This window comes from Syngnathus acus, chromosome 5, assembly GCF_901709675.1.
Source record: "Syngnathus acus chromosome 5, fSynAcu1.2, whole genome shotgun sequence".
Lineage (NCBI taxonomy): Eukaryota > Metazoa > Chordata > Actinopteri > Syngnathiformes > Syngnathidae > Syngnathus > Syngnathus acus.
The window spans coordinates 3508073-3563900 of NC_051091.1; the positions used below are offsets into that span (position 1 = coordinate 3508073).

The 55828-nt window shown below is 41.7% G+C and overlaps 1 protein-coding gene across 1 annotated transcript; it reads left to right on the forward strand.

Annotated features, from left to right (window-relative positions):
* Nucleotides 1–5426: 5426 nt before the first annotated feature.
* Nucleotides 5427–30808, forward strand: cntn3b (contactin 3b). Its single transcript, XM_037252169.1, has 23 exons — nucleotides 5427–5815; nucleotides 10332–10469; nucleotides 11709–11844; nucleotides 14459–14634; nucleotides 16376–16474; nucleotides 17857–18060; nucleotides 18499–18601; nucleotides 18814–18998; nucleotides 19255–19391; nucleotides 19901–20030; nucleotides 20707–20857; nucleotides 21414–21541; nucleotides 21721–21896; nucleotides 23304–23421; nucleotides 24110–24268; nucleotides 24863–25012; nucleotides 25838–25908; nucleotides 26220–26454; nucleotides 26818–26927; nucleotides 28244–28430; nucleotides 28686–28798; nucleotides 28889–29054; nucleotides 29756–30808. The coding sequence occupies exons 2-23, from the start codon at nucleotides 10415–10417 to the stop codon at nucleotides 29845–29847; spliced, it is 3081 nt and encodes a 1026-aa protein (XP_037108064.1). The 5' UTR covers nucleotides 5427–5815; nucleotides 10332–10414; the 3' UTR covers nucleotides 29848–30808.
* The last annotated feature ends 25020 nt before the right edge of the window (nucleotides 30809–55828 follow it).

Here is a 55828-nt window from a genome sequence, read left to right on the forward strand (position 1 = left end):
AAAAATACATTATTAGCAATTCACCATAGCGTACTGTACATATATTGCAAGCCGAATCAAATTGAACATCAGGGGCGCCATTAAAAGAATAATAACCAACGACAATGCCAAATAAATTGGAGAGACTGTATCAGAGAGGAGGAAAATAGATGATGCATTCTCAATTAAAACTTTATTTCAAATAATGATTTAGCAAAATAAATAATGAGGTTTGGGAATTGAAGCTCTCTCTTGCAATTAGTCCTTTCATTTCTAAATATAATTTGGCTTGCTTGAAATGCCATGGCTGTGATTCCACAGTGTCTGTCTCCAAAGGTCATTTGAAAGGTTCTGCTACATCTTTTTCTCTCCTCTTCTTCTCTCTACACTCCTCTCCAACGCAAAGTTAATTGCAAAGCAAAACAAAAAAATTGTTGATCTGACCATGACCTTCCTGAAATGGGTTGCAGGATGCAAAGTATTTAATGGGGATGTTTTGGGTTAATAGAATATCAATACAAAGAGAAAGTTTGAGAGGCTACAGCAAAAGTGGCACCTCAGCTCCGTCTCAACTTTTATGGAACGTGTTTCAGGCTTCTTATCTTCGTTTTGTATTCTGTGGAATATTGCTCAAAACAGACCCGTCAATCACTGTATTCTGTTTACATTTTACAAAACTTTCCGACTTCATTGGAATTGGGGGTTTTCTAACGTCATGCGGTACTTACGCATGTCCAAGTAAAAACTTAATTGCTTTATTTTTTTGCATTTGATTTACATTATACCAGTGTTTATTGGTTCAAACATACTTGCAAGTATGTTTAAACGTATTTAAATAAGTTTGAGGTGTAAGGTATCTACCAGCCCAAAACGTTTGTCTTTGGCAGTTTGACGCCTCCGTACAGAAAGGCATTGCAATTAACGCACCTATAATACCCCCGACACTGAATTGTTCTTCTACATCACTTGATCAGCGTGTGGGCTCTGAAAGGTTTACTGGGAATTTTGTGTGGGTGTGATTTCCTAAAATCCCCCAGCAAAGACTTTTGTAGTACGCCTGTGATTCTTCCTCGGAGGCATTTTAGGTGTCATGTCGAGCGAGGCTATCTCATTCAAAGGATACGATAAATCCTGAATATGTGAACCAGTATTTAACCATCATGAACATGTCACACGTGTCAGTGAAATAGATTTGGCTGGAGGAAAAAGCACTAGCCGTCTTGAATTTTTCACGAGTTGTGCCAGCCCTGCACTATGCATATTGTATGGACTGTGCCTGACAATAAAATTTCTGTCCGAACAACTTTGTCAAATGATTGATAGAGCAGATATTGCTATGCTATGTGTAAAGTGAGGTAGAGCAAATTCAGTACAGGGTCGAATAGTAACACGGGGTCCCACCACTAGTGAGTGAGGGATTTTTTTTTGGATCATAGCCTTCATAGCCTCTTTCCACCTTCTCTTCAATTTTGCTGTCTTGGAATCTGTGTGTGGGTGTGTGTCTACTACGTCTCCTGCAATGCTGCTTAAATTTCACACGCTCCTACAAGTGTGTGTAGCAGATATCTTCTCAACCTGGGTTTGAAATTGTGCACAGTCGTGAAGATTTACCGTATTTTCTAAAGTACAAGGCACCCCAGCCATAAAATGCATAATGAATGCACGGATTGGAGTGGAGCTGGGAGACCAAATGCAGCTTGGACCAGGGTTTATTGAGGGAAAAGGTAGTTGGAAGGGAGGATGAGGGGAACAAACCAACAGAACCGGCAAACTAACATAACTTAACGGAAGCAGAGTGACAGGGGTAACCGACAGACGGGCAGACCAAATTGCAGAGAAACCGAAAGACAAAACGACAGACGAGACTACAGACGAGAGACGAGAGTAATCCGACAGGGGAGTGAGGGGCAGACAGGTTTTAAATACAAGACAGGTAACGAGAGGCAGATGACGGTGATTACATAGAGGAGGGGCGAGTACGCAGCGACGCAAACTGAAACTATGGCAACATATACAGATAATAAAACAACCGGGGACGAGTCCTGACAATATATAAGTCGCACTGGAATATGTCACGTTTTGGGGGGAAGTTTATTTGATAAAATCCAATACCAAGAACAGACATATCATCTTGAAAAAAAATGTTGACAAAATGTTGTATACAATATCAAAGTGAGCACTTGTGGCACCTTCTTACTGTATAGATCAGTGGTTCTTAACCTTGTTGGAGGTACCGAACCCCACCAGTTTCATATGAGCATTCACCGAACCCCTCTTAAGTGAAAAAAATAATAGTTCAAACTCAACACATAGATTTTTTTTACTGGTGCACAAAATGAGCCGTGTATGAACATCACCTTTTTCAAAGAACAAAATCAACACAAATGGCATACCTGCAAATCAGTGTGACTTCTGCTGTTGCCTTTTGCGAGGCCAGTTCAGATATGCGTCGTCACAAATTTACTTGATCAATCAGGTGTGTTCGGATCTCCACAGTGGAGGCTTTGCCGAACCCCTGAGACCAACTCACTGAACCCCTAGGGTTCGATCGAACCCAGGTTAAGAACCACTGGGTTAGATGAACCTGATGTAATCGCATGTGTGCTATTTACCTAAAAAGAAGTTCATACGTGACTGAAAGTACTGGTGTGTGCTGTACTTTTCTTAAGTAAACATTGGCAGGATGTTTTTTTTTTAATTCTCATCATGATCATCTCAGTTTTCCGGTGACTCAACCATCGGATAGGGAATTGGATTGCTGAAATATTTATGAGATGGTTGCATATTCATCGAGGGGTCCTTTGTACGTGCTCATGTGGTCTTTCACAACATGTTCGAAAATTAAATATTAATGCATTTAAATAAAAAGGCCAGTTCTGGGTGAGTGCACGTGTATTTGTGTGTCTGTTCGTGTGTGCACACGAGAGGAGAAGTGAATTGTGTGCTATCAGGGCTGACTGGTGCGGAATCTCAAGGGGGCGGAAGTTTGTTGAGCCTGTCAGAAAGGAGATATGAGAATCACCTTCAGATCTACTCATTCACAGATATTGGAATCTGCCACACCACCTTCCATATATTTTTTGCAATGATGCAAGTGCAGTTTATATTTACGTATCCCTTGACATTCTGAAGTCCTTGTTTTACCACAGATGATTTATTTACAATCTTTTGAGTTTTAGCACGGTATCTACTTCACTGCTTCCGCAACCTGCGTCTTTTAGTAGTATCAGCCAACCGCTTGTTTGATGCACGACAAAGTTCAGATAATCCCATTTGCCTGAATGACCCCCAATAATATATAGTTAAATTGTACCGGGGCTTGTTTTAAACCAACACTTGCAATGTATGAACATACCACAATGGCAAACTTATTGTTTCTCTACTAAATAATAAATAAGTAATGATGGGAAAGTGAAGCTTCAAATTTTCTTCGCAAACCAGTTGTATTTTGGGACTCCTGTAGCTGGGACTCTCTCTGGGACAATGGGCTGATTTGCCATTTCCTAAACACCTTTATATAAACTAACATCGCCATCTAGAGGAGGCAAAAAACAACTGGTTCATGAAGCAAATTTAAAGCTTCATTTTCCCATAACAAAAAAGAAGTGCCTACTCCACGGATAGCGCACAGATCTCAGCTCGAGCTCGGCATTGTATTCGTCCGGCTTCGGGTGAATTTCACAGATTGGGGATTTTTATTCTTCAGTCTGAAAATGAAAAGCAGCATTGTTGTTGACAAGGTGAGCCAAGAAAAATGTAATGCTTTCTGGGAAAGGCGGTTTCAGAACAGCTCTGTCTTGAAATTGCAACGCCAGTTAAAGGTTAATGGAGCATTGATGATAAGTCTCATCCACCCCTTCTCTTCCAGAATAATGGAACTTCACAAGCATTGTGTCATCTCCTAGACAGGAGGGATATTTGGGGTGTACACTCATATTGTTTTTTTTACAAGACATTTCGTTTCTGTGAATTCCTTTTATGCTGTAGTTGTGCTTTTTTTCCCCACTTCTACTTTAACCTGCTGCCAAGCTCTCTCTCTACTGTTAGCTGCTCTCAACAAAATATCTTGTTTTATTTGACTTCGGACCACATAATCAAAACGGACCAATGAAACATAAAATAAATAAAATGCTATTCTTGCCTGTAGATGTTGTTATAGTTCCGAACTTGAGAGAACTGGCAGTAACAACAATGAGAGCAGGACAGTATGCTGCCAAGCCTCAAGCAGAAAAGAAACCCCTCACCATTCTCTCAGTCAAAGCGATATCTCACAGGGGAGCACAGCACAGCTTGAGGTGAATTTCTTCTTTGTGATCACTCCGCACTTGCCTTTGCTTTACCGTACTTTTCTCCTCTGACACTTTCTAACGAATAAGTTCAACTCTGTGTAGAAAGGGTTTGTTACGGCACAGTAGTATTTAGCATGTGTATTGCACAGATGGAATTGTTGTCAATGGGAACAATTGTTTTGGAATCTAATGGTGAGCGTTTGAACTGCCGTTTTGAGACCCAACAAGGAGCAGAAAAACGAACCTTTCACAGGGACATTTCAGTTGCTTGCATCATAAAAACAATGACCTGAAATTAGGTGGCACCAAGGGGTAAATTAAACTCCCGTAAGTGTTGTCCCATTCACACGTTTGAGCAAATTGATCTCATTTACACTTAATGCAGGGGTGTCAAACATTTTTTTTTTTCGCGGTCGGCATTGTAGTCATAGCTTGTTTCGGAGGGCCATTATGACTGTCGACCCAAATAAATGTATGAGCACCTCATATTATATACAGTAAAAGCTACAAAACTAACTGACAAATAACTCGTTTTCAAATCAGACGAGTACAAACTGGTCAAATATTTTAAAAAAAGATATTAAAAGTGAAGACAATTTGCAATTCTAGTAATGACACACGAATTTGATGCACAATTTGTCTTCGCGGGCCACATAAAATGATGTGGCGGGCCGTATCTGGCCCCCTGGCCTTGAGTTTGACACGTGACTTAATGTAAGACCTTTTTATTGTCCTCAACACATTTTAATTTGACTTTGGTCGTTTTTGACCTTCGTTTTGAAATTGTGCTCAGCAGCCTAGCTGACACCAGTAGTGGCACATTTAGCAGTGGGTAGGGGAGCAATTACTATATGAGTGCAAAAAAAAAAAAGTACTTATGCTTACAACGTTGGCATAGGGAATGTTACGTCTTAGAGATTTGTCAATTTTACCCATTAGGTGTCTAAATTTAATATTACACATTTTAGAATCTTTGCATACATTTTCCCCAATGTGATAAAAAAATTAAACTGCCTAAATTGCCTTTTTGTGGCACTTTGGCACATTTTGGTGCAAAGTCCTCAAATTTCAAGTCGAGACTTGCACTCAATTGAGTGAGTGTGAGGAGAGGCAGGTGCTGGTGGCGCATTACGGTGCCGCAGCACACACACAGCAGCGCATTTCCACGCGTCACCAGTGGGCGCATGTTTGTGCGCCGCGCACAAAGAGAGCAGATCCCGTCGTGGGATGCGCACATCGAGAATCGCCGCTCAGTGGCACCGCTGTCCTCCTTGCTTGCTGGCAGCCTATCTCGTGGTGAGACAATTGGGGGAGAGGATCGAGGAACACCCCGCTAAACTGCGCTTTAGCACCCACAGACTGTGGAATCGCGGCGTGGGGGGGATTTGTGGAGGTGGACGCGCACCTACAGGGAACAGGAAAGTGAAGAGCGCACGGGATTACATCTTCGGGTTTACAGACAAGCAAATGTTTTCAGCGCACTAGCGGACATTGGAATTACAATTAAAGCAGTTTCAGAAAAAGAAAAGAAAAGCATCAAAAGAGAAGTAAGTATCGATTTGCCGGCTTTCATTTGATGCATCACACGTTTGGGTGGGAAAAGACAAGTTGGCATTCAATTTGTATTGAAATTAAATGACAGGTAATTCATCTTAATTTATTAACGTAAGCAAATAAATGTTTCCAGCATGACCCGATGAGGATATGTTAATAGAACGTTCTTAAATCAGGGGAAGGGGCATCGATTCATGTTGATGGTGGCGACTCATGCTCGATGCTGATGAATGCGTTTCTAGACAAGTCTCAAATGCTTTGGATAGTCCTACTGGGACTTAAATGGATGGGGCTCATTTCCCTCATCCAGCACACATTCCATATGGTACCACGCTGCTCAATCATGCAGACAGAGAGCAGCAGGACCAAAGGAAAGCTTACAACTTTCTTTGTTTTTAGACACATTGTTTACCAAATATATCTTCTTGATCACAAATTAGATTCTGTGAGGTGTCCATTGCAGAGCATTTATTTTTCTCGTTCGGTTCAGTTGCTCCTGTGATATTAAACACTCAGCACAAGTCAGCTGGACTATGAATTACTCTCAAAATCTAAATATTTACCTACTAACTTTTTGTTTTTAACCCAGACCTGATGAAAAATCGGCATCTTCAAAGTATCACATTATTCAGAAGGGATTATAATCCTTCTCCATGTTTATTTATAGCTCTTTGCACATAATTTGAGAATATCAAGCAGCAGCTAAATGGGCGGTGAAACATGTCTTTGAAGCCATGCAGCAAATTATTCCATAGCCCAGCAAAATCCAGCGTGGCAATGCAGGAATGACTTTTCATAGCATAATTTGCGTTCAAAATTATTTGGCAGAATATCAATGGCAAAGATGCATTGCAGCCAGTCAGAGATGCTGCGAGGGGGCTGAAAAGTGATGATGATTCTACGGGCACGTGACTGTCAGTGGCTCCAGAAATTAGAATTTGCAGCAGTTACAGCAAGTGCTGGGATTCCAAAGTGCCTCCCCCCCACCCTCCCCACAGGGCCTGACAGCACTTTTCCAGCCAGCTCGGTTTAAGTTTGTTTTAAAACTGTAAAATGATTTTGTAAAACTACACCAAAATAGCAGGGGAGGACGGTGTTAAAGGCACCCTGTATGTTTCTTGTTGGTCATCCTTGACTGGCAGTCATGTGTTTGCGCCAGCACTATCTGAGATGAAGGTCTGGGGATGTGCCCGGCTGATGATGGGGTTGCGAAACGGATCACTGCTTCTCTGTCTTTTAAGTGCGCTCACTCCCATTCTGGGTGTCAAGCGGCAGCTGAGGGTTGCAGCCACACTCAGCGCAGGAGGGACACACTCGGGCCAGTGTCTTTGTGTGAATCGGTTAATCCGACATTGAAAATGCGCACTCAGCCATCTACTAACTCAACATGTATATTCTGCCTTTTTACCACACTAATTATACCTCGTTTAATTTTCACGCACCAGACATTCTTTCACATTGGCCGTCCGTCTAATGCTTTCTCGCAGGATGAAAAAAAAATCACTTTACAGCTCTTAGTGGTTATCACGTACTCGATAATGTGTCACGTCGGTTAAACCTTTAACCAGCAAGCCTATTCTGCAAATTAATTCAAGAAAACCTTCGTGCATTTTAAAGGCACGGCACAATCAATACCTCACAATTACTTCTCGGCTTTTCTTTTCATCAAGGTTCTGCTGAAGTTAGCCTAAGTGGTGAAATACAGACATTAAAGCCTGCCTTTATTTGTTAATCGCTTCAGTTATTTTTCCGTCCTCACTGGATTATGTGAAATGGGCTGCTGTGCAGGTCTTCAGTCAGAGTCAATTAGGAGGCATCAGTGCACGACTGCTTGGGAATCTTCATTCGTAGGCAAAGCGGCTGTGCTTGGCAGCTCTCACTGGTGGAAGCTTGTCTTCTAGGCTGCATGCGTTGAGAGACATAAGTCATTGGAAACGGAGTCCTGAAATGATATGCATTGAACCTTTTGAGGTTCAACATTGTGTTGACTCGCATGCAATCTAAATGCAGCTCTGCTAGAAACATCATCCTCTTCTGACGCCATTAATACATTCCTTTGCAACAATGCTACCCTGGAGGGTTCCGAAGATGTTGCTAACCAACAACAACGGGCCTATTAATCCTCGAGTCATCTCGCGGGATGCCTTTCAACCAATCACACCAATGAAGTGGCGCTTCGGCAATGGTGAATACAGAATGACTCATTTCATTCTGTACAGCAATTTGGTGCTCAGCGGTATATATTTGAAAGTGGGGGAAATAAATGAGATCTCATTCAATCCACGGTTAAGAGAAACGTCAGTTGTATTGTGACGTCTATTCTTCTCTTTTGCCAACCCTCTTTTGCAGTTCTTCATGAAGAAGACAAAAGAATACGAAAACAGTTTTTAATTCATACAATGGAAGCTCTTGAATTAAATATTTGTTCATGCTAAAAAGGATTGTTGTTTTTCTTGAATTTAGAATTGTACGTTTTTTTCAGAGAATTAAAAAAACTGTGAAGTCCGTAATGCGTCTTTATATTTCTTTCTTAGCATGTCAAATTATATTTGTTTACTTGCATCCCTCAACTGAAAAAAAAACTGGTTTTGATCATTTTTAGACTTAAGCAGAAAAAAATCTATTCAGTTTGACATTATTCATTCCTGTTCAACAATAGTCAAATGTTGATATTGAAATTGAAAGAGCTTTCATCAAAGCCGGTCGGCCTCTTTCTACCGAGCGATCTAACAACACATTTTCTCCACCAATGTGTCAAATCAGCAGAGACACTGTGCCGCTGAAAACAACAAAACAAGAAACTTGCAGCCAAATTCATTCCGGGAGCTTTTCCCCTACTCAAACTTGAAGCTTTTTGAACGGCTGGGTTAGGATGCGGCGTCGGAGCCCATCGAGAGGCAGTTAATACGGAGCGTTTGTGTGTGGTAGAATCCGGAAGCGTGAAATTCAATGCGATGGCTTTTCAGAGTGGCGAAATCTGGAAATACAGCAAATCCACTCTTGCTGTGACTGCATTCACGTCACACTCGGGACCATTTCCAGCGGCTTAGTTACAATAGCACCGGCCAGTCAATTATGATGGAACTCTTCTTGTTTCCTCCTTGTTCTGCTTTTTATGACAGTGACGGCCTTCTCATGTCAAAAATGCGACTGACGGTATTTTAGGTCTATTTGAGGAGTTCCCAAAATAGCCCAGGGTTAATCACCACAACCGGGTTATGTTGTAGGGACGGCGGCTTGGGTCGGTTTCTTAATCCTGAGAGGCATATCGGTTTCCACTTGCTGTGATGTAGGTCAGAGCTTGAGCAAAGCCCCTTCTGTGCTACCGATACCACAATTACAGTCGTCAAGGTCCCAGGCGCATCCACTGGAGAAAACTTTGGGGCTATTTAGGTCATTGATTGGCGGGTGGGATCTGGTTGATCTGGCAGATTGACTGTATGTTGAAAACGAAAAAGTGGAAATCAAAAAAACCTCTGTAAAGTCATTCAAAGTTGATGTATTGGTTTAAAATATTCATTGAGTCTCCAGTGTGAATATTTTTGATTATTTTCTATTGAATATTTTTGGCAATCGAGTGAGGAGCAATTTGGAATTCACCCAATTGTGGATTTATTTTGGATCCTGCCCAAAGGCCAGAGCAATAACCCGATTTAATGTGTTTAGAATATTTACTGTGGGTGCCTGTATGTCCCCCTCCCACCTCACGTGAATGCTGACTCTTGATCCGGTGCTTCATTTGGCTCTCTCTGGTGCACAAATGTGCGGTGCGGTCCCGCCTCCACCTTTCAACGATAGAAAGCCTTAACAGAACAGAGGCGAAGTACTGGCATCCGCAGTAAACCGTGAGCTGAAACCATTGCAGGCCTTTGAGTCTCTGGACCTCAGCAGGCACAACACCCTCCAGTCCGTCACAGATAGACTCTGAGTAAGCCATTCATTTATACGGTTTGAACCAATGTGAGTCTTCTCAAATTGACCTTTTTAACATGATGGACAAATGTTTATTTTCGAATTATTGCAAATATAAAGACTGAGCACATGAATAGAGTTTGCTTGCTCTGCCTTGAACAGCAAACTCTTTGTTGGAGTGTGAAGTGGCGTTTTGCAGAGTGCTGGTATACACAGGCTGCCAGCTCCTATTAATAGTCAAATAGGGAGAGAGTAAGTCTCTTTTGAGGTCATTCATTCCCTTCCTCACTTCTCTTTTAAGCCGGAGATATGAGCTTGTTAGGCAGGATGAGAAACAAGCATAGTTGAAGAAAACGCACCCATTAAGCAGCTGTTTCTTCTTCAGTGCCACCTGAAAATTGCACTAACGCTTTGCACACCCGATATTTTCTTTAACTTCCCGCAATGTAGCTTCCGGCTTCTTTTTAGACTCTCTCCCCATGTTTTGACTCCCAAATAACTCATTTTTCAGGACTATCATCACTTTTTGTTCTGCTCGTTGTACTGTATTTATATTCAAATGTCATCTTTTAATCGTATATAATTGCTTCCCTTCAGATTAAAACTCTTGAATCCACAAGGAGAGAAGTCCGTTCACAAGTAATTGGATGAGAGTCCCATTAGCCTTCTGCAACTAAAAGATGATGTTCCCATGGAAACAAATTGTTCTGCTATCACTCACAGGATGCCTTGCAGGTAAGAGATTTCAACTCATTGGTGTCCTTGTTGCCATTGTTTATCACACCTCAAAATAACTTGATGATTTTGGGGGCTGCAATCTGTCTCTGAAGTAGATTTTCCAATTAAAAATCTTATAATATAATGCCGACATTGAATATAAAATTCCTAATAAGGTAGAAATCCAATTAGTGCATCTCCAATGCCAGGATAGAAATACAGTCTGATGTCCTTCACACTCCCGGGAGGGCTGTGCTCACACACGTCAGCAGAAAGTTGTCAGCAACAACTGAGAGTCCAATCACCAATGCTGTTGGTCCAGATCATTATCAGGAACCACGCAATGAATATCGCCAGTCATTGAAGCTCGATTCAACGCTGCCCTTGTGGTCATTTGGGACCAGCGCAAAATAACAAGCTCGTTTCAAACGACGTGGAAATTCCATTTGATTTTCATTCTTCTGGGAGATTTTTTTGATGAGTTATTCTCCTCTAGAGGGCTATACATTTATTTATTTACACTCACACAGGCATGGAGCGGGTGACATTCCTATCCCTGATCGAATACAAGTCATGTGTCCAAGGCACATGCTGCAGTGTCTCCAGCACCAATTAGTTCAACTCTGGCCGCCTGTTGGCTCTGCCTTCATTTGATTCCAGATTTTGTTCCACTTGCTTACCTTTGAAGCTCTGAAAGATGAGTTCACCCATACAGCCCTTAGTTATGTGCACGCTGAGTCTGAAATATATTATCTGACTCTGCTTTATCTACTGTATTGCTTACAAGGAATTCTTTTTTTCCGGCGACATTCCTCTTCATCAGTCCTCAACCTTCATCTTTGCTATTGTTTTACTGTGCTTACTCATGTGGTGCCCGCATGCTACACAAACGTATACGACACATTCTGTCTACCTCGTGTAGACTTTTCATGGTGTTGGAAGCAGCGTATGAGTTATTGCCAACATTTGTAATCATTTGCATTTTCGTTTTGAAGCCGGGTGATACTGTGGAGGCAAATATGTCTGCATGTGCAGTTAAAGCCCAAGATAAGCGGGATGCATTTTGCTCGCTGCAAGATAAGCAAATAATATACACACTGCACCATGGGAATAGTCCCGGTGCATTCCCTCTTAGAAAAACCAACCAGGTTCAAAGAAGCAATAGAATAAAAGAAGGAAAAGCAAAAAGAAAAAGGTGCCGTGACTATTGTCGTGTTGTCCTCTCAGTCTTTGTGCAACTTCTGTCTTTGTCTGCAGCCTTTACAGACGATGTCATATTTCAAGGGCCGAGATTGAGGACGGAACCACTTGACCTCATTTTGCCGATCAACTCCCCCAACCGGCAGGCCACCATTACGTGTGAAGCAGAAGGGAGCCCACCACCACAGTACAGGTAAATAAATGACCCCATCAAATTTACCTGCCCCACAAAATCTGCTCTGTGCTCCACACGATTCTTCTTGAGTTCTTTGCAACTTGTGTCCCCACCGACGATATAACGTACTGCACACAATCTCACGATGCATCTTTACTGCTGTGACGACTCCCACGCGGGCTTTGAATTTTCCCCGATACTTCGAAACCGATTGAGGTTAACTTCATGAATAACTGTGTCGCCAACATGAACTAATTATATACGTTCTGGAGAAAAGGGTTCGTTCGTCTACTTTGCAGCACATGTTTTCAGCACTGTCTTTCCTGCAACGGGAGTCCGCCTTAAATGACCTGGCGGCCATGTTGTGGTGGATTCTGTTTCGGTGCTGGGTCAGCACCATGTTAATGCATGGCTAGCGGGAGAGCGGGTGTACTAACCTCGTGAGTGGCATTTCTTTAAACACAAAAATATATGAGCAATGTTGCGCTGAAAGAAAACATAAAACGTGTAGGAGGACTGAAAACACTGAAAAACTGCAGCTCTGCTTACCTCTACTTATGAAATGTGACAATGTCGCTGCAAATACTGCTTGATTGGATGTTGGACGTTAAATTTAGTTGCAAGGTGTTGTGTTAAGGTTTGCAAGAATTTTCACTCCATCACCATCCGAGCTCTTTTCCCTGCCATTGTGGGTCCCTGCGAGTGTACGGAGAGGAGCACTGACAGAGTCTGGTTTGATAAATAGTCCGGTGAAACCACGCAGCACATTCCCGACCTGCAAGCTGGGCTTTATGAATACACCTGTCACTGTGTTTACTATGAATCTGCTGTAACACAAGATCAAGGACACAGCAGTGATTGGGGGAGAAGAAAAAAACACTGGATGGTCTCCTATCATGGAATGTGACTTCAAGCAGATTTATGGCTTTGGCTGTGTTTATGACTCTGCACCAAGCATAATTACAAGTGAGGGTGTGTAAAGATGAAGATGTTTGTTCGGAATTCAGTCACAGCACTTGGGCGGAAAACATAGCCACTAGAAGTATTAAAGCCGTGATCCTTTGAGACTAAAGTCTGCATTTATCCACGCAAAATCATTGGATGTTTTACGAGATGACTATTTGCCATACATTCTCAGTATACGCTCTCCTTTGCAAACACGCACGTCAATAAAAGTAGCTCAAGCGTTGTTTGTTATCAAATTACTGTCACATCATTCAGTCTGCCGAGATGATTAAGCAATGCAGTAATGTCACTGAAGATGCAGTAGCAGGTCTGCACCATTCCACTCAGGATTGCAATAACAATATGGAGCAGAGGTCAGTGAAAGCCAGATATTCCTGAGAAATTTATGTCCATGCTGAGCGGAAATGAATATATTTTTTTTATATACGCCTGACTGTGCATGCAATGGACTGACTGTAGCTCTCAATGACCAACTTTTAGGTGAGTTTTATTTGCAATTAACCTGCTTCACCTGGTTCTAACAATGCAATATTTCAACATTAGTCAACGTGCACATAGCCTCATCTGCAGGCATTATTGTGAATACATTATTCCTTTTCAGGAATTACTATCGCCTTAGATTTAGCGTCAACTATTTTTCATAGAGCAGCAATGATAATCTCTGAGATATAAATGAAGATTCTTGGTGTGTGTGTGTGTGTGTGTGTGTGTGTGTGTGTGTATGGCATGTGCGGTCTCTGTGGATGTCTGGCCGAAAGGAAATGTAGATGAGACAGTGCTACATTAGAGTCCCCGGTCGTTTTGATGATACTTCATGCAAAATGTATGTGAAAGTCAAGGTTACGCTCAGGTCACCCGGGAGGCTCACATCTGCCCGTGCCGACAGTGCATCTCAAAGAAAATAAGACGTAGTTACATCGTATTCTGTTTGATTTCGAGGTTCACTTACTTTTTAAGTGCTGACCGGCTTTTTTGTTGAAGTTTGCCAAATTATGAAAAGGAATGCTTGCACCTTAGCTCTAGTTTTAACTGTCTTCCAGCTCACAAACAAAAAGACTATGGTAGAAATACAGCAGAAAATATGGACTGAAATTCAAGGTATCAAAATGTAAATGTGTTTTGAAGCGTATTTTTTAAACTGTGACTTTCAAAAGTAACATTGTCCCTGGAATAAATTGGTCGGATTTGTGACTGCCGCAGATTTTTAGATGAATCGTAATGAAGATGGAAGACGGTCATGTCTTGTCGGTGGTCAGGTGGGAAACCCGGCGGGCGTTGATTGGTTTTAAGTCAGTGTGAAGCATCATCCCAACTGCCTGTTAGCTTGACTAAAAGAATAAAATAAAAATGTATTTCATTTTTCTTAAACTGCTGTTGAACTGCAATGTTCTCGGCAAATCTGCGTTTTTGCATGAACGGTAGTCGAGAAAGGGTGGGAAGGATCAGGTAGATTAAAAAAAAAAATGGAACCCAAGATGTATTCACAAAATAACATCCCAATAGTTGCAAAACTTGAAACCATAAGTATTCCTCACACCAAAAAGAAGCTACAACCCCCCCCAACATCTTTTAGATGTGGACCGAGCGAGATATCGATCTTTGTGATAAATACTGAGTGCGCATCTCCCGGGGGCTCAGCAACTGATTGTGTTTGCGTTTTTTACAGTTGGTCACTAAACGGAACACTCATTGATCTGGAGAATGACTACCGGCGTCGCATGTCTGGGGGCAGCCTGATCATTAGCAACCTGGACAAGGACCAAGACAGCGGCATGTACCAGTGTCAAGCCTTCAACACTCGAGGCACCGTCCTGAGCCGCAAGGCCAGCATCCAATTTGCATGTGAGTACTTGGAGGTCCGTCATGCCTTTGCAGTGCAGGTATTTCCTAATGTATTATTTAGATGCCTCCAAACAGATTTTAGCTGGCTTGATAGTAATTGAATGAAATGCTAGATGCAACAAACGCTGTGGGAAGAGTAGCTTCGGAACAGCATTGATTTTAATTAGTGCTTCAGTGCTCAATCTAAACCGACACATACTTTGGCAAGTAATCAGGAAGGCGCTGTGATCCACACTCTAAAGGAGAGCAACACCAGTAATGTTTGTTGACTCCGTGAATATCAGTCACATCTTTCCGTAGATTCTAAAGAACGCGTCTTGTAAGTTTGAAGGTGAAGTGGGATCCTCTCTTCCTGCAAAGGAAGCACTCTCCTCTTGATCAAGATCTCTGACTATTGATTATGTCCCAAGGATGAAGACCCTTTAGCTTCCTCTCACGAGCTGTCGCGCCATTATCCATACAGGCCCGTAATGAATCTTACATGCGGGGGCTGGCTGAAGAGCGATGCTGCTTGACATTTATTGTCTGCCAAATGTACGCTGAGGGAGGTCTCAGAGATCAGTCGGGTTGATGCACTTTCTCGGTGTAATGAGGACAAAGTCCCTATATAGATAGAAATGCTGCACCTGCTTTCTCGCCGGTGTCCTTTTGATCTCTTTTTCGAGAGCCAAAGCTCCAATAGTGCAAAGAAATTTGCATTCAGCACCTTTTAGATGTTGATGATAAATTATCCGTTCACTTCCAATCCTCCTTAAAAATGTAATTTAGTTTAAATCAGCAAGTGTTTCTATTCTTTGGGTTGCATTCAGCCTGAAAGTCTTTGTAATGTTCTCCCAATAATTTGTATTCGTGGCACGCATCTGCAATCAGCTGGGTGCGGGAATCTCAGCATTGCTCGCGATTGTGAATGAATAAAAGTGATGAACTCATCACGGCAGCCCCGCTGAGATCACAAGGAAGTCACCTTTGTCTGGATTTCAAGTCAGCCCTCTCCTCCCGTGACCCCCGCCGTCCTGTCGTGACTTGGCACTGTTTGATTCCACTGGGTTCATCAGAGACCTGCTCATTAATCTCAGCGATGCTCCGTCCCACTTCTCGCCATAATCTTCTCCCTCTTAATTTCCCTTATCGGTCACACGGACTTTCTTTTGTTTATGTTTGGAAGGTTTACACCGACCGGTCTGTTAGCCGGAGGGTGCGGGCAGATTAGAGAACGGACAGCAGCAGCTTACCTCCATCGCTCATCAAGTCAGAGGTGCTTTATCATCCCAGGTTTCGGTTTTGTCCGACAGAAAGCGCTCATTAAATTGTGCTGCGAGTATGGACGGGGAAGCGAATGCTTTTAAGTGCAAGATTACACCACATTTAATAATGATGCCACTTATGGCTGCTGGCAGCGCAAACTCATTTGTCATGCATGCTCCCAAGTGTTTGTTCAGTCCGTACGCTGCCTAATCTTTTCCTTGTGCAAAACAGTCAACGTCATCGGGCGCTATCTATCGCTTTCATCAGCACTCCAGATGCTTTCAAAGCATTACAGGCTGTCAGGAGATGTCCCAGGGCAACCAATGATGTCCTATTAAAGTCCCATGGCTCAAAGCGTAACATCAAATACATGCCTCAGTGAATAAGTGAAAGCTGGGGAGGGAAAGCACATGATCCCCAAAAGATAGTCCAATCCCGTCAGTGATTTTGGGTTTCGGAGCTGCCATCCAAATCTAATTTGACCTTATTTCCTCAGATCTCCATAACTTCAAAACGCAAACAGTGAGAAGTACGGTCAATGTTCGAGAAGGTCAAGGAGTGGTCCTCTTATGTGGCCCGCCGGCGCATTCCGGAGGTAATTTGCTGTAACCTTTTCCAAGTTATTTTTAGCCCTGGTAATTTTCTATCTGCATAAATTCATCCCTGTTCATGTTTGTTGTAAAACAGTCCACTTGATTTTGGTTAACGGACATTGTCGCAAGCATTGTCAATCATTTTTGTTCTTAATTGTCACCCACCCATTCTCACAAAGCTGTCGACAATGCAATTCTGTAACCGATTTTCTTGTCCTGGATTTGTCATCCCAGGCTGTTTGGCCTTCTGGTGCAAGCCCGCTATAAGACGTCACAGAAAGGCAAATGGTTTTTAGATGAAAAGGCCAACAAATATTTTATTAAATGACATCCCAAATAAAGATGTTATTTTTGCCTCTGTGTGGGCATCTGAGTGGCACGAACAATGGCCGCTGCTGAGTTTGCCTCTCCCTTCCTACAGTAGCTTGCAGATTGGAACAGAAATTTCCCACACAAGTAAAGCGGTTGTAGAAGGCTGCATTGTACAGCTGGTCTGCGGGATAATGGGCCAGAGTAGCCCGTGTGAAATACAGTTTGACAGCTTTCTTCTCCGACACAGTCGGATGCGCAGTTGCCTGCTGTAACCTAAGCTCTCGTCTGTATTCTCACATTTTCAGAAAATGAATGAAAGGCAAGCTGGGGGAGCTCGCTCCTGCTTTCCTTTGTTGGCCGTGGCTTGCTCCTTTTCTTTCGCATTTTGAAAGAAGCCACATGAGCGTAAACTTTACGTGACACCGGCAAACCGTAGTTAGCACACTGTGGGCTGATGCAGCGGGGAATCGAAGCGATCAAGTCTTAGCAGGCACTAATTGTTGCACAATGAAGAATCGACCCGGTTGATTGTAGAGCGATCAAATTCTAACTACTTCAAGCTCAAAATGGGTGACCATTGCAAATAAATCATCAGATTTATCCATCCAGGCTACTTTCACACTTGGAGTGTAGCGGTCACATCAACGCAGGTTCTGTCAAGTGGAGCGGTCACATCATTTTACTACAGGTTCTGTGAAGTGTGAACAATATGTGACACCTGCTTGCCAGCTTCGAAGGATCTTTGTGTCTGTTTAACTGTAACCAGGTGGGAACGTAGACTTACCTTTAAGTCTGAGCTTGAGATGACAGATGATTGACAGTTATTCCATACCAGTTTTGACTCATAACCTTTTACCTCAGAAGCGGAAGACGACACAGACCTAGTCTTTACCCCTTAAGATCTCTTCACTGTGACTTTCTCTGAAATATATATTTATTTAGCATCACAGAGGCAAGTAAGATTTGGATTCATCCTTTCACTGAGCTGAAACATATGGAGGAAATGTGGCTGTACAAAACGCTGAAAAAGTCAATGGAGCGAACAATTTACTGCTTTTACTTTGTTTTTCAGAGCTGACTTTTGCATGGATCTTCAATCAATATCCCCACTTTGTCCAACAAGACAGCCGTCGCTTCGTCTCACAGGAGACGGGAAGTCTGTACATAGCCAAAGTCGAACCCTCGGATGTGGGCAACTACACCTGTGTGGTGAACAACACCATCACCAAGGAGAATGTGCTAAGCTCTCCGACACCGCTGCTCCTAAGAAATGATGGTAAATGCAACGATTTGGTTTCACTAGCTTATTGGTCACCAGTTGACCAGGCCCACTTATATGCGACATTGTGTTTTTACCAGCCCACAGTATCGTCAGATAACCACAGCCCGTCGAATTAATCTAAAGTAACAGATTAGAAAAATCTAGAGCAAAGTTTCTGTGCAGCTCCCGTGAGAAGAATATCAATATAGTCATAAATCATGTCTTTATAGGGCTTAGATCTTTACTAAGCAGGAATTTTCTTAATACGTTCTTTAAATCTTTCATAAGTCGGCTTTTTTTATTTTCAGTTACCATACCCGCTGTGGTCAGTTATACTCTGCAGGCATAATGATTTTATTTGCTGCCCCCTGGGGTCTCTGCGCTCTTTTTGATTCAGTGTGTATGCCATGGCCGCAGTTCATTATTGATGTCAAAATGTTCTCCCTTTCCTAGGAGTAATGGGAGAATATGAACCCAAAATAGAAGTTCATTTCCCTGACTCAGTGCCAGCTGCCAAGGAATCACTAGTGAAACTGGAATGTTTTGCTCTGGGAAAGTAAGTCAGCAATATTGTGGCTCTGACAGACGTTTGTCCATTTTGCTAAAGCGTCAGATTATTCCTTTTCGTATTCATTGATATGTTTAAGTTCTTTTTAAAGTTTCTGAAAGCTGATATGATCTTGTACTCTTGTCACATTGGCTTGGTGAGAACACAGCACTGTTGATCCCCATAACAAGCCGTTGTCACATTTTTCTCTTCTTCTTCAGCCCTGTCCCAGAAATAAACTGGAGAAGAACAAGTGGTGTTCCCTTCCCAAGTAAAGTAAAAATGAAAAACTCCAACGCTGTTCTGGAAATACCAAATTTTCAGCAGGAAGATGCAGGAACCTATGAGTGCGTTGCGGAAAACCGACGGGGCAAAAATGCCGCACGAGGTCGCATTTCTTTCCACGGTCAGTAAACACGCCACTTCTTGTCTTTAGTCTGTAACACTTCTTCACCTGTTTGCTCACAAACACCAAAAACATTCATGGTTGAGCTTTGTTATTCACGAAATAACTTCATCAACAGAATAGTCGTGCTATTTTTAACCAGACAAAACAGCGACGTGTCCGCTTTTACAGCTTTTTGATTTTTGATGTCACACTAATCCAGTGCCTGATACCGTAAACACATGTTTGACAAGTTAATCCTTTCTTTTCTTTCAAGCTAAACCTCAGTGGTTTCAGACAATGGCCGACACAGTTCTGTCCATCCACCAAAAGCTCTTCTGGGAATGTAAAGCTAATGGGAAGCCAAAACCGTCATACAGCTGGCTCAAGAATGGAGACCACTTGATCACAGAGGTAATAAAACTGAGGCGGATTCTCCTGCCAGTATAAACGCAGTTTGTAATGAATGCGATTGTTTGCTGTCTTATGTGAGTCATTGACATTTAGGCAATTTCATTTGAAAATATGAGCATAATTTATTTGCATGAAGCTGTGCTGTACTAAAAAAAAAAAAAGGATGGTGATACCCCCTAATCACATGTCACTGCTGAGTGGAGGGTAATCATGTCATATTAGTCCATGGCATCAGTCAGTCACATTAACCTCAACCTACAACAACCACAAATGACTTCCCAGCATGTCATAATGTATCATGAGAATGCAGAGGAGCAATTTTTGTGACTGTGTCCTCATGCGCTCCAATGTGAACATACGTGGAGTGCCACAGGGCTCCTTAGGCCTTTATTTTTCCTTTCCTGCTGACTTGCTCTCCTTATGGTGCACAAGTAATTGCTTTTGTGCCTTCGGAGATAAAAGACCGGCATTGCAAGGGATATGCTCAACTGTTTGTTTTTTCTCTGCAGGACCGGGTGCAAATCGAAAATGGGGCCTTGTCCATAGCTGCGTTAAACCTGTCAGATTCGGGAATGTATCAGTGTGTAGCTGAAAACAAACACGGCGTTATTTATTCCTCTGCCCAACTAATGGTGTTAGGTAAGCGTGCCTCCTTCTTGGTACTTTTATGCTTCTTATCTGTCTGTGTATTTCAAAGTCAAAGTCAAAGTCAGCTTTATTGTCAATCCCTTCATATGTCAAGACACACAAAGAAACCGAAATTCCGTTTCCTCCATCCCACGGTGACGAGACATACAAGTAGGCGACACAAAACAAAAACAAGAAGGCACAAACCATAAATAATAAATAATAAATAAAATAAAATGAGCGATGAATAAAAACAGACCAATAACCCATTGAATATGAGGGGCAAAACCGAGCCAGTGAGCATACAGCATTTGATCATCTTCTGAGATTTAAAAGAAAAAAAACAGCAGGCGGCCACGTCTTGCCTCTGCAATCAGTCTGCACACTCATTTTATGGACAGCTCCGGCTAAACATGGATCCATAAGAGTGTCTCGTATTCGTCTCAGTCGTTTCATCTTATTGATTTGCATACTGCAAGGAACGCGTGAATATCGATGACGTAATGATTTATTTACAAGGATGACTTTCATCTGACTGAGTGCTTCTATGCTGGCCTGATGTCTCGATCGCTTCTCTGTCTCTCCATATTCATACTGTATGGCTGATCTGGACAGGTTTGTTGTCCCTTTTTTATTTTTTTGGCAATAACACATTTACTCCCCCCCCCCCCCCTTCTCTCCCACACAGCATCACCTCCCAGTTTCTCCAAAAGCCCATTAAAGGCCCTGCTAAAAGCTCGCTTAGGTAGCGAAGTCACCCTTGAATGCAAGCCCCAAGCCTCGCCCCCGGCAATTAGCCTGTGGAAAAAGGACAACGAGATGCTGCAGAGAAATGAAAGGTAAGGTAACAACGGCTCTCCCTTGCAGATTCCATTCACAATCGTGGTAAGGTTGGCATTTGTGCAGATGCATAAGCAAGGCACTAATGAGGAAAACTAGAAAGTTAATGAGGATTGAGAAATGGAGAAGAGCAAGGCGTCCTGCGAAAATTTCTTGATGAGAGTACGTGATTTAAAAATCGCTCTGTATGTGTGATGAGGATAGAAAGTCCGTCAAAACTGCACTAATAGTCAACAAGATAAGCAAATTGAGTTGGTGCTGAAGATGAATGTCAGCCGCTTGTAGATTAGAGTATCGGAAAGTTAGAGTGAAGCTATTGCACCTGTAATTAGAAACGGAATTGTGTTCTGCTTTATCGAGACATGCAAATAGACTGTGAGGTTTATCATCACAGCTTGCAGAGACAACGGCTTTGTTAAAGTGAGTTTCAGCAGCATCTTGACCGAATATAAAGTCCATGTAGGAACTAAACACTATCAAACAGCGCCTAATTTATTTTGTTGTTCTTCTGTCTGATTATTTATGATAAAAATCTGACTGATCTTTGCTCCACAGAATTACGCTATTTTCCAGTGGAACGTTAAAGATTACTAACGTAACCAGAAGTGATGCCGCCAGCTATACGTGCATTGCTAAGAATCAATTTGGGTCGGCAAGTACGACTGGAAGGCTGCTCGTTACGGGTAAGTCTTCTTGAAAAAACCCGTCATCTACAGACTGACCGTCGGTTGTTTTATATACGTGTATATATCTAATTTTTTCAAACTATACATTATGATTTCTGTCGTAGTCACAGTAGTCTTAAAGGGCAGCCCTCTGCATCAATAACACGTTTTCAATGTCATGTGTCTCCCTTCTTCAGAGCCAACCCGAATCATTGTGAAACCCACAAACATTGAGATTATTGTTGGCGAGAGCATCGTGTTGCCGTGCCAGATCGCCTGTGATCCAGCTCTGGATGTCTCTTTCTCATGGACATTTAATGGCCAGCTCATCGACTTCCAGCAAGACAGCGATCATTTTGAGAGAGTGGGCAGGGTGAGTCAGCCCGAGTATTAAACTTAGATACTTTCAGGCTATTCCGAGATCAATTTGGACATACAGTGGCGTGTGCGAGGGGTCTGCTCAGCAGCCCCCTGGAGGATTACCAAGATGTGAATAATACCCAAGCAACTGCGGTCGTTGAAGGAAGTTTCCATTGTGTAATTCTCTTGCTTCATAAGAACATAAGAACTTTCACTAAGAACGTAACAATTAGAAGAATCTGGCGTTTAACTGCCTCCTTCCTCAATATCAATCATAGTGTACGTTCCATCCTTAACATACGATAGTCTTTCTGTCCCTCGTATGATTAGTATCTTATCTTCTTCCTTTGCAATAATTGAATTTGCATATCTATTTATAGAGCTTGAGCTCCAAAAGGGTTTCAGTAATGAGCTTCCTGGCACACTCACTACGTACAGTACAGTGTGTGTTGGGTTCACGCACAACCAAAATGTTGCTACCCCACACAATTCTGTGGAATTGCCAAGATGATATCGGTGTGAATTTCAGTGACAATTATTATTGACATGGAATTCGGCACGGGCATGTAATGAGATAATCGTAACGGTTTCATGTTGCTCCTGTCCAGAGAAGTTGCCAGACTCTAGCTCAACAGCTTCTGGTGAATTCATTTACATAATTAAAGCAAATCTGTCTCTCTTGCCTCGTGCCAAGGCAGAGATGCCTTGCTTTCAGCCACTCGCTCTCAGGTTGGCCAGGTGGCCACTGACTTTAAAGACTGAACCCGTTTGAAAAGGATGAGATGAAAAAGTGGAGAGGTAGATTCAGCCCACAACTATTGATCTCGTGGTTATCGTGGCATTTCTTCAAGAGTGGATGCATCTCTGATGGATCCCTGCCTGGGCTGATGACGTCTGATATGAATAGTCAGGTCCCATAATGGGCTCACCCCCGGGTGACTCCAATTCAAAGCAACAAGCATGTTTTTTTTAACCCCGGACTGATATGCTTCTGCAAGATGGTGCATCCCAATGGGGACACAATACATATAAAACTGGAATATAAAAGCGAAGCAAAGAGTACCCCATTATATCATGTAGTTCCACTCTCCTCTTATCTTGCTTCTGCTTCTGCAATTACGAGCTAATTAAGACTATCTTAGCAATGCGTGTGTTTGTTTTGTGTTTCCTGTGTGGAGCTTGTAGCTGTTTGTGGATATGAGAAGCTGCGTGGTGGGATAAAGCCCGAAGGCTCGCCAATAGCTTTATGTGTGCTGTCTACAGCTGCCATGTCTGCTGTTGTTGTTTGAGAAGATGAAAACATTGGTGGTCCCCACAGAAGTGTCATAAATGTTACAGCATACCCTCACCAAAAACGGAATGATGAAATCAACCATAATCTCTTTCTCAACTCATGTTCAATATTCATATTCCTTTCTAGACTGTATCGGGGGATTTGATGATTCGTAACATTCAACTGAACCACGGTGGCAAGTACGTCTGCGTTATTGACACCGAGGTTGAGAATCTTTCCACTTCCGCCATTCTGGTTGTTAAAGGTAACCGCCGTTGACTGCATTTTATTTGTTCGATTTTGAATGATACAAGGATGCTTGGTGGGAAACTCCCGAGGCTTGCATGGCAAAACGGATGCACCCTCGTTTCTTTATACATTATGTATGTGTTGCGGGTAGAGGAAAAAAAACAAACACGCACACGCCTGCATGTGTGACTCGAGGCCCGGCTGAGGTTGCCTCATTGATATGTGCTTGTGTGTGCTATCTCGAGCGATTCACATTGCTATTCATGCCCTTAATAAACCTTAATAGCTGTCCCAGGTGCTTTGAGGAGGTAATGTTTATCATAAAAAATGAGCCTAATTGGTTCATTTACACATCGGCGCAATATCAGGCAAAACATTTGAATAATGGAGCAGCACATCAAACAACAACAGCGTTATCACACCGCAGAGGACAACGAGCACGCTCTCACCGTCCTCCTTATTTGGGTCTTCGCCGTTCCCTCGTAGCTCATCCATTTTCTAATCAACAATCCTCATTCAATATCTCTTTTGCTTTCCGGTAAATCCATTTAGTGCCAGCGCATTATACACAACAAGTCCCTTCATGCACACATCAAGGACGGGGCGCTTAATTAAACTTAGCATGGTGGCCTTGATGAGTTTGATGGGAGGGTTTCTTGGAACGAGAGGGGGGGCTCACCCCGATCGTTGTCTCATTGATTTAGGTCCACCGAGCCCTCCAGATACAGTGACGGTGGAGGAAATCACAGACAGCACGGCACAGCTCTCCTGGACTCCCGGAAGGGACAACGGCAGCCCCATCACCGGTTACATCATCCAGGGTCGGACGCCATTCACTGTGGGCTGGCAGGCCGTTGAGACGGGTATCAGTAAACATCACCCACTCGCATGCTAGACTTATGAAGGACCTTTCATTCATTTAAAGTCTCAAACTTTGCATGTCATTACCTTCAAACATTTATAATTTATTTGAAAACAAATTTCTGTTTTCACTTTACCGTATTTTCCGGACTATAAGGCGCACCGGACTATAAGGCTTCAATGCATGGCCCATTTTGAAACTTTGTCCTTATATAAGGCGCACCGGACTATAAGGCGCACCATTAATGCATCATGTCAGATTTCTAATCCAAATCAAATCATTCTCCATTTTATCTTTTTTATTTTAACTTCAGACCCAACCAATTACTTTATAATCACAAAATAATGATCCATAGTCTTTTTTATTCATGATTCATAGTCTTCAGCGGGCCACTTATGATTGATTTCATGACACAATGCTTTGGGCCAGTTTAAATTTAGGAATTTTGTCCTTATATAAGGCGTAGGTGCGCCTTATAGTACGGGAAATACGGTACATGGTGTTCAGGTTTATTTGTATTTCAAAACAAATTTCTGTTTTCACTTTACATGGTGCTTTACAGTTTCAATTCCTGTTCTTCATTGTTGAATTGCAGTGCCTGAAGTGGTAAATGGCAACACACTGACTGCGACGGTGGTGGGGCTCAACGCTTGGGTGGAGTATGAGTTCAGAGTAGTGGCACGCAATAATGTGGGCCTTGGAGAACCCAGTCCAGCCTCAGCCAAAACCAGGACAGAGGATACCAGTAAGTCAAAACAATCACAATGGTCTCATGCTGACCTACTTCACTGGGAAGGATGTGTGTGTGTGGAGGGTGGGCTATTCTCACTCCTTCCTGTATTGTTGAGAAGGCTATGATTAGATTAATGATTAAATAATGATAAAATCTGGTTTTAATATTTGGTAACAACAAGCTTGTTTTATGATGCCATCCACTAGCAGATGATTGATCTGAATTGTGTGTGTCAAAGGGGCTATCATTTATCCCTGGCATCAGGCGGAATCCTCCAAAATTATCACTTTTTAGGGGACCCCCAAAACATCATGTTTGCTCATTTCATTACATAACCCTTAACAGGCACCAATTTGGCACCATTTGAAAACAGCTAAAACATTGTCTTTTGTAGAGAAGGCTGAAACTAAATCTTAGGCTTCTTTCTACTCCTTTTCGAACAAATATGAGTTTATGTTCTATTGTACTTTTTTTTTTAATGTTCGAAATAAAACATTCATTCATTCATTCAAACGAAGTCACCGTCATTGAAAATTAATCTCGTTAGCGGAAGCAAAAATAGAAAATCTCAAAATTACTTGAATGTGGATGACCGTTCTCTCGAAAAGGCACAGATTGTTGTCAGACATGAATACTTAATTTCATGAAAGTTGAGTATAATAGACACATTTTGTGAACATTCACGACCAAGACATGGTATGGTTCACATGCTGTGACGGATGTGTAAGTTAAAAAAATAAAAGTGTCTGCAGGCAGCCTGTTTTGAGCTTCAGTTGACTTTGTTGTATTTGGGCAACTGTCTTCTAATTGCTCCCTTATGGGCTTTCCCGCCTTCAGTTCCTGATACAGCCCCCACTGATATCGGAGGTGGAGGCGGCACAAAGTCTGAATTAGTGATAACATGGGAGGTAAGTCATCTGTCACGTTTTACCGTTCTTGCCATCGCTTAGAAATAGCTTTGCTTAATCGTGCAGATTGAGCTGTACAATTTCATGAGCCATCGCCCTTCCCCGTAGCCTCAGAGTGCCATTTCGCCCTCCAAATGCACGGACGGAGAGCATTTGCTTTCAATGGACTACAATCACAGGGAAATACGAGGCTGCTTGCAAAGTGTTCTCAGCAGTCCCATATTTGCGGAAGCACAGCACAGAAAAGGCTCTGTCTGTTTCTCTATCTGTATGCATTTTAATATCGCTGTAGTTTTGTGTTTTGCTCCCAGCCTGTGTCCGAGGAATTGCAGAACGGCGAGGGCTTCGGTTATATCGTGGCCCTCAGGCCCGCCGGCACGGTGACTTGGACACGAGCCATCATCTCCACGCCCGGCGTTGCGCGTTACGTCTTCCACAATGACACCATCCCGCCGTTTTCCCCGTTTGATGTGAAAGTGGGAGCTTTTAACAACCGAGGGGAGGGGCCCTTCAGCTCCATCGGCACCGTGTATTCAGCAGAGGATGGTAGAGTATTCACCAACAACCAATCAGTAATGAGATGCTATCTCCTAACAACTTGACCTTGAATGCTAATGTTCGGATGATTTCTACGCTGCTGTTGTTTCCTTACCCACTCAAACTGGGAGATAATGCTGGTGGATTATGGGAAATCCAAGCAGACACTCACCACGGTGTGCTGTCAGGGAGGTATAGTGTTAATTGAATTTGCAGGGCAGCAGTATTCCCTGACGCCAGTTACAGATCCCATTAAAAGAGCCGGTCAAATAGCTTTTCTGTAAAACGACGGCTCCTTTCGCTGCTCTTTCTGCAGTTAGTGTGTGAGATGCTGAGCCCCTCAGATTCTCACTATGTGCTCTCTTTCGGCAGTCCCCAGTGTAGCCCCGAAGAGGGTTGTGCCGAGGATTGTGTCTGCGACGCAAATGGAAGTGATCTGGGAACCTGTTCCAGCCATTCCTGAAAGAGTTCTTGGGTATGAGGTATGGTAGAACTTGCAGTATTTTGTCTTGATATAGTTAAAACCAGGGATTGTCGACCAGTGGGCCGCGGCCTTCTCGTGGTCCGTGACGGTATTGGAGGCGGTCCGCGAAATTGGAAATGGAAAATAATTGTAACATTTTTAAAAATTAAATGGATTTATTATTTAGACTTAATTTATTTTCCAGGTACTTTTGTGAACAATCAACAGACTTTTTCCGTGTCTTCTTGGGGTTTTCACCAAGTGTCGCATATTTGAACAGGTTCCCCAAGCAAGGGGCGTGTCTCGGTTATAGAGTGATAGACTTCAACCTTGAAGCTGGTGGGTTCAATCCTCTAGTCAATTTAGACTTGGTTTATTTTCCAGTTAATTTTGTGAATCATTTAGCCATCCGAATTATGTCAAATGTACATAGCTGAGTTTCCCAAAATAGACATACAGATCCAAATAAATAGCCTGTATAAGTCTATCCTTCTCCGGTGCAAAATAAAATAATATTCTGCCAAAGCAGTGGTCGCTTCGTGGTAATAATGATGGTCCCTTGGACAAAACCAGTTGAAAACCCCTGGTTTAAACCATGTTTTGTTAATATTATTAATAATGCAAACAAGGCTACCCTGTGAACAACCAAGATCCTTCAACATTTCAAGAATGCAAATAAGGCTCAGCTCTTTCTTTCTTTCTTTCTTTCTTTCTTTCTTTCTTTCTTTCTTTCTTTCTTTCTTTCTTTCTTTCAATATTTGTCACCTCTCGGGCCAGGTTACAAATATCTCCAGTTGCCACAGCACTGAACACATTGTCCTGGTAGCACTGAGCATTTTTACAGCTCTCAATCATTTTTCAACCCTGAATATTAATGTCGCACAAACAGCAGGGATCCAAAGATGTGAATCGCACGTGTGATATTCATCGTTTAATTAGAACGGCTTCGAATAGCTGTGTAGTTTAATTACCTATTACAGTACGACCCACGCAATTACTAGATACTGCAATCCAGCAATGATCACACAGCTTTAATAGATTAAATAAATGTGAGCTGAAAGCATCCCTAAGGAGGGCTTCACATCTCAATTTTATTATTCAATGATGCTGTTTTTTATTGTCACATAATACAAATAAATGACTCTTGAAGTTATCATTTTTCTTTCAAGCTTCCAGAAGTCTGCACTTGTTCTTATAACCGCTGAGAGAGACTTTTTTTCAGATTTCTTTTTTGATCATTTTTAGAATTTAGATAACAATAGTTTACAAAATTGAATATTGCTTTAGTAATGCATAGATTTAATAAAATCCGTCTGGGCTTTGCTCATTTAACAGGTCATGTACTGGGAGGACGACACCAAGCCCGACACTGTTGGCAAAGTACGCATCTCGGGAAACGACACGGTTGTTAACATCACGGGGCTGAAGGCGAATACAGCCTACTATCTTGCAGCGTCCGCCTGCAATACGGCTGGCCCCGGGCCACAATCGGTGCCGATCAACATTACCACAAAGAAACCACGTAAGTGTGTGTGCTGCATATATTCCTTCATAGTTCTCAATTGATATGGCCACCAATTTGGTGACAATAAAAGTAAAGAAAGATTCCAGTAACCCTTCAGGTTTCTCGAGAGATAAAAAATATAAGAGTCCATCTTTCATCCATCCAAATTGTATCTGAATCATGATATATTGTGTTTTACACAGCTGAAATGTAAGAATTTCTGAAATTAAAATTGTACAAAGAGTGATATAACACAGACTGATCATTATCCAGCTCCTGATCGGGCTCCTCTCAACGTACAATGGTCCATGATTGGCTCCACGCTCTCACTGCAATGGGATCCTGTTGTAGCCTTGGAGAAAGAGTCAAAAGTCACTGGATACGTGGTAGGTCTCGTTTCTCCGGGAAAGACTATCAAGACCTTTGCCTTACTTTGCTTTCATCTGACTTTCATTTGTGACTCCCGTCTGCTGTAGGTGCTGCTGAAAAGGCACCGTCATAACGATATGAACTATTTTGTCACCAATAAGACCTCCATGGAGCTCAGCCTGTCCAGCAATGACAACTATCTCATTCAGATCAAGGCCACGAGTGAGGGCGGTGAAGGTGCTGGCAGTGAACCCATCCACATCCACAAATTAAGTGAGTTCACACTGCCTTCTTGCTTGCACTATCCCTTCAGACTAAGAATAAAATGTGTGTGAATATTTGAACATTACATTTGGACTCCACTGTTTCTGTGGAGCGCTATGGGATGGCTCAAGCTATCCCACTGTACTGTCACACATAAACCAAGAAGTGCAAAAAATAACTTAAGTCTAAAAATGAATGGTCTCTCCTACTTTGTAAGCGCCATCTTATATGCGTCTGTTGCCGTTCGAGGTTTCCTTGCGTAAGCTTTTGCTGCAATCCACAACGCACGGAAGGCGGAAATAGCTGACCGGCAAACATCGCCACCAAGCTAAGGGCAAATCAATGTCTTCTCAGAGTAATCTGATGTCACGCAACAATTATGGGGCCTTCAGAGACACCGTTTTGTTGTGCCGTGAAAATGTCAGTCTACTATCACGTACGAAATACAAGCTACTAGCCTTGGTGAGTTTGCCAGTAGAGGAATTTGCAATTAAAATAAAGAGCTTGAACAGTTCAACTCTTGGGGTAGTAGAAAGAAATGCTTGCAGCTACTTTATTATAGTGCTGGTTGTGCTTGTAGGCAAGTCCAGTCAAGGGAACCTTTTTTATATTGCACATTTCATACACAAGGTAACTCAATGTAATGTTTTGCAATGACTTCTTCGAAATGTATTAAAAGTTTCCTACCTATACGTGTGTTTTCATTCCAGGTATGGGAGCACGAGGCTCAGGGGCAAACTGTCTGAACCCATTCGACCTCTCCGCAACACTCATCAGTGCACTGCTCTGCTTTATTTGGTGATGTCTAATCAGAAGCTCCAGTACTCCCGACAGCCCCTTGGATCTGCCTGTCCGAATGTTATCCCTCCACTGGAGGGCCCAGGGTTCGGCAATAGGCCTTGGGGAATCCTTGAAAAGGCGCAACTGTTACGGGGTACATATCAGTCGAGACGTAACAATTTGAGTGCATGATACCGTCCAAGAGTTCATTTGGAGTTGTAAGTGCCACCACGCTGTTTCATTTGCAAGGTTGTGACATTGACATGACTTGTCCAAAGTGTCTGTAAAATATATGATTGCCTTAAAATCGATTTTATGAAAAAGGAGACCTATTGAATCGTTGAAAGATGACCACTTTTTGATTGCAATTGTATTACTAATTGATCAGTTATGCCCCACACCAACACGATTCTGCATCCTAAAATAAGAATCAATCTTCCGTCCAGCTACAGACTCGTGTGCCCCAGGCCTTTCTCTACAATACCGTGAAAGATGTTGCGACTTTCTCCCCATCTCATAAACCTTAAATAATAAATGTCCATCGCACTCGGCTTTCTCGGTCTGGTGAAAAGGTTGGTTTTCACAGAGGCATGTGCTACCATGTCAGACAAAGCCCATGTGTATTGTTCTTTGACTTTTAGATGACCTACAGTAAGTTCTGTATTTCACAACATCGATGATTGCCTGGCCCAGGGCTCAACATGGACGATACCATTGACAGTGCCTTCACTTGAGCTCAAACTTAAAAGTTCTTTCCGTTGCTCAGACTGCACATTGCAGAAAAGTCCTCATCCGCTTTTGCCCACAAAATTATCATCATGATCAGGTGGAAAAATTCATGCTTTGAAATTGTAGTGAAGATGTCAATTTGGTTATTGATTATAAGGTATCGTATTTTCCGCACTATAAGGCGCACCTAAAAACCTCCAATTTTCTCAAAAGCCGACAGCGCGCCTTATAATCAGGTGCGCCTTATATATGGACCAATATTTAGCCACTACAGCAGGCGTGTCCAAAGTCCGGCCCGCGGGCCCAATGTATATATCTTATATATGGACGAAGTTTTAAAATAGGCCATTCATTGAAGGTGTGCCTTATAGTAATCCGGTGCGCCTTATATATATATGGACAAAGTTTTAAAATGGGCCATTCATTGAAGGTGCGCCTTATAATCCGGTGCGCCTTATAGTGCGGAAAATACCATAGATAAAATTTTGGGCCATGACGACAACAGCGCTAACATTGCCCTTCCTGCAATTGGAGCGAAAGGCATGACTGCGTCTTTACCATTACCGTATTTTCCGGACTATAAGGCGCACCTAAAAACCTAAAATTTTCTCAAAAGCCGACAGTGCGCCTTATAGTCCGGTGCGCCTTATATATGGACTAAATTCTTAAATCTAAACTGGCCCGAAGCATTGTGTCATGAAATCAATCATAAGTGGCCCGCTGAAGACTATGAATCATGAATCAAAAAGACTATGGATCATTATTTTGTGACTATAAATTAATTTGTTGCGTCTGAAGTTGAAATAAAAATGATAAAATGGAGAATGATTTGATTTGGATTAAAAATCTGACATGATGCATTAATGGTGCGCCTTATAGTCCGGTGCGCCTTATATAAGGACAAAGTTTTAAAATGGGCCATTCATTGAAGGTGCGCCTTATAGTCCGGTGCGCCTTATAGTCCGGAAAATACGGTAACCAGAATAAATAGCGAGAAAGGACAAGGAGGGACGTATGGATGCAGAACAACCCATGCAAGTGCTAGACATCGCCGTGCCTTTGCTGAACGTGGGTCTGCGCACAGTCATCAGCTAGGAGGTTGTCAGCATCCGTAGTTTTGCACTCTCCTACCACTCAAATTCAAAGACTAGCACAAGCAGCTGATGCAAGGTGACTGCATGTCCCCATTTTGCGATCTGAACAGGTGCGCAGAGCTCACAAGCCCCATAAAAGTCCAAAAAGGCCGACATAATCGGGCCTGACCTGTCGGCTGCCCGACTGCTTTCATGAGGCAGCGTGCTTGTTAGTCAATGGAATATTGATTTTTCTGTTCTGTTCTTATAGATGTCATTTTTGAGTTACCTGGGTGATTGATGGCCTTCTTAATGTTCTCATTCTCTTATGTTGCCGTCAATGATGTCCATCACCGCTTCACTACCTGACTCATATCACGTTTGTGTGTGTGAGTGCGCGCTGTTTATTATACAATAAATGTTTTCTCAAAACTTTTTTTCAAATAGTGATAGTGCAGTGATTTACTGTTTTTCTTATTTATTGATTGTTGTAAATACATCTTCAAACACAGTCGCTATTGGATTGCTGTCCATCACAGTTGCGCTGACTATTTTTAAAACCATACATATTTGGACACAAAACATTCATTGGTGAAATTGTTGACTGGGTGTTTCAAGTAGCTTGTTACAGTGTGTTTCATTGCCCGATACACTGACCTTATCAAGAAATGGTTTACGGACAAGGTAAATATTCACCACCTCTAAGTTTTTGATGTATCGTATTTTCCGCACTAAAATGCGCACCTAAAAACCTCCAATTTTCTCAAAAGCCGACAGTGCGCCTTATAATCGGGTGCGCCTTATATATGGACCAATATTGAGCCACTACAGCAGGCGTGTCCAAAGTCCGGCCCGCGGGCCAAATGTATATATCTTATATATGGACAAAGTTTTAAAATGGGCCATTTATTGAAGGTGCGCCTTATAATCCGGTGCGCCTTATAGTGCGGAAAATACAGTAGTATTCTACAGTTCTCTGTTTTAGTATATCGCCACGCAGCTGGTGATTTTATTTTGTTGAAAATATCACACAGTCATGCCTAGTAGTACGATTAGTGAAATTACCTGAATTATTTGATTTATTTTTACTCAAAATCAAAACCATCTGGATCCAATTACATTTTTAGGTAGATGTATAGATTATCTATTTCCCATACATAACACAGAGGCAATCATGTTATCCTCTGTTTTACTGTTTTGGGGTGAAGTGCGTTCAGCTGGAAACGTTATGATTTCTTTTGTGTCGTCAGTATCGTCGTGGAAAAAGTTTGTAGTAGGCCTTACTCCAGAAGGTGATTCCACGCATCAACAGAAAGTGTCCTGATTTCTAAACGCAGCAAATCAATTTGTTTCCACAAGGATGAAATTGTTGAAGTGCTTGTTGCTTGAAAGTGTTATTTCCTACAGTGTAAATATTTGCATATATTTTTCAACTATGGCCACCCAACACAACCTTATTACTCTTATATAGTGTGTCTCCTTCAGCCTAATACTGCTGTATTAATCAATGATCTCTGTGAGATACTGACGTGTAGATTTGGATTTTCATATTGAAAAGTAACTGTTTTGTCTTGTATACTAAAATTGTGCATGGTAATCATTGTTTGTGAATTTGTGTTGGATTTTTCTAAAACATAACTTAATAAAATTGTTTATTCCCACCAACGTTGTCTTTGCGTGCTTATGATAAACATTTTATCATAATAAAACTAAGGTCTACCTTGTCACATTTTTATGAACTGAAAATGATCTGATTTCAAATTTGATACATTTGAAGGATGCAAAAATGACCGACAAGACAATGGCTGAAAACAATTAATTTGGTCCGATAAAACTAAATTATCCCGGGTAGCATTAAGACGAGCTTTAAGTCATAAGCTGTCAACAGATGAGAAATTCTGCCCTGGTAACATTAATTTCTTTTCAATGTCAACAGTAGTCCTTAATATCATCCCTTGGCATCGTATCGCACTTGGCTAATGAGGAGGGTGTCTCTTTGTAAAGACGACAAGGCAAGGGACACGGGAGGGAGAGATGGAAATTAATCACAGAGGTTTATTAATGAGGTGCTTTGTGCCCTTTGAGGCCAACGAACAATGTGAGAGAGTGATTGGTGGCAAGTGCCATCCATCACATTGGAAGCTGCGGACAACGGTGAGGGAAAGCCTTTCCAGGCAAGCCGTAATGTGAGCACCAAACAAGCTAATATCGCACAGCTATTTACGTTTGGTTCTAGGCGATCGCATCGATTGACGTCGGTTTATAACTTTATTGTGAAGCATTAGCTTCAAGTAGGCTCCAATGGACAATTTGGAAACATCACTGATACGAACATGGATGTTGGTGCAGTTCAACAACGAGAATGTGGTCTGTGTCTTCATTGGGGTGTCTCAGTGAGTGATTTATTCCGATTCTGGTTCTTGACGCAGTGGGTCTGGTGTTCTCTGAGAGCAGAGTTTTCTTGATCAGACGCCAGCGTATCATGGTCAGACCTGGATTTAGTGAGGCCTGTCGGGGCACAAGAATGTAAATTACAGCTCAATGTTCCTAGACAGTGCTGAGCCGGTGGCTTCATCTGTTCTGACAGGCTCTTGACTGTATGTTATGATGAGAGACAGGTCCGGGTTGGCGCTGGGCTCCGACTCCTCGGCTGACAATGTGAATTATGGAGGCCCCAAGAAGCATGAGCATGCATCAGCAGACCCCGACTTCGATTAATCCCTCTCTCAAAGGTTCCACTGACCCAGCTCTGCCTCCGTACAATTTCATAGAAATAGCATAATCATGGAGGCAATGGACCTTAGGGCACCACTGAGCAGATTCAAATTAGTTTTACATGGATATTCCATACATAGTTACTTCATTCAGTTGTTTCATAGATAGATAGATAGATAGATAGATAGATAGGTAGGTAGGTAGGTAGGTAGGTAGGTAGGTAGGTAGGTAGGTAGGTAGGTAGGTAGGTAGGTAGGTAGGTAGGTAGGTAGGTAGGTAGGTAGGTAGATAGATAGATAGATAGATAGATAGATAGATAGATAGATAGATAGATAGATAGATAGATAGATAGATAGATAGATAGATAGATAGATAGATAGATAGATAGATAGATAGATAGATAGATAGATAGAGTGAAAAACAATGTATGGCCCAGTTCTCATACTATTCTTAATACATCTATCATATTGGGGTAACGCCATGTTATTTTGATGTCAGTGAAGCGTAACGGGAGTCCCTTCTGAAAATGGAGCTATTCCAGAAAAGAAGCTAAAGCCTATTGCATGTTTCCCCACTAATCCGTCACTTGGACACTCAGCGCATCACACAGCTTAGAAAGCCACCGCACAGGCTGAACTGTGATGAACAATCTCCTGGAAACAATCAAATTGAATTTCGCTCATATCATGCCTTGGCCAAGTTCACATGCCCACACAGAAGCACTCTGGTGCCAGCAGCCGTCCCGCAAGATATCACAAGCCACTGTTTGAAGGACTGCTTAACAAAAACTGTGCAGCAAAACCATTCTTGCTTGAAACACTGCAACATTATGATTGAATTGCAGTCATCACATGGAAACAAAAGAAAAAATGGTGTGTAATTAAAAGAGGATTAACTCGAAGAGAATTTGAAAGTGATGCCACACCTAAAAGAGAATCTGACCAGTCTGTGGAGAGTGTGCACCCGAGAGTATCCTCTTGCACTAATGCTCTCGGCAAATCGAATTTAGACGTGCAAACATCCGTCGCCTCTGCTGATATGTTGTCTCAACATTAACACACCCACGCATTCAATACCCCCCCCCCACACACACACACACACACCACACACACACACACACACACAGCCAAACTGTGCTGTTGCTGGATGTCTCAATTTTGCTGGTGTTCTTATAAATGTGTCAATATTCATCTTCTCTAGACTCAAATGTAGATTATGATTGATTTGTATTTTCAAGCACGCTTTGCTTTCCAGTCACAGTGGCAACATTGAAATTAAATGCATTTTTGTAAACCTTTATGGGTGACTGGAATTTGTATAAAGTGTATCTTATCACTGAAAGATAATGTGATTTGTGCCTTGGATGGTCTCTGTGCTTTTAAATGCTAAATTGAATATAATGCTTGCTGCTCCGGTAAGAACATATTCCTCAATTGATTGTGATTTCCTGGTTCAATCCGCAATGTATGCATCTTAAGTGCTTGGGAAAAAAATACCGTATGCCCATATTACAGCTTTGCATATCCTGGTATTTCCGTAGTCAGCTTAGTGATATGAGTGATGCTTGCTGACCAGGAATGACTTTTTGTTATGGAACGAGGCCACGTTTGTTGGCCTTGCCTCCATCTTACAGCTCATAATACCTGATCCAACACACATTCCCAGTATATCAATAACTCAACGTTGCTCAAACATTACTATCACACAACACACAAAATAAACACGTAAAGCTTACTTTAATAAATTAGTCCTCATCCATATTGTTCCATATATAAGGCGCACCGGATTATAAGGCGCACTGTCGGCTTTTGAGAAAATTTGAGGTTTTAGTGCGCCTTATAGTGCGGAAAATACGGTATTGTGTAATTTTAGTTTTTTTCTTTCATTTTGGTGGTGACATTTTGGACCTTTTTCACCACTTGTCTACACACCTGGTTTTTAGATCACGTGTGCCATTCTCATGTAACACATTCAGTTCACAGCTGTGCAACATCCACAATTATTAGCTTGAATTTCTCATTGTTTGAAGCTGTTTCCAAACCTTTGACTGGTACTTTTTTGATGACCAGTTCACTTCTCATCTTTCATGATTGTGCTGAGGACTGAAGTAAACAAACAAGACCACCTCACTGACCTCTCAGGTTGACCCTATTTGTTTTTTCCTGCCCCTCCCCAGCCCTCCGTGCCAAACACTGCTGGCGCTGTCATATAGGCACCCCAAATACATACAGACATGGCCTGTCCATCAAAACAGCACAGTCAGCTCGATTCCCGGTGTGCGACGAGACTCTGTCCACAGGCGCCCATTCCCCTCTCCTCCCCCCACATTTTTCTCTAATAGCATTCCACTTTATGTGTGAGAAGCACAGCTTGAGGTAGACCACAAAGCATTAAATCACTATTTGCTGATAAAACACTCAACACAGTAATGGTGTACAGGGAGTCCATGTCCACGGAGACAAAGTGGCTCTTACTGGTCAGTTTCATTATAGGTGCCATTTACGATGACTGTCAGCTTTTGTGGCCGTGTTGAGTTTAGCTTAATACCGCCGATTCCATTTGGGAAAATGGTCATGAAAAAAAAAAAAAAAGCTGTAGTCACCTTCAACAACATCACGCTAATGAAAGAACATGACATCATATTCTCAAAAATGTTGTTGGTTGATTGACAAACACATTATATTGCATAAATCAATTTTATCTACGATTGGCTATATTGCGGGCGGCTCGGTGGAGCACTGGTTAGCACGTCCGCCTCACAGTTAGGAGGGTGCAGGTTCGATTCCACCGCCGACTTTCCTTGTGTGGAGGTTGCATGTTCTCCCTGTGCCCGCGTGGGTTTTCTCCGGGCACTCCGGTTTCCTCCTACATGCCAAAAACATGCTTGGTAGGCTGATTGAGCACTCCAAATTGCCCCGAGGTGTGAGTGCGAGTGCGGACCCTGCGATTGGCTGGCAACCGGTTCAGGGTGTCCCCTGCCTACTGCCCGATGACCGCTGGGATAGGCTCCAGCACGCCCGCGACCCCCGTGGGGACAAAGCGGTACAGAAAATGGATCTATCGATCTATCTATTGCCTCACACAAAACAAGCACATCGACTGTAGTTTGACAGAAATGTTTGGCAACATAGTTTGTAGAGCACTGGTCCCAACCCAGTCAAGTCCGATGCCATCAGCACTCAATCCAAATGGCTTCCAACCGTTCTTCAGAGATTGATAGTGCATGGTGAAGAGCAAGCTGGCTTTTATTTATTGAATCGCCTGACCTTCGCCTCGAAATCGATACTTGGATTTATGAGCAAATCTGAAACACATTTTCTCACACCCCGAGACTGGAGGGCACATTAATTGGAAAAATCTATTCATCTGATTAGATATTATTCACATTGGGCATTGTTTAACTCACTTATAATTGCATGGCTTAATAAAAGGGACAGAACTGCTCAATTAATTAACACCCTCAGATACGGAAAAATCAGCATGGCTTTTCTCATTCAAAATGAAATGTGGAAAAAAGAAAGTATAGCTAACATTTACTGTATTTTGTTTTGGTTTCTCTTTGCTGCTATAAATAAATACTAGATATGTAAATAAATAATAAAGTATAGCTCACATTTACTGTATTTTGTTTTGTTTTCTCTTTGCTGCAATAAATAAATGCAAAGTCCACATAGCTAAATGCCATTATTCGGATGCTGGAAGTGAGATTGTAATCCCAAGAGGAAAGTGAGTCCTCAGCAATCCATCTGATAAACAATGACGGAAGAATCGCTTTACAGAACGCAAAAGCAGCAGCTCTTGTTAGAGCAACGTCTGCAGATTTATATTTATGCCATTTAAAAACAAAAAGAAAATAAGTCCTGACAGCAGACTGAGTCCATTAAATGTCATTGTTCTTTGGGGAGGGAAAGCAGACCATCGCCATCATTGTCCTTGATCTAAGTATAGAATTAGCTTGGCTATAAAAATCTGAGTTTTATTCATGTGCTTTCAGAAACTCTGCTTGTAAAGATTAGTAAGAATGCACCATATCTAAAAATATTTTAGGGTCAGGTAATGGAACAATGCCATCCATCCATCCATCCATCCATCCATCCATCCATCCATCCATCCATCCATCCATCTTCTTCCGCTTATCCGGGGTCAGGTCGCGGGGGCAACAGCTTTAGGAGGGACTCCCAGACTTCCCTCTCCCCAGCCACTTCATCCAGCTCATCCCGGGGGATCCCAAGGCATTCCCAGGCCAGCTGAGAGACATAGTCTCTCCAGCGCGTCCTGGGTCGTCCCCAGGGTCTCCTACCGGTGGGACGTGCCCGGAACACCTCCCCAGGGAGGCGTCCAGGAGGCATCCTGATGAGATGCCCGAGCCACCTCATCTGGCTCCTCTCAACGTGGAGGAGTAGCGACTCTAGTCTCTCCCGGATGACCGAGCTTCTCACCCTATCTCTAAGGGATAGCTCGACCCATTCTATAGCTCATGACCATAGAAAACAACAAACAATGCCAAGCCAGAAAACAAACTAATGTTATTCTTTCTTCTAAATATCGACAGTAAGACTACCAGTGCAGCTTCATTATTTCTGCCTTCAGCATTTTAGTTCAACAACTCCTCATTATCATCAATATACAAACTTGGTTATATAATACAGAATATGCACAAAGAGAAAACTGTGTTCCAACATAACGAGGTTCTCGGCAGAAAAAGTAGATTTGCTCAATACAGTACATTCACCGGGCCTAGTGAAAGATATATTGTGGAAATGCAGGGCTTAAATGTTGCTTCCCTTGCACCAGATGTAATAGATCCTAACTCGGAGAGGTCTGTTTTTCTGGCAGGGATTCGCGTTATGAAGTCTCCGATGAGCAAAGGAAACAGACGGGATGAGGGTTCTTATCACTGCTCTGGCAGTTTATTCGTAAGTGTGTGTGTGTGTGTGTGTGTGAGTGTGTGTGTGTGTACGTGTGTGTGTGTGTAGCACTCCCACGTCCAGCGTGCTGCTCTTGTGTGCAACCTCTCACTTACTGGCTCAGAGGCAGCAGGTGTTGCGGACAAAGTAAACAGAGGAGAAACGAGATTGAATAGCCATCACATGGCTGCGATTATGTGGGAGCCATAACAAGAGGTCACCTCTCTTGGTATGCAAAACCTGTTTAACCTTTGCTGTCCAAGAACGAGGCCGAGGCCCAAGGTCACACGACTGGGCTAGCCTTTCCAAATGTTGTTTTATCCCCGAGGCAGGCATCAGTGGCAACAGGCACGTTGTGTTTTCTCTGTGTTCTTTTGTGAGGTTGGCCTTGTTCTCTTCCTCTGCAGAACAATATTTCAAAGTGTGGACTTTCTATTCAAATGGCATTTCAAATATTCTTTGGAGAATGCTAAAATAATGCTACCTTGAATAAAAAGAAAACTGCTATTCATCATCACAAAAAAAGAAAATTCTTGAATGCTCCGTGGATACAAAAAAACTACGACAATGGCAATATTTCACGATTAAAAAGAAGTGGCTAAATTTTTCAATCACATTTGCATTAAAATGTACGTTGGTCTAATCTTTTTTGATGTAATAAGTGGATATCATTTTCTACTTGCGTGACTTTTCAGCCCATTAGTACTGAAGTGGTTCCTACTTAACTTTTGCACAGCTGGGACGGGCTCAAAGGGAATAGCAAAGAAAAAATACAGAGCTTTTTGTTGGTTAATCAGAGCATATCAAAGCGCTCCCAAGATACCAAGTTAAGATGCACCCAAGAGACGGCGAGCAGTTAGACGACGCCATCAAAGCGAGGACCTTCTAATCAAACTTCCTTCCATCCATTTTCAACCGCTTACCACATTTGAAACTTGCCACCTTCGTTGTGATGGCAACAGATTGAGGTGTGAAACGAAAAAGAACTCCAAAGGCAGTTTTATGTCAATTTGGGTGCAGTTTAATTAGCATACTGTAAGATGTCCTCTAGACTTACTGCTGTGACCTTTAACACTACTCACACTTTCTTGAACTGTCAAACATATTCTCCATCGTTACTATTCTCTTAAGGCAGAACGGGGCCGACATTTCCTTGTATATCAATTCCATCATATTATATAATGTACCTTTCTTGTTATTGTTAACCTTTCGCACTTATTGTACACTTCATCTGTCCATTGATTAGGTCATGTTCTGTGTACTCACTACTTTAAATGGTTTGTGTGTTTTGGCCAAACTGGCATTGTGGAATATTTAATAATACATTTCTTCGTGAGCTACCCGCAATTGGCTCGGTGAAGTATCTCAATGACTTTCATTGATCCTCTGACGTTTCCGCTGGCTAAGCTCCTGTTTGACATCTGGTGTGCCGAGTTTGGAAATAACAGTCTGGAAACGTAGGTAGAGAATTTAATGATTTCCCCAGTGCTGGACATGTCATAGCTTGCTCTCATATGTTTCCATGTGGCACCGTCATCAGGTCAAAGCTGTCCAAGTCGGTGACTGAATCGCAAATATCTGCTCAACAGATGGTAGCAAAATTATTCCCAAATTAAACATTCAACACTGTAGTCATTATTATTGTTACATTTTTTTCTGTATTTTTTTTTATTAGTTTAACAGGCGTGATTCTCATTTTACACTGAATCGTGCAAGACTTCAAAAATGCTGTGCAATGGTTTGAATGTGAAGATGAAAAGATTTTAGTCCTCTTGGGAGTTTGACCAGAGGTGTCAAATCACATCAGACAATCAGTACCGGTTTTCAGAGCAGTAGCTCCTTTTGTCCAGTCAACAATGGCCTCGTTTTCATTTCCAGCCATTAATGCGGGAGCAAAACTGTCCAAATAGATCTTGTGCAAGCTTTGGAAATAACAATGGCTGAATGGGAGCATGGGCTGCGAGGAGCTAATGGAGGGGAGCGGGGCAATATCGAAAATATAAAGCCTGGATAGGTTTATAAATGCTCAAACAGGATGTCAAATTGATGCGATCTCGCTGTAACCGTTGATGTATGGGGCAAAATATATGGCCCAGATAACAAAGGATAGTGTTATCTGTTCGCTGGCTCGGAGCAGAGAAAAAGTGGTGTTTTTTTTTTTTTCTTCCCAAGAGTAATGGCTTCCACCGAGCACTCTGATAGTGAATCCCATTTTACAGATGTCATGTGCTGTGGGGGGGGGGGAATCCAGTCGAGCCTTTGCAATGCAGCCGGACCGTTTGCCTATTCTTCAGCAAAATTAAAATAACTACATATTTGTCAGCAAAACAAATTGGTGTGCCTCCAAAATAAAATGAATAAATAAAAAAGTTCTCTGGTATTTTTTCCTCAAGGTTTCAAAAACGTGAGGTTTAGCCAAAGTCAACAACATTTCGTTAGACTGCAACATTAATTAGGCAGGCTAAGAACTCTGCTTTTGTATGCTTTAAACATGTTTATTCAAATAAAAGTACAATTATAATGAATAATGTTGAATTTGAATCAAGTGCAAGATAAATTGCAGTCGCCAAGCTCCACAGAATTACTTCTTCCAATTTTCATATTCTTGTATATAATGTTTTTAATCATATTTTACAAATTCTGGGACTGTTTTTCCACTGGTACTTCATATGTTATTTTGCATGGATTACATCCCAGGATTAGGTTCAAATGGACAAAAAAGACAAAACCATCCTACATCAGAGTTTTCAATCAACCAAGAAACTTTACTGAGAGAAAACCTGTGTATGAATATTAAATTACGCACTAAAAAAGGAAGCAGCCGTGGTTTTGGAAACAGCCCCACTCAAATTTATGAGGCATGTACATATGCTAAACAAATGGCAGGCTTGTGACTTGATTTACCAATTGACAATGGAAGGAAATGACACTAAACAGAAACGCAGTTGCCTCACATGCCTTTTCAATTTAATTTTATTTATTTTTTGCTTTACTCAGCCATCCAAATGCGTAATGCATAAAGAATCATGTACTTATTTGACCTCCGTCATCTTGCTTCAGATTTGGGTGTGGAGAATCAAAACCACTCTTGCTTTTTAGATAAAACCTGTCACGTCTCGTCCCCAGCCGTTCCACTATGTGTCTGTTGTCATGGTTTCTGTCTGTGTGCTCGCCCCTCCCCTCCTGTGTGCCCATGATAAATTGGATTATTCTCACCTGCCTCTTGTTACCTGTCGAGTATATAAGTCCTGTCTGCCCCTCCCGCCCTTTCGGGTCATTGTTGCCGTCTTAATGTCTTCTTGTGTCACGGTCAGTCCTGTTGTTGGTTTTGTTTGTTAAATCATGTCAGTTTGCCGAGTGTGTCTTTGGGTTCTCCACTAAACCCTGGTCCAAGCTGCGTTTGGTCGCCCTGCTCCATCCGATTCCTGACAAAACCGTGAGAACAGAAATTTATTTTCACATTGTGTGTCTGCTCTTTCAAACCGAGCCCAAAGCAGAAATGCACAAAACTCGAATATTAACACCTTTTTAACAGCTCTCCATTGTTACTTAACTGATGACTCCTATCTGCGATATGAATAGAAGAATGTTTTTTTTTCTTCCTGCAATATGTCACATGTGGCAAGTTTGCATGCTTTGTTGGCCACTAAAGTGTCTCCAGTGAGATTCCAAATGTCACCACAGCTCTTTTTTTTTTTTCCTCCCCAGGCTTGATGTGAATGAAAGTCACTGAGGGCTGCTGATATTCTATCTCATTACTGGCAGCGCTGGTGGCTGCAATCAGAATATCTGAGCACTTAATAAGCCGTTGCTTTCTCTCGTCGCCCTGCTGAGTGGCCGAGCACATCAAATGTCAAACACATCACGCCACGTATGGACGTAAACGCTTACACGGAGAGCGTTTGCTCCTGATTGTGTTTTCGCCAGAGTTAATTGGAAAAACGTTGCTTTTCAATGCTGGTCAAATTATGAACAACACGGCAGATGGGTGCTATGGAGAAAAACAAATATTTCACAGTTACCAAAAGCACAGTGGAGAGCAGCTATCAATAGCAAATAATAGGTAGGACGGATTGAGTGTAATCGTCTCAATGGAGGAACTTCACATTTAAATCCAACAGATCAATAATTGGAAAAGATTCTTGAGCAGAATTTCCAAAGGGGAGCCAAGTGTTGGCTTGCCAATTGCACATGAATGCTGATAGTAATGTGATGTACAAAAAAAAAAAAATTAAAAAAAGGCTTGGCAGAAAGAAAAGTGTTTGGCTGTGAAAAATGACTCTGGCTAGAATTTGTGAAGCTTTTCTGTTGTCTCTTTGTATGAGAGACAGTCGAGTCAAGCTGTGTCTTCATGTGATCATCCATCAATGCCAATTAATCGAGAAGAGACCTCAAACTGCTTTTGCACTTTTCTGTGGATCTTCGTGTCCGCCATGTTTAATGAGCAGCAAGCCAGAACAGGCAGAATGTTGTGGAAACTTTTTAATGCTTGTTTCGAGTTTGTTTCATTGTGTTCAACTGCAATGTAGTTCTCAGATAATCTAACTTGTTTTGTTTTAGCTTTTATTATTCTCTTTTTTTTTATTTCACCGCAGCGTGGATGCCTTTTGGCACAATCTTAGGTCAGTCAGACATCTGGCTTGGGGGCGGAGATATTAGTTGTGTGTGGTGTGCTGTGTTGGTCATTCCATATAGCGCACACACTACACACAAGCTGTCAGAACACACTCGTTCACATTATGGGTAAGGTCACTCTGTTTTTTGAAAAATATGCAAAATGTGGGAAATTATGTGTATACAAGGCTTTATTGTAGTCCAAACACACTGAATACGGAATATTTCTTTTTGGACATGTGTCTTCTCCAATACTGCCCTTTGTAACCTTGGATGTTTTTTTTTAATCAGTGTACATTTTATTTCTTCCTGCGATGCCAAAATGAAAGCAGTGAAAGTGGCATTTTGTGTGATGTTTTGAGAGGTGCTTTCTTTAAATGGAAAGCTCTTCTTAAAATATAGCTACAGGGGCCTTGAAAGGAAGCGCATTTACTATCTTGTTGTGCACATTTAGTCTTGAGGCCGCTGCGCCTCGGGAGAACAAAATGTGTTTTTAGATTCCGAGGAAGGAGCTGCCAAAATTTCTCCACAGTTTGCAGTGTCAGTATATATATATGTATATATATATATATATATATATATATAGATAGATAGATGTGTGTATATAATTTATTTTTTCTAGGCATAACAGATGCAGCCTGATTTTATGCAGTGGCCATGTTGTGAGACGGGCATCAAAGGCTCCTTTATTTTCTCCCCAAATTCCAAGGTTACTGCTCTGGTATGTGACCCACATTTTAAAGACTTAAGACATGAACGGCTCATGGCAAAAAGTGCAATCCTTTTACCTCCCTGAGCTGAAGGACTCATTTCCTAATAGGACCTCCTGGCATGCATTCTGGACAATACTTGATCTTGGCAAAGCATATTTAGCTATTCAGGCTCTCTGCTACCGCCAGTAATTAGCACAGCGTGACATATTATGCAGACACCCCTGCATGTTGAGTGCACTCCAGTGAAAGAATATGTGCTTACCTTTAATTAGGGGGGAGCTTTGCCTTGTTTACATCACACCCCTTGTTGGGTCTGCAGCGCACCTACTCGTGGTGGTGGTATGGATGGTTGCTGACTAGGTGGAATGAATAGTCTGCCAACACTGCTCACAGGCACCCTTCATTAGGCAGTGTCTTTTAGCTGAACCCAAGCCCCTCCCCTCTCCTGCCTTGCCCCCGCTGGGGGTATGAAGCATTTTGCTCTCCTACTGCTGCACAATGGCTCCCGTTCTTTGTTGACAGCAGAAAAGAACACACCCCAGCCAGCCTTTACTGCTCTTTCATTAAGCAAGCTTTTACATTATCCAGGAGCAACACATTCAGTCTACCTCACTTATTATATGAGCTAAATATGATTACTACGCTTGCTCGGGAGAGAATTCTCGCTGTGAAATTCCAATTTGGGCTGTACCATTATTGTGTTCAACAATGCCTTGTCGATGCATTTTAGGCCTTCATCTGAACTTTGTTTTTCCTCGTGAACCTAACGGTGTTTGTGTTTCTCCTACACAAGCTGTTGAATTAAATATCAAATTTGGTTTTTATGACTGGCCTTGAATTGCTCTTGACCTAATTGGAATCATTTTATGTATTTTCTCTAATTGCATCGTGTCTACCAGAGCGAACAACACGTTTATGCTGTCTGCCGCTCATGCAAATAGTTACAGTACGTCTACCCACTGCTACTGCTGCTTCTGTTTAAAAACTTTCACCAACCTTGCATAGTTCCAGATTAATCTCTTACACTTTCATGTTTGGCGAGGGCTGAGGAAATGGGGGTGTCGACAAGTAGTTGGGCAAGGTAGAGAAAAATGGAAACAGTTTACAACTGTCGAACAAAATATTGAACCCCGCCTGGCTCGCTATTCTTCTTCTCAAACCACACATCGGCAGACTACCAGATGCGGATGGAAGTTTACTGAAGTTTGGTATTGTGGACGATGCCACCCCATGTTAATCCATGACAACTCCCAGTGGAACTGACAATCGCTGGAACAAAGTTTGCAAAGAAGAAGCAATATCCTCTTCCATTATAAAAACAGTATTAAACATTGTGCAAACAGAAAATGTACAAATTTACACTTTATGCCTTTTTTCACTAATAAGCCGTTTTTATGCTTTTATTTGAGATCATTACGACCCATCATGCAATACTCACATTTCTGCTTTAATGGAGAAACCCCATTTTGAGCTTCATCTATATGTCAATTGCTTTCTCTAATAATAAATTAATATATAGACTTTCCTTACGCAGCTTATTTGTTTATTAAAACAATGTGAGGACAATCAACTCCTGTCTTGACAGTCTCGAGTCTTCAAAACAATGTGAGTGGGGATGAGGAGGTTTGAAGCGTTTGTTGGAAGGACCGCCTGACAGCCGAGAGGAGGCATTATGAAACACCTTTCTTTATTTATTTTTTACTAACAATCATTTAACAATACATGCAAGAGAACAGGGAGAATCTGCATGCTGCAAATAGTGTCCTAAATTGGACTGGCAAACTAATGTAAACAATCATTTTTACATTTTTATCCATGTCACACTGATGGTGCCACGAATCCCATCAGTTGCCCAACAAAGAAAAAAAAACAACAACCATAGGACAGATGACTGCACACACACACACAAACATGCAGTCCTAAATAAATATTAAGGAGTGAATCCCTCGAAATAAATAAATGCTGAACTGTATCTCCATTTTTCTAATAGGGCTTCATTCTAAACTCAAACGCAGTGACACTATTAACAATATGCCGCCTACTGTCTACTCATCCCCATCTGCTATTCTCGATACTCTTGAGTGTCAGACTCCCTCGACTGGCTTCCCTCCACTGCCAGCTTCCAGGCCCCAGGGACTGTCATTCTGTCAATGCATAAAAAAATAACAACCAATGGGACGCTCACATAATGTCAGCTGTCTTATTATAGCAACAATAGTTCTTTCTCAAGGTCACTTGACCTCTCTTTTGTATTTGCAGTCAGTGTTGTTGTCATTTTGCACGACTGTCCTCATCTGAACTGCAGTATCATACCACTGTGTTGCATTAACATACATTTTATGTAAATTGTCTTCTTCACCAGATCAGCACCTGCTGACATGAATTTTATTTTGCAAATATCTTTTTATTTTATTTTTATTATTGCTCAAGTACTTATTTTGTAGAATATTTTTTAGGTTTAAAAATATGTATAAGGTACTCTTACATGAACACATTTTTGGCTACTCTAGTCTGCAATTTATGTACTGGACTATGTTCCCTTTCAAATCTGATTTAAGGTCTGAATTCGGCTTCTATTTTTTGATATTTAAAATACGTTTGCATGGAGCCATGCTGTTTCCCAAAATAGACCAATATACATGACGGTGTTGAGAATAACCTATTAGCAAAAAAAAAAGTAAAAAGTTTAAAATTTACACTGTAGTGAATAATCTATGTAAAGTATTGTAATTTGCTTCATTGCAGCTGAATCCCAATTAAACTCGTGGGAATACAATTAGGAAATGCAGAAGCTGTGACCTTTAAGGAATTGACCTTAAAAGGGTTATTTTACTTGCTGTATCCTGGTTATAAATCACATTTAGAGCTTCTACAAAAATCAAGCTTCAATAATGAATGTCCAATTCTTAGCGCTTTCACCTTGGCTGCGGATCAATATCTTTATGGCCAATTCCTCTTGTCACGCTGCACTGCGGGTGTTTCTGCACTGTATCGCTTCGAGTCACTCATTGTAACGACAGCATGAAGACTTCAACAATACACCAGCTATTGAAATACAAGAAGCAAATTGTTTACAATTATTTCATCAATTATATTTTTGGGTGGTAAAATTATGCAATATAAAATATATTTTTGCTTCTCTTTATCTTGACATCACTTCAGAATGGTCAATCATCGTTTAAATCACGTTACACTTGAAGAGCCAATTATGACAGCAAGCAAAATCAACATATCCCGGATGGCAGTCCACAATGGTGATTGCTTGTATCTGAGATCATGTTCACATACATCTCAAAGGGCTAATGACACTCGGAGGCTGATTTATGCAATAGTAAAGCAGCCAAGGTTGACAAGACAAGCGAACACGATATGAAAAATGTATTTGCATGCAACGTCTTGTGAATACTAATAGCCTTTGCATATTGTCTGCTTAGCTCTACGTTAAGCAAATATCAACATTTGCATCCCGCGCCTAAAGGTGCTGAAAAGAAGGGCTGGCCGGAATACCGCTCCCCCATATCTAAAATCAGAGAACAGAAATTGTGTGTATCATCACGTCAAATGCACATGATGCATGTGTGTATCGTCACGTCAAGCGCTCCGATTCGCGCTACGCAGGTGAGTCAGGCCGAGCGGCAAGGAGAGTCTCGACATAATGAGCTTAATAACGTCCAGAGTTCATTAAAACCTGGCTCACGGCTTCTCCGGAGGGTGTCATTTCTGTCAGATTAGTGGGGCTGAGATATGGCTGCGAGGGCCAAGAGGAAGCGGCCCATATGCTGCGTCTGCTTGACAACACAGTGACCCACAACAGATGTGCTTTTTTTTGCCTCCCTTGGTGTTACATTCCGTTCCTTTATCGCACCTGTGTTTTCTTGTCGCACAATAACAAAAATTGTGAATGGGAAGCAAAAAACAAGGGTATACAATATATTTTCTTTTCTTGAAAATTCACATGGTTGTGTCAATTCTTACAAAAGCCATGTGACACGCAGCCTTGCACCCAATGTCATTTTATTGTGCATGTACAGCTTGAGTGCAAAGGTTTAATTCATCTTTTTAATCCCCAAAAGCTGTTTTTCTTTTTTGTTTGACCTTTTAAAAGAAAATCAAGGACAGTATTTCTGAGGTCTTGCCACAGTTTTTAATTCAGGCACACATTCGTTTGTGTCTCCTCATGTAGTCCTCGTCTGACAGGGTGATGATGATGACGATGATGATGATGGGCTTCATTCTCTGCGGGTTTCATTACATCTGCCGCAAGATGTTCGACTTTTCTATGATGATCCTCAGCTGTGTGATTGAGACCCATCAGCTTCCCTGATGGATACGAGTCTGCCTCAACTTATTCAGTATCGTGAAGACGAACAACTATGTTCCCAGTCGTGTGGACAGGATTAAACTTTGATGTCTTCTGTGTAAATCACTGCAGCGATTTGAATCCGCGTTCTCAGATTGAAGGTTTCACTCATTTCAATGATGTCAAATGTGCACATGCTCACAAATTATGCTCCCCGTCTGTCAGTTTGAAGCGGTGCTTCTTTCTGAATTTTTTTCTCCCCCACATGGTTTTATGTGGCTGCATTTTGGATCAACTTTAATCTGCAGACTCAAGACAATGTTGCCATATAATACTCGAGCAGTGATCGCCAACCATGATTAAACTAAGGGACGTATTTTACATTAAGAATTCTCATGGCAAATTGTTGTACTTTTGGTGATGAATTAAAACGAGTGTCAAATGTATACATTTCTGAGTGTCGCAGCAGCCAGACATTCAAAAATGTTTAAATACAATAATCCCTCGTTTATCGCAGATAATTGGTTCCAAGACCACCCGCGATATGTGAAAATCGGCGAAGTAGTGTCACCCTTTTTTTTAACATACATTCATTGTTTGTGTATAATAAGTGTATATTCAACCATATAAGTGCATATGTTATCATTAGAACATTAAATAATAGTATATAGTATGTAGCTAAAGTATACACACTGTAAATGTGTTTTTAGAACGTTTTTATTATTATAACTTTTTTATAACAAGGTACAAGTGTACATACTGTAAATATGTTTTTAGAACTCTTTTATTATTATAAAAAAATTACAACGAGGTACAATACTGTAAATATGTTTTAAGAACTCTTATTATAACAACTTTGTACGTACTGCAATTGTGTGGACACTCCCTGGCTTCTGCTGGCGTGTGGGAAACTGAATGCTATAATTCCTCAATTTAGAAGGTTTATTTTGAATTTGTGATTTCTTTTTTTATTTTGGAGAAAAATCCGCAATGTACTGAAGGCGCGATAATCGAACCGCGATGTAGCGAGTGATTACTGTAACATAAATCTGCATTCTTTTTACACCCACAGTATTTGTCCATAAAGAATGCAATTACTAGCTTTTTAGAGAGCTTTTTCTCTCCAATTTCACTCTGAGCTCAAGCGAAGGCATGACAGCGGTGAATATAAACTGAATGGTTAAAAAAAAAAAAAGAAACTGCCATCATTATTGTGTGTATGTGATGTGAGCAAGCACTCGGGATTCTAAAGGCTTTGACCCAGATTGCATTTACTTCGCAACACATAGAGAAGAAGAAGCAGAATTCAATATTCAGGCACATTTACACCTCCCGTCTCACCTGCAAGGCGACCGCGATTGTGAGTGATGTGAGTCACCCCGCTCACTCTTTGTTTGATCTTCTGCCCTCTGGGAAGAGGTACAGGAGCCTGCGCTCCCACACCACCAGACTCACCAACAGCTTCATACTCCAGGCTGTTAGGATCCTGAACTCTCTCCCCCCTTCTGCGTAGCGTCCTGTACTTTTGCAGAAATTGACAATAAAGCAGACTTTGACTTTTGACTTTGACTTTTGAGACACAATGTGAAAAAAAAGATGGTGGACTGTTAGAAATAAATTGTCTAAATTGTAAATGAAGGTCAGTGCTTCTGAGCGTGTTTCAATGAGAAGAGAGCTTTGAAGGTCCTGACTGCACACCACCGGGGTTAAGAACGTCAAAAAAAGCTATGCGGCCCAAAAGACAAATATTTTCACATAGCTGATCAGAAACTGCTTTGACAGTTTTAAAAATTGAAGGGTAGAAAAAAATCAGAGAATTCTGTGATGAACCTTCTGCCGTCAATCTGTGTTGTCAATACGACTATCAGAGAAATCGAGCTGCCACTTGATGACAGCTCGAATGACGGGCCCGCTAACAGTCAAGACATAACGTGTGATGAAAACCTCAGTGTTGAGCAAATTGCATGCCACAGCCTTGCACATCACAAACAGCAGACAATTTGAAAATAACATCATCACAGGCAAGTTGACCTGCGAAAAGCAAAAACACCACGTACACAGATGAAGCAGAAATTAAAAGGACTTGACTTCACATCAAATATGAGAAGGCAGCAAAAGCCTCAGGTAAGAAACATCTACAAAATTTTAAACTTGATGGATGCCTCGGCCATTTGGGTCAATCCTGGGTCATGTAGCACATGTCAATGCAACAGGTCTTCATTTCATCTCTTCATTTCATCTCTCTGCTCATGTCCAAATGGTTATGCACAGCGAAGATACTCCAGTAAACCTTCTCGGCCAGCAAATAGAAGTCTCGTTTTCATGGATTGAAGTGTCTATCTTAAGTAACAGCTGTCTGCGCTTACTAATCCGGTTGCTTGATTTAAATGTCAATTCCTCCTTCATATGTGTACAGGCATAAAAGTCTGCTGTGGGCTGAGGTCACATCATGGTTGTGGAGCGTTAGGGGTCAATGAATTTCTTTGCAGAAGCACAAGATTGCCGGTGATGAAAAAGGTCCACAGGCTTTAATGCACCTCCATTGGTAAAATGAAGACTCGGGATGTGTATGGATTAATCACCTGTGGGTCGTCTTATCCTCCATGATACACCTCGCACCTTAATCTTTGGTGGTCCCTAGACGGATAAAACCTTGAACTACTTTGGATCTATTTTTAAATGTCTAATTGCTGAGAGACAAATTATTTGGCATGGCTAATGGATGACCCAACATGTAAATTGATACTGGAGATTAATGTGGGGGGGGGGGGGGGGGGGTCACCGGTGGGGATGCTACTGGAGTGTCGTGAAGAAACCAGAGGCTTCGTAATATGTCTTGTTTGAAGAATGTCTAGAAAATTGTGTTGCCCTATTTTTATGGGACATTTTCAAAAAGGAACAAAAGCAAAGCTAACATTTATCAGTGAACTAAACTGAGTAAATCCAGAACAAATTACTGGAAAAAAGAAATTACCCAGCGCTATCTCCCATCTGTGCCTTCTCCAGACTGCATGTTTCAGCTCCTTTCGCAGATGTTTAGTCTTATTTAAACCAGATCTCAGGTTAGATTCATGTTCTGAGCATAACTGGGAGATTCTACTCCTCATTGCGGTCTTGTTGTTGTTCTCTTGTATGGCCTGAGGGTTAAGACGGAAATAAAATAGACATGTGCTTGTCCAAGTTTTTTTTTTTTATTGTTGTTATTTTTTGGTAAACTGCACCATCCTCTTCTTTTAGTTTTTGTGTTGACTTGTTTCATGCTTAAATTAGCGTTGCGGGATCTACCGGGAGTAAGCTGTCAATACACCTCATTGAAAGTTTGGAATAAATAACAATTAGTTTGCTTTCTGAGGGGCGACCGTGCTTACATGCCAAATTCCAAAATCAATAACCTCGTTAACGGGCCTAGCGGCAGCGGCACACCGCTGTTGGAATATGCACAGTGTGAACAAGCCCAAAAATAATAACATTCTTGCTGATTTGCATGCTCATGTTGTGAATGGAAAGAGGCTGACGCGTGAAATAAATGTAGCAGTCCTAAAGATTGGCCAACGAAATTGAAGAAACCATCTGAAGCCGAGTAGGCTGAAAGAGCCTGCAATGCTCACTCACATGTTGGAATCCCTACGGCTGAAAACTCTACAGCCATGGAAATGGACAATTCTGGGCGAGAATCCAACAATGGGCTGTTATTACCTATCGCCCACTGAGCTCACCTGAGCTCACCTCCTTTTTAAGAAGAAGAAAAAACAACTTCTGTCTGTTGTTTTTCTGTGTCTTTTTCCTTATATTAGATCTAAAGTTTCAAACAAAGGAAATAGATTTTTTTTTTTTTTTGCTTTACTGTTATTTATCCCTCAGACAGTGCATATTTTAAAAAATGCAATAAAATGAATAAGATGCAGCAAGTTGGATCAGGAAAATACATTTCCTGGCCTTGTCATCTGTTTATCGCAACTCGGCTGCATCTCAATGTAACAAACAAAATGTATTAAGTCTTATCAGGTGATTTTATTTGCAACAGATTTCGTACTTGATCATTAAATTTGTATTGAAAGAAAGAAAAAGCATGCAGACAGATAGGGGTGACGGGATCATGTGTTTCACAGGATCGACTTGAAAATGTGAGCCGGGTGAGATTTATCTGAAATAGAAAGAGCGCACGAAAAATGAGATAATAACACCCTGACATCTCCATCACTGCCTTTTCCATTCTTCCGTGTCTGTGTGTCATTTTTCCTCTGTGGACAGAGTATCTCATCTAAGCCTTTGAATTAAACCGTGATTAGGTTTCACTTATCAAACACCTTCCGATATCAAGATGTTTCAGCAAAGTCAATGACATCATACACGTCATATTTTCAAGTAGCAGGGAAAAGCCAAGTGTGTTGGACTGAGCCGTAATGATGTGGAAACTAGCAAAGCCTCGTGACTCTGCAAAAGGCAATCTCCTTGATCCTCAGCCTCTCGCCTCCAGCCGAGGTTTCATCAGGCTTATGAGCGCTGCGTCATATTTGGATCATAGACTAATGAACGAGTCGGGACCCTCAAACGCCACTGATGTGCTCATGGAAACAAAACAAAACAAAAAACGAAAAGATGTGGTGGTGATTTCCACAAGTCTTTGATTTGATAGCATGGAAGCATAGAGACGCATCAGCTGTCAGTGGTCAAGAGATGAAAGTGGGTTTTTTTTTTTGGGCTCAGAGGAACTGATGAGACCCAAGGAGTGGAGGTGCTGTGGGATGGAGAGCGTAGACAACCAAGGAGAGCAGCTGTCATGCACTCAGCCCTACAGCATCGCAGCGTGTGGACACGGAGCACAAAAGTAGGAGCTGACGCACTCCTCCATCATCATCAATTAGAAGTCCAAATCTATCAGGTTTGAATTTGGCCTTTTTGACCTTGTCATAATTTCATGAATATCAAAGGCTATTTTGGTTGTTGATTTTTTTTCTTTTTTCCCCCCCAGCCGTGGAGACTGTTTGATGTGTGTGAACTCAGCTTGTCTACTCGTTATGCGCTATGGCCTACATTTTGCTGTGGGCCTTATCAAGCGTAAAAGCCCTGCTCTTGTTATGTGCGCATGCTAGCATGTCAATAAAGACTAGCGTCCACTTGCTCCTCAATTTTCCTGGCATATGACTCAAGTGGTCACGATTTTTGACAGTTTTCTCAAAATGGAGTTTAAAAAATCTGGTTGACTCCAATAGATGGGCCATGTGGCCCCCGGATGATCTAAACCAGAGGTGTCAAACTAATTTTTGTTGCGGGCCACATCGTCATTATGGTTTCCCTCATGGGGCCAATAATGACTTATATTATCGCAGGCACATAATAAAATCCAGTAAAAAAAGTTCAACAATTTTCTAATTCACTTTGAAAGTGTGGCTTTAACAAAAGATCATCGCAATATCTCACTGTTATTAAGAGGAAAGACAATTGAAAGTTTTGGCACTTTAACTGGAAACATTGAGTTGACACTCATAATTTGGTTTTGCGGGCCACATAAAATGATGTGGCGGGCCGGATCTGGCCCCCGGGCCTTGACTTTGACACCTGTGATCTAAACAATAAAATAACAGCTGGAGCAAGTTTGACGTGGAGCTGGGTTGTGCAAGATATCACAAAAGCAATCTATGTTCTGAATGTGCAAGGTTAGCAATGGCTGCAAGAGAATGGCGATGTCAAGTGACTTAACCAAATGAAAGCAGCAAAAACAAACGTGTCAACTTGATATGCTGTCAAGCGCAGTCAAGAGTGTGATTTCTGTAAAACTGGAAAAACTGAAAAAAGCTCCATCCTTGCCCTTATAAGGGAATAAACAAAGTCGAACAAAGAGCAGCAAAAACAAATAAAATCATCCTTTTGAAGCAGCAGGCATGAGGCTTAAGCTTTTCAAGTCAAGGTTTCCAGCAGTTTGAATTCAAGTTAGCCAGCACACGGTGCTTCTCAGGTCACAAAATGCTGAGCCTCCAAATGCAATTCTATCTTGCAAGCCTTTAATGTTTAATACAGTGGCGCAACCTTTGTCCTCTCAGAGAGCACAAAAGTCAATTTTGTGAAACGGGATCCAGCACTTAAAAGCCGTCCCCGTGTTCTGTGCGTAGTGTTGATTTTCAATGCGCACGCAAAACAAGGCTTGATTTTATGTGTAGTATATCATTATTGGTTTCTCTATCATATTTCATGTCTTTGATATAGAGCTACAATTTCTATACGGTAGGTACATCTATGACCAAAGTTCGGCTTCCTCTTGGAGTCAAAAATAAAAAAAAAAAGCATGAAAATAATTTGCAATAACATAAATAGTGCAAATATCATCATGCAACATTTTAGATGTAGCTAAATTTGAAAATTAGCCCTCGCTAATCAGGAAAATTGCACCGTACATTAAAATTTGTACATTTCAACTTCCATCCACTTAAAACAAAACATGTGGAACGCTTTCACAACTGAATTACCTATGGCGGTATCTTTGGTATCCCTTTCAGGATCAAAAGTCAAATAATAATTTTCCCCATTGTTTGCATGGCGACTTGCAGTCTCCATATCGTCTAGCAGAAATATTGATATTACCAGAAACAATTTTGCATCCTGGCAAACTGTTAGCTGGCCATAAAATACTAATGGGGAAAAAAGGATTATATATAAAATATCTTCAGCCTGCATCCTTTGTTTTTATGGCACAACATCATTCTTCTATTTGTTCATTTATATTTAAAAGAGCTATGCCGCAAAGCAGGGACATTTGAGCCAAGAGGGCGGTAGCGCCAGGCATCCACAGCACAGAACCCTGATTGTGTATTTATGGGGACAGATTGAGGGACATGGACATGAGAAAATTCTCATCCACCGCACCACCGCAGGCTTTCAAATTAGGCTTTGACACTTTTGTTGGAGTTTCAAATTAGGGTTTCAAGCCGGTTATGCAACAGTCACAGTTTATTGG

Coding starts and splice junctions, on each gene's coding strand:
- cntn3b (XM_037252169.1), top strand. CDS start 10,415: ATGATGTTCCCATGGAAACAAATTGTTCTGCTATCACTCACAGGATGC. Junction 11,845..14,458: donor AGCCCACCACCACAGTACAG/GTAAATAAATGA, acceptor CGTTTTTTACAG/TTGGTCACTAAACGGAACAC. Junction 20,858..21,413: donor ATGCTGCAGAGAAATGAAAG/GTAAGGTAACAA, acceptor TTTGCTCCACAG/AATTACGCTATTTTCCAGTG.